The following is a 72,089-nucleotide window of genomic DNA, read 5'->3' as shown; positions in this document are numbered from 1 at the left end:
TGTTCTGAAAGTGAAATACTCCTTTAATAACAAAGAGCGCTGAAGACTTTTTAGGCAAATTTCGTAAGCACACCGCAACTAAAATCAATCAGTTTGACCTCCATGGTGTCCTGGTTCACCAGCAGGTTTTCCAGTTTGATGTCCCAATGGAAGGCACCATGCTTGTTGCAAATGGCATCAATGAGCTGCCACTTCCACCATCTCCTCGTCAAGACGTCCTCCGTGGAGCTTTACTGAAACTTTTTAAGTCCATGCAAGGCATAGGCCACTTACTGACCATGATGTAGTCTGTGACGTCCTGCTAATCCAGCAGTTTAATGATCTGAGGTGCGCTGGGAGTATCAGGCCAATCTTCATGGGGAGGCTTCTTTCAGAATGACTAGGCTATAAAGAAATTTGATACTAGGAGAAGGTGGTGTCCCGAAAAATGATTTAGGCCACAAATCAAGAGTTTGCACTTTAGTATAGGAAGCAATTTTCACTATTAACTAAAATATTGACTAACATATTGGCTGTTTATTAGTGCTTATAAAGCACATATTCTGCATGGCCATATTCTAAATCTTTAATCCTACCCAATACCTAAACTTAAAAACTTCCTTACTAACTATTAGAAAGCTGTAGGAGTTTATTAGGCCAAAAAAGTTAACCTTCAATAAAGCGTGACCAAAACTCTTTTGAAATCTGTGATTAATTTGAATATAAGATGTTATCAATTGAAAACAGTGATTGAGAAGCAATAACAGAGGGAGCGCAGCCTACTCACCACTCTAATATGTGACCCTGGACTACAAAACCTTAAAGTCCCCCTGAAATCAAAATTAAAGTTTTTTGGCTTTTAGTATGAATATATTACCCTTAAGATTATCTATAAGCTAGTGTGCTTTAAAACAACGACAAATTTCACGTTCACAAGATATATATGGGCATTCAAAACTTACAGTCTCGTCACTTCCGCCAATATGAAGCATTTCATCCATTAGATCACTTTGCAATGAAGCCCTTACTTTCAAATAAAAAACTTGTCTGCTCATGTTTATGGTCATGTTAACTTACTCATATCCATGGCTAGAGGCATTTCTGTGCCCCGTGAATAGCCGCTCATTCTCTGCCCTGAACTTTATAAAATTAAAAGTCTGCTCGTCGGACCCTGACAAAAGAAAGTGAAATCATTGTATCATGATGTATTATGTTATTATCGCTCGTATTCTGATAAAAAAAACTATTTTTACTTACACTTAAAAATAAATTTCTTCTCCATTTGTTTATCTTGCCGGCCGGCTTCTTTTTCTTCTGAGTTTTCCCGGCGTCCGACCATAGCAACCGTTTTGCTCCCTCATTGGTTAGCTGTTCGACACGTCACGACACTACAAGGATTCTGGGTAATAGCCTATAGCAAAGTGAGCTCTGATGCGCACTTGCGAAAGGGGTGCATTAAGTGCGCTTAAGATCACCCCTGGAGAACACCATTAGAGGATCGGGACACCCTACGGTCTTGCACCCCTTAGCGAGAACGCGCATTGAGGGGCACAAGGGCGGAAGTGCGGATATTGGGACAGGGCCTTTGATGATATCACCGTGCACTTCAGTTTCTCATCAAACGTTCTGTCCAATCAAATGCTCTCTAGAGTCCGTAGTGTCCCGCCCCCTACACTGAGACGCAATACACGAGCAGATAGGGCTGTTCGATTCCGAAAATTTTGGAATCGATTCCGATTCCGATTCCTGGTTCTGGAATCGATTCCTCACTGTTGTTTCGATTCTTTTTCGATTCTTGTTTTTTAGATTGGAGGAAACTAATTTCGCAATAAATGCAGGATGTAATTAGGTCGTATAAAGTTACCTTCTCATAATATGAAGCTTCATTTGTAGCTCTGACTGATTTCAAATTGTAATTCATTGCCCAGGAAGTTAGTCATAACCCACAGCTCAGCAGTGGACATGCATTTATTGCATGAATAAAACAAGACGTGACGTATATAAAATGACAAAATTAGCAAACTATACACTGAAACAAAATAAACAGAATTTTAACAACAACACTGATATAAGAGCTATAATTTCGTAATTAATGCAGGATGATATAAGAGCTCGTGGATATAAGAGCTCGAGGCGTAGCTGTCAATCAGATGCGCTCTCGGCCACTGATACGTGCTCTCTGCATTTTCTTTCAGAGTTATCAATGGCTGATAGAAAGATTAAAAATAGCATTTATTTAAGATGTAAATAAGATCAAGACACGTAATGATCTATTCTGTCGTGCAGCGCTCAAAATTGTGGACATCATGAGCCAGTTCTCCCGTAAAATAACATCTGAATCGTTTTTTGAACTGGTTCATTTAAATGATCTATCCGAACGAATCTTTTCGTGGAAATGTATCTGACTATAATAACTATTAGCGAGCAAGAGGCAAATTAATGAGTGCTTCTCAAGCTGAAGGCTGCATCCTTAAACTCAGACGAGTTTAGTAATGAGTCGTTTTTATTACGTTTATTTTCGTCAATCGACGTTTGATGACTTGCACCCGAAATATAGCCTTCATGGAATGCAGCCTTCCGTTTAAGAGGTAAGTTTTGTTGAACTGAAAACGGCTCTGAATGAGGAGTCGATTCCAATTGAGAGGATCGATTCCAAACGTTGGAATCGACTCTCGATTCCCAATGCCTCGGAATCGAGGAATCGATTCTTTTTGGAATCGATTCCCAGCCCTACGAGCAGATCATATGCGCTCATATGTGCGATCGGCATGTATTAAACTACACAGCCTCAGCATGATTATGATTACTATTTTGTTTTAGCAAGAGTTTCATATTGAATCTGTGGGATAATTTATTAGTCTGTAGTGGTCATAAGCTCACAAATGCGGCTTTACCGAGCTCAACGGCTCTGGCCCGAGCAGATATAAATGGAACGCTATTGGCTATTCAAAAGAAGTGGGCGGGGCTGGGCGATATGTTTTTGTTTCAGTTAAAAGTACATCACCACATAGAATAACGCTGCGTGTTTCAAGGCACTTCAGTGGACCTTTAAGTCTTAAGTAGCATGGGTGTATTAAAATCCAAAAATACATTGTATGGGTCAAAATGATCGATTTTTCTTTTTTGCCAAAAATCATAGGGATATTAAGTAAAGATCATGTTCTGTCAAGATATTTTAGTAAATGTCCTACCATAAATATATCAAAACTTATTTTTTTATCAGTAATATGCATTGCTAAAAACATCATTTAGACAACTTTAAATGCAATGTTCTCAATATTGTACATTTTTTGCACCCTCAGATTCCAGATTTTTGTATCTTGGCCAAATATTTCCCCCAATATAACAAATCATACATCATTGGAAAACTTATTCATTCAGCTTTCACATGTATACATCTCTATTACAAAACTTTGACCCTTATGACTGGTTTTGTGGTCCAGGGTCATTTTTGGCAACTCCACTGAAAATTTCCCAGCCTCTGATTTTGCTTTAATAAGACGAATTAGCTTTTGCCATGTTACATACTACAAGGTTTTCTGTCTACAAACTGTGTTGAACAGTGACTGATGGTGTATGTCACGTGGAAGCTGCATACTATCTTCATTAAATGATATATGATCATTTCTGAGCACAAATTAATAGGCTTTATGAGCACTGAGCTGCAAAATGATGACAATGATGCCAGTTTACCATTTAGATTGATCTGGTGTGTCTTCACATGTGTCATTAATGAATGCAATCGATCATGTTCAATGAATCCTTTACGAATCAAAAAATTGATGACCTTTCGGTAAGAGCTCAATCACCATTTGCGGAGTGCTTTGTCATTTTTTGCACAAAAAACAGGACTGTTTGCTTGATGTCTCCATTCAAAGTTAAGAAACTCATGCCTGTAGTTCTGTGCTTGATATGTTTAGAAGATGGTCAGAATGCATAATTGCAAGTGTCGTTATGTTTTGTGTTTCTCTAGGCCGAATCAGGTCATAATGTTCGTAATCTGAGCATCGCTTTCTGAATACTGATGGGGTGGAATAATGACCTAACACAGCACAGGTAAACAGAGGGTCTGATTCCCAGTGGTCCGTGTCTTATTGGAGAGACAGTGTGAAACTGTGTTTGCTCTAGTTCTACGAGACTTTCCATTACAATGAAGCAGGATGAGGCACAGTTCAGCATAAATACAAGTATGACAGGTGTGTGTATGAAATTAATCTGCTTTAGCTAATACATTTTATTTCATTTTTAGCTAATACATTTATGTGTTGTTCTTAGGCCCGGATCTTTACTCTTTCAGTCTTTTCTATATTCATACAGGCATCACTTTTCTTTACAGTTGTTCATATTCCAGTGATAGTCTGAAATTTCTGGTTGCGATCATACAAAATGAAAATGTTTATCAGTGTTATCTTGATGGTCCACAAACCAAACTGAATGTAATTATGCAAAGAGATTGTTACAATTGACAAATAATTAACCTTAAATCAAAAAAATTAATAAACCGTCCAGGGCAGAGAGAGATAAAGTAGCTGTAAAAGGAAGGGATGTGTCAAAAATTGGCTCAAAGAATATGTGAAGGGGCAGATGTATCAAGGCTGTATGTGTGCCTACATCACCTTTTACCTAGTATTTCTTTCCTTTAGCTGTACCTTTGCACCTCACAAACACTGTCGTTGGAAAGACTATAAAACATGGGCGTCACTTTGTTTTAAAATTTATTATGGGAAATTATGTGTGTTGGGTGCTGATTGTGATGTCATGAAACAGCAAACGCTGGCTAATATTGGTCAAAATTAATATTAAATATAAATCAAATAAAAATTATCCCAATAATAACTCTTTACTTTTATAATAATTAAATGTATACAACAGTTCTTTTTATAGTCCTCAAATCTGATTGGGTAATAAGAGTGTGATATTAGAGTCCAACAGAACTCCAGCTGTTTCACTGTTTGTAATTGTATCACTCCACTTGCTGTACTTTTCACAGCGAGTGTCATGGCGGACCCCCAAATCCACTATAATTTTAAATTTTTTTACAGTTTTTGTGTTACTGAATGTACAGTCAGGTCCATATATATTTGGACACTGACACACTTTTCATAATTTCAGCTCTGTATGCCACTAGAATAGTTTTAAAATGATACAATCAAGATGAAATTGAAGTGCAGACTTTAAGCTTTAATTCAAGGGGTTGAACAAAAATATAACATAAAACACTAAGGAATTACAACCATTTTTATACACAGACCCCCCATTTTCAGGGGCTCAAACGTAATTGGACAAATAAATATAATCATAAATAAAATGTTCATTTTTAATATTATGTTGAGAATCCTTTGCAGGCAATGACTGTCTTAAGTCTGGAACTCATGGACATCACCATAGACTGGGTTTCCTCCTTTGTGGTGCTTTGCCAGGCCTTTACTGCAGCTGACTTCAGTTGTTGTTGGTTTGTGGGTCTTTCTGCCTTTAGTTTTGTCTTCAGCAAGTGAAATGCATGCTCAATCAATTTGAAATCAGAAGATTGACTTGGCCATTGCAGAATGTTCCACTTTTTTACCTTTAAAAAGTCCTGGGTTGCTTTTGCTGTTTGTTTTAGGTCATCGTCCGTTTGTACTATGAGGAGCCGCCCAAACAACTTTGCTCCATTTAACTGAATCTGGGCAGAGAGTATATCCCTATACACTTCAGAATTCTTCCGGCTGCTTCTGTCTTCTGTCACATCATCACTAAACACCGGTAACCCAGTGCCACTGGAAGCCATGCATGCTCATGCCATTACATTGCTCCACCATGTTCACAGATGATGATGTTGTAGGCTTTGGATCATGAGCTGCTCCAAGCCTTCTCCATACTTTTTCCTCCCATCAGTACACGTTGATTTTAATTTCAGCAGTCCAAAAAATGCTTTTCCAGAAGTGGTCTGGCTTTTTTAAATGTTTTTTGACAAAGTCTAATCTGGCCTTGTTTGCACCTTGTGGTAAACCCTCTCTAATTTGCTCTCGTGAAGTCTTCTCTTGATTGTAGACTTTGACAGTGACAGGTCTACCTCCTGGAGAGTATTCTTCATTTGGCTGGATGTTGTAAAATGTTTTATTACCATGGAGAGGATCATCCAATCATCCACCATACTGTCGTCTTTTCTGAACATCCAGGCCTTTTTATGTTACTGAGCTCACCAGTGTGTTCTTTTTCTTCTCAGAATTCACCAAACTGTTGATTTGGCCACTCCTAATGTTCCTGCTATCTCTCTGATGCATTTCTTTTGTTTTTGAAGCCTAACAATTGTCTGTTTTACTTGCATGCAGAGCTCCTTTGACCGCATGATGGGTTCAGAGCAACAGCTTCCAAATACAAATGGCACACTTAGAATCAGCTCCAAACCTTTTACCTGGTTAATTGATGTAGAAAAAATGAAGGAATAGCCCACAACTGTCCATGAAACAGCTTTTAAATCAAGTGTCCAATTACTTATGGTCCCTTGAAAAAGGGGGGAGGTACATATTAAAGAGCTGTAATTCCTTAACCTTTCTACCAATTTGATGAGACCGCCCTAAAAATTAAAGCTCAGAGTGTGCACTTTAAGCCCATATTCATTGTATAACTGTAACTTGAATATGTTTTGGTCAACAGCTAAAATAATAAAAATTGTGTCAGTGTCCAAATATATATGGACCTGACTGTAGTTTTAAGAGGTTTTCAGGCGAGAGCAGCCTTACTTCGGCCAGATCTTCTGGTATTTGCCACTGGCTCTGATGTCTCTATAGTGCTAAAAATTAGATATAATTTATTTTGCTTAAATCTAACAGTCATTGTTCTTATAATGCAGTCATTGTTCTTATAATCTATTATTTGTTCCAGAGCAAATAGTTTTGGCAAAATCTCATAATATTTATGTAAATTCAATGCTATATATCAGAGCGCTGCCTGTGTACTTTTGACTGAATTGCCTAGCAACCTTCATGATGGCTGTTGTTGTTGTTAATTAAATATCATTTTCAATAAATAATATTTTATATAAATAATATTAGTGTTTAATAATAGTGTTTACTATTGCTAAACGGTGCGTGTGTTCGAGATGGTGATTTTAGTTACATTGTTGCGCCATTAGATGGTGACAAGAGACTGATCAGCAGTAAAGACTTTTATATTGGATAAACAAAAGATAAACGGAAGTTATTTTAGTTTCAACAACAGCTTGACTCAGCTAATTAATGCACTGAGCAGTGCTGTAATCAGAAATCACACTTAACAGATGAAAGGATATTAATGTTAAGACAAAGATAGCACTTTCCTCAGCGGACATTCAAACTACTGCTTTATTGTGAATATGAGATTGAGCTGAAGAATGAATGCTGTATCAGAAGCAGGTAGTCACACTCGTTCAGTCCATCTCTCTCTCATAATAGTCTACATAACACAGTAAGCTTTTAATACAGTAATACAATAAGCTTTCAAAGAAACAACTGAATGTTCTTCCGTTACTAGTTCTGAAGTGACGTTATCGAATTATTAATGGAGGCTTGAACTCAGCTGTTAAACTGCCAAACTTAGATTTGAATCTAAGTTTTTGCCAAACTTAGATTTGAATTTAAGTTTTAGATTTGAAGGAAGTAGTTCTGCACAAAAGAAGGGTTTTAAAGACACTCAGTTGTTGTTTCTTATGTTTACACACTCGTGCCATCGAACTGTTGTATAAACGCAATATCACACTTGTAAACGTCAGATATGGCGGTATATTGGCATGCTGTGATTACTTACAGCATCACAGCCGTGCCGATATACAGCCATATCTCTCGTCCACTCGTATGATATTGCTCATATGTAACATATTGATTTGGAGAACAATATTAAGTACATTGACTTTAAAATACTTTACTCTCTACATTAAATAATTATAATGTAATGCAAATATCTGCTTAACAATGTTGGCTTAGCTAATTATTGTGTGTTTCTTAAATCTTTGTCAGTGTATTTATTGCTTCATCACTCAGCCTAATAGTCTATTGCATTTTGATTGCTCTAGAAGAGATGTCTTCATTGTTTTAAAGGACTCACGTCATTGAAGATGCAATTAAGATAATTAGCAGAACCCTCTGGTGGAAGCTAATTGAATGGGTTAATGGCCAGGCAGGTGTGGATGTATAGTCTCTGTGGGGTATTCTGATGTTCTTCTGGCCAGGAACAGAATCCCACTGTGCCTCTTACAAGGTCCATCTGTGTTGGACGTCTAATGATTTCATTATTAAGGTCTATCGATATCCAAAACATTCATAGTAATCTATATACAAACAAATTATAATGGATGCAAACAGCATATACTTTACCATCTTATCTTTAAATGTGAATATTAAAGTCTTATTTAGATGCACTTATTTGTATGGTCTGCACAGCTACACACTGCCCTCAGGGCTGAATTAGAGGGAAAAGCAAAGCAAGTTTCTAACAAACACTATGATTTCACACAGTGAATTTTGTTGTCCCAATGCTCAGCTCCAGGTGGGATTCAAATGTCCCATGTGATTGAATACATTTGATAGTATAGCTTTAGGCTAGCCAATGGATGAAGGACAAAACACCAGGACTATTATGTCCCTTGTGGAAAAAAGTGTGCTTAATTGTATTGAATGTGTAGTGTACTTCACATCTTAAAACTATATTTTTACTGTACTTGCAGATCTCTATAATAGCAAAATAAAGAGAGTACACTTTCTTAACACGCTTAAGTACTTTTAACACACTTTTTAAAATGTGAACTTTGTTATAATGTCAAATTAAAAGTTTTACCTTAAAGGAAACCTAATAATTATGTCATGCATTAAAGAAATAAACTTATTTTGATTATAGAAATTAATACTTTTATTTAGGAAGGATGCTTTACATTGATCAAAAGTGATCATAGAGACATTTATAATGTTAGGAAAGATTTCTATTTCAGATAAATGCTGTTCTTCTGAACTTTCTATTCATCAAAAAGAAACCTGAAAAATTCTACTCAGCTGTTTTCAACGTAATAATAATAAATATTTTTGAGTAGCAAATCAATGATTCCTGAAGGATCATGTGACTGGAGTAAAGATGCTAAAATTCAGCTTTGAAATCACAGAAATAAATTACATTTTTAAATATATTCAATTAAAAAACAGTTATTTTAAATAGTAACAATATTTAAAACGTTTTCTCTTTTTGCTGTACGTTTGATCAAATAAATGCAGGCTTGGTGAGCAGAAGAGACATTAAAAATCTTACTGTTCAAAAACGTTTGACTGGTAGTGTATATATATTTAAATACATTTATATGTATACAGGACATACAAGTTTCAATAGAAATGACATTAAAGTATATTTTATTTTACGATAAATGCTTGTCAGCACATTCTGCATACCGTGTTTAAGAATAATGTGAGTAATTATGATATTACATGTGAAGATGTACTTAGGTCCGACTTAAGTAAGTATTAAAGTACTCAGAAACACTCTTAAGTTCGACTAACTGCATTTATTTGTAAATAACATGCAGTTAAGTGTCTGAAAACAATATATTCAGTTTGCGTTTAAATATATTCTTTTAAAGTACATTATATCTGTATTAAGTACTCTTTTTAAAAGTATGCTAAAGTGTACTTATTTTTCACAAAAAGTCTCATTTTCCCTAATAGCCATTTCATCGCCAATCAAAAACGTTTTGTAGGGTTATAGTTGTGACATAAAATAGCATTTTGTGATGTTAAAGGTGCCATAGAATGCATTGAAACAATATTTTTAATTGTTCTTTGATATCTACATAGAAGGTATATGGCATAGGAAAGGGCAAAAATTCTCCAGAAACGGTTTTACAGGTCCATTTACAACCCGGATTTGTCCCTAGAATGAAATGCTCTGTTATTGCCTTATTTGGAAGGTCCGTGAATATTAATGAGGGGCTCTGCTCTGATTGGCTGTTTCACAGAGCGGCTCATCTCTATAGCTTGCACATGGATATTTAATTACGGAGCTCTAGCCGCTTTTAATATGCACTTTATTGAATCTGCCGTTTTGAATCGTGACATTTTACTCTCACTATTGTGATGCATGTGCTCTGTGTAAAGTTATAATGCAGAGGCACAAGTACTTACCACACAAGTTTAGATGCTTGTAAGTGATACTCAGGATCTGTAAATCATTCGCCATCATCAGCGCAGTCATTTCTCCATCATTCACCATCATCAGCGCAGTCATCTCTCTGTTTATGTGGTACGTGAAATCTTATGTACTGCAATGTAACAGGCTACCATTAGCATTAAGCTAACCATGTTCCTTCAGTGGCTTGCCTTATTTTACTGATGTGCTGACGTTAATGATGATTGGGCGATGCAAATGTTGGGGGCATAACTATTAACGATCCCGGGGCTATTGCGTAATAGTCTGTGTTATGTTGGAATTGACCTATTTTTCAGTGGTCTTTTGCAAACACCAGCTTTATATAAGAAGGAGGAAATGGTGGTGTTTGAGACTCATGGTATGTCATGTCCATGTGCTGAACCGTTATTATTTAACTATGCCAAGGTAAATACAGTTTTCCATTCTATGGCACCTTTAAAGGGATAGTTCACCCAAAAATGAAAAGTCTGTCATTAATTACTCACCATCATGTTGTTCCAAACCTTGAATACCTTTGGTCATCTTTGGAACACAAATTAAGATATTTTTGATGAAATCTGGGAGCTTTCTGACCCAGACAGCAACACAACTACCATGTTTAAGGCCCAGAAAGGTAGTAAGAACATCGTTAAAATAGTCCATGTGACATCAGTGGTTCAACCGTAATTTTTTGAAGCTACGAGAATGTCTATGCAGAATTAGAAAGCTCTAGGATTTTGTCAAAAAATATCTTAATTCGTGTTCTGAAGATGAATGAAGGTGACATCAGGGGGAGTATATGATGGAATTTAATTTTTTGGTTAACCGTCCCTTTAATTGATTTTAACGCATTGATTTTAACATATATAAAGCATTACAGAAAAAAATGTGTCTTTGTACAACACAAGAATATTTCGCTGGTTCAAATATTGTTTATTCCTTATTTTGATGTCCACTTCATATTTCATGTGCTCAGTTGTCAATATAAGCCCTGCAAGGATTTGCACAAACCACCCCCATCCTCCTATCGGTCACAGATAGACTCTTAGTATGGGCTCTTATAGCAGTCCTCTGCGTGAGTTCTGATAAGAGTCTTACTGCTTTGTAGCTGAATCAATACTGACATCAAAAGCCCCAAAGTTCACAGAACTAATTCCTGTGGTTGAGTGCCTTACAGACACCTCAGAACTCACTATATTAAATTAGTATGTTAGACAAAATGTAAAAAAAACTTATTTAATGTCCTTAACTGTGTTTAGGACAAGTGTCCCATTTACATGACTGCATCTATTAAAAGGTTGTCAGTGGCATCATGGAAATGTAGACCAAACAACTGTGTTTAGATGACTGTGTTCATGTTAGTGTCTCTCTTTTTCAAGGGCCAACTGTTTATTTAATGCAGTCAGGCTGATCTATTATGGAAGATGACCTTATTACAGAACGTGACTACTTAAATTCCACTCACATTTCAAAGCTCCATTTAATTTCTTTTAGAGTAATTAACAGCATCCACTCTGTCATATTTCATTTATATGTATCCATGGTGATCGCACACTCACCAACCCCCATGACATAAACCACAGGATGGATATCTGACGGAGGAAGAGGTGGTGGTGTTGAGATGGAGGGAGGCTCCTTCAGTCCAATGATGGGAGGGTGGGAGGGGTTAAAGTTTGATTTACAGTGCCATTCAAAATGCAGATTAATGGAAGAAGAAATGGGTGTGGTCTTTCTGCCAACAAGATGAGATAAATGTGCAGAAAAGTAGGGAGGCAGTAGAGAGAAAATATTCACCAATTTTAAATGGATACGGTTTTTAGGTGAACTGTTCTGTTAAACCATTGTCAGTTTATAGTTTATTCCTGATAATCAAAAATCTATGGATTATTGTCGATTAAGACAAAATCAATTAATAATCTATCACTAGCTTCTAATATGAAAATATTAGGTGGAGGACTATCTCATTGTGTGTTATCTTATGTTTAAAGGGGTAATGACATGGATTTTTTATTTACTATATTAAAGAGGTTATTGGATGCAAAACTCACTTTTACATGTTTGAACATTACTGTGTGTTGGCAGTTTGTGTACACAGCCACCCTACAATGATACAAATCCACCCAGTGGTATTTTTTTAATCTTTAAAAGTAATATTGCCTTTTTAAAATCAGACCATTCTCAGCTTTTTGTTGGTGTGACGGCACACCGACAGAGGCTGCTCCCACAATAGTTGATTGACATGAGCGCCTTACCTTAGACCCGCACTCACTGAGCTGAAACAGTCCGACTCCGATCGCCATTGTGTCGACTTAGATGCAGGGGAAGACAAGAATGTCTCAGATTGAGCGATTGAGATGTTCTGTTGTTGGATGTAATAATGAACATAGCAGTCGTCATTTACTCCTGACATCTGAGCCACTGAAGACGCAGAGGATTAACGTTACTTTCATTTTTGAAAGAACATCGCTGATCCCGATCTACATATGTGTCTATTAGGGGTGTGCCAAAAAATCGATTCACAGAAAAATCTAGATTCTCATTTGCAACGATTCAGAATCGATCTGAAATGTCCAAGAATCGATTTAATAAATAAATAAAATAATCTGGCTTTTCGCCTTCATTTTTGTAACTAGCCTATACTGACGTCACCACGCAGCCGGTTTTTGAACGTAAGCGTGCGCGGCAAATCACTAAAACAAAGAGGAAGCAAATATGGATGAGAGGAAGATCCAATCAGCCCCGTCTTCACTTAAAGCTAAAGTTTGGCGGCATTTCGGTTTTTACCGAATGCCTGGAAGCACTGCGCTGGACATGACACACAGTGCGCAAGCTTTGCAAAACGAAGACCAAGTACTTCGGCAGCACAACATATGCGCGTGCTCATATTACTAGGCATCACCCGGAGCTCAGCGACACGGAGCGGAGTCAGCCGCCAGCTGCAGACCATCGCACAGTGCAGTGCTTCACGAAACTCCCTGCCAACTCCGAGAGAGCAAAAAAAATAACTCGGTCTATCGCTTGCTTTTCATTTTGAAAGAAGCACTTTATTTTCATAACTTGTTATTCTTTAAGTTACTGAATCTGACTGATAAATATTATTAAAATTTTAAAATGATTAAAATTAAATTATTATTAAAATTTAAATATATTGTTTTTTTTTTGTCTTCTCCGGTTGTTTTCTACATGATATTTTTGGTAAACTGCAACTTTCCTGGGAAATGCATCTATTTTCAACCATTTTGTATTATGAAGAAGCACTTTATTTTTGTTCCAACTTATTTTATAGCTAGCTACTAATGAGTAGCAATTGAGAACCATACAATATTTTTGATAAAAGGCACTTCCCTGAGAATTTAACTTAATAAATGTGAAAAAGCCACTTTAATGTCTCCGTTTGTCATTCTGTATAGCAAAGCAGATGAGAGTAGATCATGATCAGAAACCCGATTAGAAATCATTATGAATAAAATCGAATCGTTTTGAATCGAAAATCTTTTTGAATCGAAAATCGATTTTGAATCGAATCGTGGCCTCAAGAATCGGAATCGAATTGAATCGTGAGATGGTAAAAGATTCCCACCCCTAGTGTCTATGTTCATGCAAATCATTTGTGATGCAGCTTCACCCACAGCAGAAGTGAGTACAAGGGTTTTTTATGCATTTTGCAAATGGCCTTTCTTAATAACATGCTAGTTAGCAAGTTTCACAGCTAAGGGTGGCTAAAGTAAACATTACGACTCGTCATCCCACGGCAGAGAGGGGCGCAGCGAGCAGAACTCATTAGCATTTAAAGAAACATGCAACGGAATAGCTCTCTCTAAAAAGGGCTGATTTTGACAAGGTAAAAAGATTGTTTTTTACACTACCATTGAGAAATTTTAACAAAAGTATGTTAGAGACTTCACATTAAGACCTTAAAGAATCATTACAACGTGTGGAAAATGGGCATCTGATGACCCCTTTAATATGTTCCTTGAGATTTACTTAAAATGTTAATAAAGTTTTCAACATTATCAAAAATTAAAACACTGCTTAAAACAAGTTTTAGGGGTGGGTCCTTTAGTAATCGGCCACTTTTATGATTGGCTAACGTCATTGGATAGGAAACAGTATCAATGCCCCATGCACTCCCTCGCTATTGCATGTGAGTGTTTTGACAACATGATCAAAATAAAATGGTCATTTCCAGACAAAGCATTTTGAAATAATTTACTCACCATTTGTGATGCAGCTGCAGTCAGATGTAGTACTGCTTCATCTTTCAACAAACATTTCTTTGTGAACACTCCATGACAGTGCCTCGTTTACAAAACAAAATACTCAGGAGGCAGTGTTTATGCAAATGTTTGTGTCTGGGTGATGTCATCTTGCTCCTCGGATCCAAACAAGCCATTTTTTGAGACTGATTAAATAAATGCTTTAATAATGAGGAGGAGGTTTTAAGCTATGAAATTTACAGGATGTTTTAAAAGGTTCAAAGACCTCTTATGTGCCAAAAGATATTGCAAATTAGATTTCTCATGTCATGACCCCTTTAAGGGTGTAGGTGGCAAAGACTTCTATATTGTCTTTGCAAAAAAAAAAAAACTCTTTTCTACAGCTAAAAATCTAATTTTTTCTATGTGGTTTTACATAAGAATGTTAGGCAAATAGTTTTGGCAAAATTTTATCATGTTTATGTAAATTCAATAAAAGGATATTAACGTTACGACAAAGATAGTGCTTTCCTCAGCGTACATTCAAACTTATGTTTTATTGTGAATATGAGATTGAACTGAAGAATGAATGCTGTATCAGATACAAATAATCACACTCTCTCAGACCATCTCTCTCATAGTACTCTACCACACATAATACAGTGAGCTTTTAATGCAGTAATATAATAAGCTTTCAATGAAGCAACTCAACGTTCCTTTGTTACTAGTTCTAAAATGACATTTTTGAATTAGTAACAGAGGCTTGGGCTCAGCTGTAAAACTGTCAAACTTAGTCTGTTGCGGAAGTAGTTCTGCACAAAAGAGTAGTTTTAAAGACACACTGTTGGTGTTTTGTATGTATTTACACACTCATGCGAATGATCCGTTGTAGAAATGCAATATCACACTCTTAGACAAGACATATGATTGCATATCGGCACAGCTGTGCCAATACACAGCAATATCTCACATCTATAAGTTACCACTAGATCAATACCATTTAGGGACAAATAAGGTACAAAGATGTAACCTTTACATTTTGTTGTAGTTATAGGGGTTTTCTTCAGTTATAGAGCTGGTTATTGAAGATTACTGAAAAACAATAAATTGTTATAAATTGCATTAAATTTGTCTATCATAGTATGCTCTACTTTGTCCTTAATGAATATAATTTGTGAATATAACCTAAATATCTCTAATGGTGACAAAGATCTGCTTTAATCAATGAAACAGTCAATTTTTCTATCAGAATTCTGAAAGGGAGGAGGGATAGAGGATGTTGGCCTAGAGTCCCTTTCCTCAAATAATAGCAACCCTCTGCCGTTCAATCTTTCCAGACATTTAAATTAAAGGTCACATGCAAATGACTATCTGTAAAGGCATGGCACTCACAGTATTGTGGAAAACAGGAAAATTCAGCTAGGAGAATGAAACAATGTTAAGGTGTTTGCAAATGCACCGTTTCCTCTAAATTGCTCAGCACATTTAATCCTTGATATCATTTACAATTCTGGGATTAAGAGTTTTCCAGCATTTCATGGGTGGGTTAATGATTATTGTTTCCAACTCTCCACAGATATTAAAAAAATATATATTTTTCGGGTTTCTCTCTAATGCAGACTGATACAGTATGTGTGAGACATTTTGGGATGGTTACTAGTAGCATTTTAATGATATACACATTTCAATTATCAACGCACAGATGTGGCGCAGTAAAATGTGGTTTTATTGTAGTGTCCGTGGACTGCTGTCGCTTTGAATCAGAGAATTCTCTGTAATGCTATTAAGCGTAGATGAATTATTAATAAAGGCCACATGAAACACATAACTGAACATAGTGTCAGTGTGCTGGTCTGGGCTCAGAGCAAATGGCATGTCCCTTGGTCCTTCTTTGATTCCAGACTGGCCATCTGCATGTTTAGACCATAGAGACTCCTCTGAGAAATCTAGTCACTGTGGTCTCGCATTAAATTGTGCACATTTTGTCAGTTGTTCAACCATTGTGTTCTTAACTGAGATTACAGTCAGAGCTGTGTTCGTCTGGAAATTATCAAGGAAGTGATACGAACAAATCTCAGTATTGTCAGTGCAAACTTACACGATAGTTTTGAAAAGGCTTGAAAAGGAGCAGGTTCCTGATTCCTAATTTTAGTTTGTTAATCAGAGTTAATATTACTTTCTTAATTTTTTTCTGCAGGTTTTATGGCTTTATGCTAATCAAGCTTACACATGCAAAGTATCAACATGACAAATCCATTGTCTATAGTGCATGGTTTCACTCAACACACACAGAGGCTGGATTCAGAGGAGAGACTGTAGACCCCTCCTTTCAGACCCACTCCCATAGGACCATTTTTTGCCAGTCCTTCACCCTCATAATTATAATAAATTTGACATTTCTCAGATAATATTGATTTCTTTATTTTAACATTTCACAGTCAGTGATGGTCCAAAGCATTGAGAAACAGGATGTCTATTGATCTGGGGCTCATGAATCCCTTTTGTGTATGTGATCATTTTTATAAGGCCTTTCTACCAAACATAAATCAATATTTTATATTCCCAGCCTCAGATAGGTGGGGGGGGGGGGGGGGTACAGGATCATATCGCTGGACAGAGATCTGACACCTGAAGAGAAACTCCTAAACTACGGGAACATTGAATGGCTAAGATTGAGAAAATGTTAATCATTATCTATCCACAAATAGATACAATCTCAAAAATACATTTAGAGATTCCATCTACAATGATGATTGCATTCTAGCATCCAAACATTTAATGCTACAGATACATTTTTACTCTAAAACATGATTAAACTGTTTTTCAGCTATCTTCAAATACATCTTTAAATTAATCAGTAGACAAAACTATTGATTTGTTTTTTTAGCCCATAATTAAATCATACCTTGTTCAGAGGGAAGAAATCTAATCTTGAAGCAAATACTGTTAAAGGAATGGCCATCATTCATTTAACAAACTGAAATCTGGGACATTTGGGCCGGCTTACAATTAAATAAAAAATTCTGCAAAACACATTCAATGGTTAAATTGAATGCCAGAACTGAACAGAACAATCTGTAATAGCTCAAGTGATTTCATCTGTACTTTTATCACCTAAATAATGAGAGAGAGGACGGATAGAAAAGAAGAAGAGGTGTACAGACTTTTTTACTTAATGATCTTTGAGTCCATTTTTAGACCTGTATATCTCTTTTTGTCTCTGCTGTAGGCTGCTTCAGCTTGAAATGCATATTTGCGTTCTTTTTGGTAAAAGTATTGATTCTTCAAATCTGTATTTTTGCATATGCTTCACATTTTTCCGCATTAAACTTTCAGGTGCTGTAGTGTAAAACAAATTGTGACGATGAAAAGGCGCTGACTACCTGTGTGTCTCCGCTCTCATTTGAAATGTTTCACAGGCTGTTGCATCCTGATTGTGTTGTTATTTCATCTGTTCAGTAAAGATATGACCTTTTGAAAAGTTCAGGCTACACTGAGAGACGGAGCTGCTGTTTAACGACAGAACAGTTACTGTCATTTCATACTGTGCTGGATGTTTGCTTGCTCTGCAAAATCGTCGCGGTAATTTGAGAAGGTGATTAAGTTAAACACCAGTCATATTTTTCTATATGTTAAAACTGTAAAGAACTGTAAAAAAAAAAAAAAAAAAAAAAGTATTAATTAAGGATAAAGTTTTCCCATAGTGATTTAACGGCTGACTTCGAAATAATTTAAACAAGATTGACCATACAGGTATTTTTATACCTGCATTTATACGCTTTGTATTTGGAACAGGTTAGTTTTAGTGCATGTTTTCTTTTTTCTCTTTGAAATAATATGAGGCAGTTTCATTGGAAATTATTCGCAGGACATTTTCAAGAATTCCTCCTTTTTGTCCTATAGGTTATAAATCGTAAATCTTCTGAAGAAAGCCTGCAAATATTGCCGCCGAAATTATGCTTTTTTTCGTTTCAGGAATTAATGAAATTGTGTATGTAAGACTTTACTGGAATGAAAAACCTTTCAAAGGCGTTCATAGGCAAATTCGAAAATTTAATAAAACACAAGTAAATCATATTGACAAAAAAAAAAAAAACAGAGAAAATATATAATAGTTAGGTTTATTCAGCAATACACTAGATAAGAGAAGCTTAACATAGAATGCAGTGCAAAAACCATAACATCATAGAAAACAATGATCTGAAATATAAGCATAATGTTAAGAATTTGAAACCAGTTGCACGTAAACCTCGGACATTATTTCAATATGAAATTAATACAAAGTGCTGGAGAAAGTTAATAGCTCGTAACGAATTCCATGCATACTTTTTGAACTGTAAAAAAGCGATTTATATCTTAATAACAATAAAATTCACTAATGAAACCATAAACACAAAAACGTGCTCTATATGCTTTTTTCCATTCTGAAATCTGAAATGTTGCAGATAGAGTTTTAAAAATCCTCTCTATACTTTAATGCAGAATGACTTAATTAGCTAGTGGTTAAAGTACCTTTGCAAAATGATTTTGCTCCCTTAAATCATTAGGCTACATCTTGCGTGACACATGAGAGGTTGTATATAAATGCTTTGCAGGTAACATAAACAATATAACGCGTAACAATACAAATACATTTCCACCACACCGCATTTTTCTCAGTATATAACTGAATACACTTTAAACAGGCATAAGAATAGTCCTTTTTCTCTCCACAATATTTTATTCGAAATGTTTTGAATATTCTATTCATATTATTTCCTCCGCGGTTATCTCGAACAGGGCTGTTCACTTTTGTCCCCAGGCAAAAAAAAAAAAAAAAAAAAAAATACCATCCGGCAATATCATTTCTTCAAGTCCGCCACATCGAGGAATCATGAAGGCTTTAGAACGGTAAGGTATCGTGAAAGAGTTTGTCAATGATCGCAGGCGTGGGAACCAAATCCTCCAGTTTCAAGTAAAAGATGCGCTGCAGTCCCTGCGTGCACAGTGCGCGCACCTCCGGCAGCTTCTCCAACAGTTTAGACAATTCACCACTGCAAGACACCTGCTCCTTCAGACAGTTTATGAGCTTGTTTTGAAGTTCCTCCGTTTTCTTCGGCTCTTTTAATCCGTGTCTCTCTATGGAGATAAGAAACTCTGTCAGAGGTCTGAAGCACGCTGTATATTCTGTGCATCACTTGGAAAAGGTCAGACATGTCTTACCTGTAACTATGGTGAGAGCAGCTATGCAAGAGAAGGCAGAGACGTCTATGCTCATGTTCTGAAGGTTGGAAGAAAACTCGACGATAGAGTCGATCCACTCCCCAAATCCTCGCACGCACTGCAACTTGTGTAAAACCACTCCGTTGCAAAAAATAAGTTTGTCCTCCGGCAGGTTAGATCTGAAAAAAAAATTGAAAAGGTGTTTTGTCTTTCTAAAAGTATAGAGTACAGCAAAAATAAAAAATAAACAGAGTCCGTTCAGGTTATGCCTTCTTACCTGTAAGCCAGCCGCAGCACAAAAAGTTCAAGGAAGGCTGATTCGAAAAGCAGCTCCTGGTCGCATTTGGGGAGATCGGTAAAGCCGGGGATTTTTTCGGCCCATCCGCGAATGATGCTCATTGAAGCAGTGAGAAGATCGTAAAACTGCTGAATGTGCAGAGATTCATCTCCTCCACTGTGATACTCTGGACTCGCCTGAAACTAGAATTGAAGACAAATCGAATAGACAATTTAAGGCGACTTTACCCTCTTATAATTTTGTGTAAATTAGACTCTCTTAGATTTTATTAGATTCTAAAATTCTGTTAATTGAATGTTGAATAGTTGTTAATCTGTTACACTCTTAAAAATAAAGGTTTCAAAAGAGTGCTTTTGCAGTGATGCCATAGAATAACCATTTTTGGTTCTAAGAACCTTTCAGTAAACAGTTCGTAAAAGAACCATTTGAAAACCATTTAAAAAATCTAACAAATCTCTTTTTCGAATATAAAAAACCTTTTCTGTATTTGAAAGGTTTCATGGATGTTCAAGGTTTTTCATAGAACCATCGAAGAACCATATTTTTTATGAGTGTAGTTCATACATTAAAGTTAAACATTTTACACAGTGTTGGATGTTTGATGCTCACTTTAGAGTAGTCCAGCCGGGCCATAGAGGGGTTGGAGTCTATGTGCGCTCTCACGAGGGCGTTCAGGAGATTGACGGGTGTCATAGACACCGGGACGTCCTGCGGACTTTTAGGTTTGGAGGGAAGGCGACCTCTTCGACCTTTTAAACTGGCTGTTCTTACAACTGCAAAAATATTTATTGGTTATACATACCGCGCCACAATATGAAACCACATAAAAACAGACTGAAACAGAAAAGGTGCTCGACATTACCTTCCTTTACCATCCCTACGACCAGGCACTTTTGAAACCGGCAATACTGACATCGATTTCTCCGTCTTTTATCCACAGGACAGTTTTTGTTTGCCAGACAAACGTATTTGGCGTTTTTCTGCACCGTGCGCTAAAAAAGAAACAGCACATGTATGTCGCGTATTAATTGCATGGGCAACTTGAACTGCAATCACAGTGTGAAGTTACAATGGAATAGGACACTCAAACCCTGCACTCCAACCCAAAGCTGTGTAATACATTCAAGGGCCGGACAGAGCAGACATTCGGTAAATACAGATCCGTGGGCAGCCATAATTTGGGGTCCCCCGGCGCTCTCTCCGCGACCCCTCTTGTCGGATTAGCGAGATTATTCTATCACGGTGGTGACATAAAGAGCTGTCTTAATGTCACCACTGGGAGTTCCGTTACGCTCGGTTAGGCGCGATACGACTCTCAGCACAAACCAATTTAATTCTAGACGAAAGTAACGCTGGCTGAAATGAACGGAGGTGTCCCTAGGTGCATATCGGGTCAAATCAATACAACTGAGATAATTAAGGATAGCCTACTGTAGACCAGTTCTAAACCATGCATTGAACTATAATAATTTACACTGATAAGATATAGATTTGTAGTAATGTAGTAGTAAAAAGTGTACCTTGAAGAATCCTTTGCACCCCTCGCATGTGCGCACCCCGTAATGCTGGCAGGCAGCGTTGTCCCCACACACAGCGCACAAACCCTCGCTGGATGGAGATCCTCTAGCCGGGGGTGATGCCACCGGGCTTTCCAGTAAAGGATGTCCGACGCTAAGCGAATGCGATAAACCCATAGCGTGCTGCTTCCTTGGGGGTGCCGGTAAAGCGAAACTGTCCAGCGCACGATGCGCACCAGGGGTGTCCGGGCCCATGGACACGTGCAGAGACCCATCGAAGCGCATCTGGCAGCTTGACATCGGCGTGTCCACAGGAGGCTGCTTGAACGAGAACAACCGAGACATCGCGTTTTTCCGCTGCTGGTCTATCATGTGTGAAGTCGCCAGGTAGTTCTGATGAAAACTGTGAAGGGATCCGCTGTCTTCCCACGTGTGGTGTGGAGGCGCCGGGAAACTGGGTGACTGGGAGATGTTTGGGGAGGATGGTTTATAGTAAATAGGTCCGGTATGGGGTAAGCTCTCCTCAGCCTGATGGGGCTGATGATGATGATGCTGCTGATGGTAGCCGTGCGCGGGTATCTCCTCCACCTTGATGGACAGCTGATCCCCAGAGTGGGACATTTGGTACAGACAAGGGGGCTTCACGTCGTAGCTGGAACTGTAGGTGTCCACAAAGGTGCTGAAACTGGGGAGCGAGGAAGTGACAGCAATTTCTGCGTTAGTCAGGTCCATGCTAAACTTGACAAACTCCGGTGTTAGGAAGTCGCAGTTGTACTCTCCCGTGGTGTTGTAGCTGTAACTCTGAGATGCAGGGCTGGCTCCTGGAGGTGATGTCCCATACTGAGCCTGGACGCAGGGCATGGCTGCAGTGTTAGAGAACTGAATTGTAATGGCTTTCTCTGACAGGGTGCATAATATTTGTCTTACAGTTTGGAAATAAGTGTCTATATATGCCGAATAAAAGACAAATCATTATTTATTTCTTAAAATTAAAACCCTCTCTATAGTTAAACTTCTACGTAAGAAGTAGACATTGAAACACAGACTTTCCATCGGAAAGAATGTATGCAAACTTTCTGACATACATTTCCCTGGCCTGCTTCAGTTTACCTCCGCACACCTGCTGCTTTTATCTCTCGTGGAACAATCTCTGAAGTCAGGGCTCGCAATAGGGGTTGATGTCAGTGCGTCTCTCTCCGTTTGCTTTTCTGTAAAATAAATATTTTGTCATCACTAAAAAGATCTTCATATATCTTACGCTTTAAACATGTCAGTGCGACACCAAAGCACTCAGATGACTTCAGCTTAACTTTGAAAATGTATGTTAAAGTGTTGGCAAGATTAAGCATTTGTAAAGGTAAAAAATAAAATAAAATAAAAGCTAAGGTTAAGAAAGGGTCACGTATTTATAGTAAATATAATGTTTTACAGTCTCTAGACAAATTAGCTTTTAAAGCATATTTTTATTAAATAAAAACATGATATTTTAATATTACATACCTCAGATCGCTATTAAAAGAGTCACAAATTATGTATCCATGTAGCTCCTGTTGCTAGAAGTTCCGTTTGCATGTAGAGCCAGTGTCTTTGCGCACCTTACTCCTTCGACTGCACGCGAAGACTGGAGCCTGAGCGCAATGTGCCTTTGTTTATGAGAACTCTGAATGCCACAGCCCACGTGCTAAGAGGGCGTGACGTCAGGCGCGTCAACTCTTGACGCGAGTTGATGGCTGGACAGAGGGACTGTTCTTCAACGCGCTCGTTGCGCGCCCTGTGCGCAATTGAATCGTCTGCGCGTTTGCATATGCGGGACTGTCCACTGGGTCAAATGAGTTAAATTTCCAACACATTATCTGTTGCGCAAAATCATTTCCCAATATAGAAACCACCTACATGAGATCAGATCTCACTGATTTTAAGGAATGAACTGAAATTTTGTTACTATTTTGGGGACGCGCCAGTCAGCATAACAAAGCAAAGACTTTGTCTTCTGTTTTATCCAGTTTATAAATGAATGCAGCATTTTAATGAATTAAATTAATGTTTTTTTTTTCTTCATACACACTTAAAGAAAGAGTACACACTTATACACACTTAAAGAAAGAGAAACAACAAATTAGGAATTAAATTTAAAAAAATTAATAAAAAATGTGAAAAATAGATTATGGAGAAGGGTGCAAAACACAAATTGCTTCTACTTATGCAATATTCTTACAGAATTTAGCGGAAATTGCATATTGGATGGAAAATGTAATTCATTACGTTTGGAAGATTAAAGCAAATAAAAAATATATTAAAGAAAAAATAGTCCGAGAATAAAAATGCGCTTTCAAACCTTTGAATTAAGGATGCAGGGCTAAAAACACAGTTCTAAATCGTGACGCCATATCTGTTTCTACCTGCATCATGCTTAGGGGAAAGTTTCAATAGATTAGGATGTGTTTCATCTGATTCCATTGCTCTCTGTGAGCGGTGAAGGGTTTCCATTGTGAGAAGGGAATCCCGCTGTAACAGAGGCAACTTTGTTTGGACTGAAGCGAGCTGCGTCATCGCTACGTCAGCAGCTTCCAACTCCATGACGCTTGATGCGGTCGCGCTGAACTTTTTTTCGACTGAAAGTCTCACCTGTGCAACTGACACGGTAAACTGCCTGGTGAAGAATCCACTTTGTTAACATTCTAAAATGTATGCAGTGCTATTTATAGTGCCTCAGTTAAGCTATTCTGTGAAATTTCATAATAGAGAAAGTAATGAGCTGAGTTCTCAGATAAAATACTCCTCTAAAACATATGCTATAGCTACATGTGGTTCAAATAATTTTGTTAATTTCTACCGTTTAACTAAGAGTTAAGCAACGTCCTGGGTGTGTTTGTAAAGAATGGTCTTACAAAACGCCTTTCTATTCCAAGTGCGTCTACAATTAGACGTCTGGACACGCCTTCCCAAAATAATTGGACGAGAGCTGTAAATACTCTACGCTGATTTGTCCATCCTCCTGTCTGTCAAATACTTCCTGTCACTGTACTTCCTGGATTCCTGAATATGTAACATTGTAACATCACAGTTGATAGCTTCACTGTCCATGATTTTCCTTTTTAGACATCATCATCATCACCATCGCCAAAACCAGTAAGTAAAAACCAGGGGCCTCGACATATATTTGCTGTATTATTAGACGTCGATCGTCGAGCCTGTCCGATCCATTCTTGGATGCGAGCCAGCCACTGTTGCTCCAACCCATAATGTGTCAATACTTTAAATATGGCTCATAGAAATTGCTTCATTGTAAGTTAAATAAACAGCCGTAGGCTTTGCCTTTGTGTTTTCGCACGATGTATTTGCTACGAGATTCGATGTCAGTAATAGGGTTCATGTGAGTTCATGTGATGGAGTGGATGGATTACATGAGTCTATATACATCACTGTTGTCTTTAAGAACGGTTCATACGGTTCTGTTTTTATTTTTTTAATGAAGTGAAAACGGTTTGAAGTAAGGTTGTAGAGAAGTAATATGTTACTGACTTCAGCCTGATTAGCCTACTGTACATGTTCTCACTCCATTCTAGGAGTCTCATTCATATTCGTTTGATTCTCGAACTGGTAAAACAATAACCTGTAAGATCCCTCTCAGTCGTTGTGGCTCCTCTCTCTCTCTCTCTCTCTCTCTCTCTCTTGCACATGGTTGGCCATAAACGGACCATGCGGGACAGGCGTGAATTCAAACAGAGTAGTAAGAATGACTCATTCACTTCCTCTAGTATCATGGAGTGAAATGACTTGCATCCCTACCCAGAGCTTTAGCTCGAGATTGATTATAGCCTTACTTTGACCTTCACCAGAGATTGTCAGGTTTAGGTTTCGTACAATAGTTGTTTACACAAACTGGTCCTGGACATATGACTTTTGTTTCATTTTGACACAAAACACTGGTGAGTTATGAACAAGTGTTACAGGTTTGTTTAATTTGATCATACCAAGGTCAGGGAATGTGATAGAGGTGATAAGGAAGTTAGTAATACATCAATTTGTAATTTTGTTTAGTTGAGATCAGAAAAGAGGAATCAGTTAAACAGGCAATAATATTATATATTATAAATATGCAGTGCACTGTGCAAAATACTCTGATTTCCTGCGGTTGTGCTCTGGAAAATAACATTTTCTGTTCCCACTGCATTTATACATAAATCTGCTATTTTTCTAATTTGTTTCAGGGATCAATGGCTTTCAGAAAGGCAGTGAAAGGAACCCTAATAGGGGGTGGAGCTGTAGCAACAGCCTTCGGCTTATCGCAGTTCTTTGAATACAGGAAGCATCAGGTATTGATTTAAATATCATCCATGTTGTTGTTCTACCTTATTGGGTCTGAATGTAAAGATTTGGCCAATTCTTTTGACAAATACCAAGCATTTTGTTTTCACATTTCACATCCATGCAGTGACTCCTACAGGCTACAGTGCACAATACACAGAGTGCAGCTGTTCACACCCATCTGTACCACAGCAAGTCTTGTCCTGACTCAGGAATGTTGCCTGTGTGTTTATACAACCTTGATGACCCAGCTTTATTTAGCTGTACAATTCAGGCCATGTATTTTGAAAGCCAAGATAAGGCCATAAATGTTTATTTTCATGTGGTCAACAACCATATTGGACAGATTTTCTAGCAAATCTCATTTGTACCTTTCGGTACGGTTTTAAGTCTCCAAACTTACCTCGTTCTCCCTCTAGGGTAGACTACCGTATTAAAATCAGGTTTTGTTTGCTGAAGGGAGATTACACTTGAACAGTGATACACACATTGTTTAAAGGATCTCTCTTGAATATGTAATCATGAACAATCTGATCCCCATTCACGGCATCAGGGAGTGTGTCACACACCTTGTTCTGTCTGTATTTAAACTAGTAAGAACCCCAGGGGTCTCGTCTGTTTAGATGCTATACCAAATAACGGAAGGTCAAGTAGATTAAGATAATCAACAAGGCTTTCTGAAACAAATGACGAAAAAAAAGACAGACCCTTGAAGAGCAATGGGAGTCCTGATTTTCTCTCTCATCATTTATTTAAATCTTCCCAAGCCCATTTTGTCCATTATCTTGCATCTCAACTGTTCCAATCCCAATGAAACTCCAGGGAGCGAGAATTATGCACTCTCAAGGACAAGGTTGCCATGGAGATTGTCACTACACGATTAATTTGTCAAAAAAAAAACAGTTAAAGAAGATCTCGAAATTTGTCTTCACCAACATGTCACCAAAGCTCTGCAAGACTTCATTAGATGTGCTGCAGAAGTCAATCAGATCACCTTCACGTCACATTTGCATCTCATGTTAAGCGTTTCACTGACACAAACTTTTGTTCTGATGTCTCTCCATTTATTTGTTTATTTATCCCTCGTGTCATCTCAATGCAGCCTAAATGGGTAAGCAAAAGTCAAAAGAGAAAGAATGAATCTTCTTTCCAAAATTGCTTGCAATCATGCATGTGGCAGATGCTAATCTTTGGGATTGTAATGTTAATTTTTTTGAGCGTGTGCGTCTGTCTGTGTGTGTATGTGTTGAGAGTGCCTGTTTGTCTCCTCTATGGCAAGGGCACTGTTACACTCCGGCTGAAGTATCACTCTGCGGTGGCCGATTGCGTATTTGCATGAAATTCTCTGTTTCCGTCATGCACTTGTCCTGATTGCAGGACAGCCTCTCTTAATAGTGTGCGGATGTTTTAAATATGTCTGTCCTTGGAAATAGACACTAATTACTGAATCTTGTTTTTACATGCTATTACTGTCTAAATTGCAAATGTCTGGGCTCATTTGGTCATTTGCAAGTCAAATGGACCCTACGGGCTTTTGGGGGCAGATTGATGTAATCATTTAGGCCAAATGCTAACGAAAAAATGAATAAAACGTTTCATTATGGCTAAAACCCTTGACACCTAGCTTCGCCCAAGCTTGTTTTCTCTTCATTTCGCTTCGTGTGACTCAGATCGGCAGCTGTTCATTCACACTTTTATACTGACAGTTTCTCTGTTTGACTTGAGAAGACTTCAAATTTGCTAATAATAGGAAGATTTATTGAAAAGAACATTTGATTTCGGGAGTTTAAATGCCTAAACTGAAATCAAGCTTAATTACTCATTAATTACTCATGTTATTCCAAACCTGTAAGACCTTCATTCATCTTCAGAACACAAATTAAGAAATTTTTGATGAAATCCAAGAGCTTTCTGACCCTACAGTAGACAGCAATGCAACTGACACATTCAAGACCCAGAATAATAAGAACATCGATAAAATAGTCCATGTGACATCAGTAGTTCAGCCTTAATTTTATGAAGCTACAAGAATACTGTTTGTGCGCAAAGAAAACAATGTAATCAGATTTCAAAAATTAAGTACTTGTAATTAGATTAAGTTACATTTTAAAATACTCGCAATCAGACTTTTATGGATTACATGATTACATATTATTTACACAATAGCAATAAATTATTCTTAATTAATTCATACTCCCTAAAGTTTTCCTTTCTAAAATAGCCTATACCGCTTATACATTCAGAACGTCCAGTTTTGTGGACATTCACACAAAGATCTGTCATTAGTCGGTTGGCGACAGCATTTTCAATGATTTACAAAACTCATTTCAGGCTTAAGAAGTGTTTCAACATTGCATCAACTACATTGATTTTTATTTGAATGATCGCTCTGTAGGTTACTTAACCATGTATTTCTGTCTTTGGATGGCTTTTGTCTTTCAAACACAATAAAATACACAAATTCGCAAACATTTTTGTTATCCAATCCTCTTTCACTTGAAATATATTTACCGGAGGTACCCCTGAAATTTTAATTTAGCATGTTCATTGGTTCTCTAATGCTGGTTATGGTCACTTGACATGCAGGTAAATAAAATATTGCATTTTTTAGTAAGGTTTTTATTTTAATTGATTTTAAAATGATTTATTTTAATTAATTATTAGCTTTTCATTAAACTCATAAACCCCTTGCAGTTCCTTCACACTAGTTTGGGAAACCTTGATACAATATGATGTGTATATATATATATATATATATAAATATACACTTAGTCTTTGTAATTTATGTATGTGTATGTCAATACGATGTTTAATGCACTTGCAATAAAATATGTGCTTGCAACAAAATATATATATATACATACATACTCTTTGTAGTTTATGTCAAAATGTTTTTTTTTTTTTGTTTTTGTTTTTTTGCACAAAAAGTATTCTCATAGCTTAAATAAAAAAAAAAGGTTAAACCACTGAAGTCAAATGGACTATTTTATCGATGTCCTGAACGTTTCAGTTGCATTGGTGTCTATGAAGGGTCAGAAAGCTTTCGGATTTCACCAAAAATATCTTCATTTGTGTTCAAAAGTTGACATAGGTCTTACAGGTTTGGAATGACATGAGGGTGAGTAATTAATGACAGAATTTTTTTTATTTTTGAGTGAACGATCCCTTATAATAGTTAAAATACAAAATATCAAATACTGTTGTCTGTTATAATATGAAAGGTCACAGTGCAAATCGCCATTAAGAGTGATTGTGTCATGAATGCTATTATTTATTTATTTTTGTTTAATTTGTTTGAAACTAAAACTAGAACTGGAACCTAGAACTAATTGAACTAGAACTTTGATAACCCATTTGAGAATAACAATTATACATTCTCCTTAATTCCTATGTCTTGGCATGCTGACTAACATATTTTTTTATGAAAAATATTCGTCGTCTTGATGTGAAGTGATTATTATTAAAAGTGCATGTTCAGTGTTTCTCTAGTAAATTTCTAGACATATGTTTTCTTGTCTTATTTAATTAATCTAAATTACTCTGTTTTCATTTACATCTATTTAATTATTATTATTGTTTTAAAGATCAATCCAGAATGATCAAAAGCCTTAAGTTTGGATCTGGATTCAGCAATTTACATAACAATAATAATTTTTCATGCAGTTGCACAGTGAAGCTTATGAAATATCAATTCTGGATTGTATCTTTAAAGAGCCTAAAGCTTATTGTACTGTTTTTGTCCTATTATGTTTTTTGTTCTGTTGGATTTGCTGGATTTGTTCAGGCTCGGCTGGCATATGTTGAAGCGCAGGGTGAGCTAAAGGTGCCGTTTAAAGATGCTCTACCAACAAGAGAAGAGCAACTTTCCACACTGCGAAACACAGAGGAGTTTGATGTCTTGGTGGTGGGCGGCGGAGCCACAGGCTCAGGATGTGCCTTAGAAGCTGCCACGCGGAGTATGTACTTTTTTTGACAAAGTTTTGCAATTTTTACTATTATTAGCTTTGAATGAGTGTTTATTGTGCAGGTCACTTAAATCCAATAAGAAATTTGCCCTGTATGCATTTTAGTGTTAATTTAATTCGTTTTAATTGTGGTTACTTTCTTAAAGGAGTAGTTCACTTTCAGAACAAAAATTTACAGATAATGTACTCACCCCCTTGTCATCCAAGATGTTCGTGTCTTTCTTTCTTCAGCTGTAAGGAAATTATGTTTTTTGAGGAAAACATTTCAGGATTTCTCTCCATATAATGGACTTCTATGGTGCCCCCGAGTTTGAACTTCCAAAATGCAGCTTCAAATGGCTCTAAACGATTACAGCTGAGGAAAGAAGAGTCTTACTCGAGAAAAACGATTGGTTATTTTCTAAAAAAAAAAGTATATACTTTTTAACCTCAAATGTTCGTTTTGTCTAGCTCTGTGTGTACTCTGTGTTGAGATTAAAAAGTATATAAATTGTAAATGTTTTTAGAAAATAAACGATCGTTTCGCTCTTCTTCCTCGGCTGGGATCATTTAGAGCTCTTTGCTCTGTTTGCATTTTGGAAGTTTAAACTCGGGGGCACCATAGAAGTCCATTATATGGAGAGAATTCCTGAAATGTTTTCCTCAAAAAACATAATTTCTTCACTGAAGAAATAAAGACATGAACATCTTGGATGACAAGGGGGTGAGTACATTATCTGTAATTTTTTGTTTTGAAAGTGAACTACTCCTTTAAATGTGCTGATTTATATTGGATTTGATGTTTTAATCTCATTAGATGTTGTATATATCTCTGATGGCTAAGGCAGAATGTGCCTGGGTGCAATAAGCATGTTGTGATATTACAGATAGTGGAGAAAGCCATATGTAAATGACAGCGGCTGCAGTCTAAATATTTGACACCATAAGGTCTTGAAATGCCAGTGCATTGTCTAATCCGTTCCTTACCTGTCTTTCTGCCCCCTCGTCCAGATCTGAAGACCGCACTGGTAGAGCGGAGTGATTTTTCATCGGGCACCAGCAGCAGAAGCACCAAGCTCATTCACGGCGGAGTCCGCTATCTGCAGAAAGCCATCATGAAACTAGATTATGAGCAGGTGAAGGCCCAATTTTTCCCTATTTGCCCCTAATATTTCGAAGAAGGATTGCAAGGCCGCTTACGCCACCACTGTGACATTTTGAACACATCAGAGAAAAGCACAAACATTTAGTAGGATACTGCAGATCTGAGGCAGAGGATGAATAAACAAAACTTAAAGTAGCTTGACCATCATCTGTTTCAAAAAGTTATCGACTGCAGTCAGAATTGGTTGTTGGCCAAAATACATATTAAAAATATAGGCTAATTAAGTATTTAAAGGGATAGTTCACCCAAAAATGAAAATTTGATGTTTATCTGCTTACCCCCAGGGCATCCAAGATGTAGGTGACTTTGTTTCCTCAGTAGAACACAAACGAAGATTTTTAATGAAAACCGGTGCAGTCTGTCAGTCATATAATGGCAGTAGATGGGCACCAAACCTTTAAAAGTAAGCAAAAACATGCACAGACAAATCCAAATTACACCCTGCGACTCGTGACGATACATTGATGTCCTAAGACACGAAACGATTGGTTTTTGTGAGAAACTGAACAGTATTTATATAATTTTTACCTTTGATACACAGCCACATCCATCTCTCCTGAGCACGGGCTCATCATCCGGCTCGTGACATGTGCACGCGCTCTGGCGTAGAATATGCAAACGCCGGAAGCGATCTGTCGCGTGTATACAACACTCATTGTTTACACAGTGCACAGAGATTATGGGTATGGCGGCAATTCGAAATGGTAATTACTTGCGCTTATCCTGATTATTCAAACCGATTTAAAGCTAAAATATTACGTTTGCTTGCTCAAACTCATCCGGGACTTTTCACTGATTTCCCCTTACGGCGTTTGCGTATTCTACGCCAGAGCGCGTGCACATGCAACGTGCCTGATGCTAATCTCGTGCTCATGACAGATGGACGTGGCTGTGTATCAAAGGTAAAAAAATTATATAAATACTGTTCAGTTTCTCGCAAAAACCGATTGTTTCGTGTCTTAGGACATCAATGTATCGTCACGAGTCGCAGGGTGTAATTTGGATTTGTCTGTGCATGTTTTTGTTTACTTTTAAGGGTTTGGTGCCCATCTACGTCCATGATAAGGCTGGCAGACTGCACCGGTTTTCGTAAAAAATCTTCGTTTGTGTTTTTCTGAGGAAACAAATCACCTACATCTTGGATGCCCTGGGGGTAAGCAGATAAACATCAAATTTTCATTTTTGGGTGAACTATCCCTTTAATAGTAGGGATGCACCGACTGTTTGGCAACTGAATAAGAGGAAAGGCCGAATAAATTATACCGAACAATGACGTGATGCGATCAAATAGAGGCATGCACTAATGCAGAAAACATGTCGGCAGTGTGGAAGCATTTAAATCTGTCTGAGAAAGACGCAAAAATCATTACAAACACCGACAGTGAGAGACAGTTTAGAACCCGATAAGTTTCGAAACTGTCTCTCGCTGTCGGTGTTTGTAATGACATGTATTTGACGAGAAGAGAAAGGGGTGGTTGTTGCTGGTTACTGTATGATGACTGAAATCACAAAATGGCCTTAAACCATTAGTAAATAAACTACAGAATGTTATGTTGTCTAATACACGCACAAATTCAAAGTACACACCAGGGTTCAAAGTCCAAAGCGCAGAAAAATCTGCGCTGAAACAGTGTGATGAGAATCATTCATAGATCTGCTGCTGTCAGCAAAAAGTAGTACTGAAGTCGTCTTGTGGGTTTCCACCAAAATAAAAGTCAACATTCAAAAAAGTTAGCATTGTAATTTTACTGTTGTTCTGTAAAAAAAAAAAAAAAAGTAAGACAAAAATAATGATCATTGCAACAGCTTTATTAATACATTTATTATAACATTCTCCTTTGCTCAGCAAAGGATGCATTTATTTGTACATTAAAAAACACAGGCCTGATTCCATTAAAAATGGCCAAAGAATATTATTTTACTAACATATGTATTTTAAGTTAAATTGTGCTTTGTTTGTAGGCTATAATGTCTGCTAGAATGTTAAAAAATGTTCTGTGTTAAGTAAATATGTTTAAATTGTTGTTTCATAATAGATTTTTTTGATTAGCAAGACAAAACTGTAAAAAGCACATTTTGGCTATTTAATTTATGCAATAGTGAAAAAATTGGCAAAATACATGGGGGGAAAAACACAAAAAAACATGTTCGGCAATTGGCCTTTGGACCAAATTTTAATTTTGTTTGGCTTCGGCCAAGAATTTTCATTTTGGTGAATCACTATTTAATAGGGAAAACAATGACAGTGACAAATAAGATTTTATTTATATTAAGTGCATATAAATATTTGCTGTCAAAAGTTTCCAAATGAAGATAATTCAAAGACTTTATGTTTTTATGGGTTTTTAGAGTTGGGTTTTTATTTTAAAATAATGAGTAAATTAACATCCGCGGTTAACATACTGTAGCTAATAGGGTTAGTTTTCATGTTTTGTTTTAGAACATACATTTTTCATTCAAATATTCCCGGAAAATATTCATTAATCCTCTGGAGCCAGACAGTTGCTTAACAGATTTATTTCTTCATTCTTAGTACATGATGGTGAAAGAGGCCCTTCATGAACGTGCCAATCTGCTGAACATCGCTCCTCACCTGTCTGCACCTTTACCTATAATGCTTCCTGTTTACAAGTAAGTAAACCAGTTTTTCTAATTACAGCGAACTACTACTTTTTTCACTAATTCACACGTCATATGATAAAAAAGAGAAAAAAATAAAAATAAAATAATGGAAATATGGGGTTAAGTCAGAAGAAAGTTAAAGAGAAGCACTGGAGACATCCTAGATTCATAAAAGACAGTTTTTGTATTTAAATCCATTGATAAGTTCACAGAAATGCCATTGAACCTTTCATATGGACACCCGTAGCAGGTGGGGTTGGGATATTCTGTGGATCAATGCTGAACCTCTTGCCTCCTTAGTCTCTGCCCCTTGTCATTCTAGGTTTTTAAAGGATCTTCCTGTCTTTACCATCATTATTACTAATTACTCTTGGCATTTATACCTTGCTCTGATATTTAAAGCAGCCGGAGAAGTGTGAAAGGGTCACAGAAATGAGAAACCTCAAGATTACATCATTTGCCTGTCAGATTTTTCTTAGCTTGAAACAAATGTGTCACTAGGTGCTATATGACTTAGTCGGACTTGGACAAATCCACATCTGTTTTAATTAGTAATATACACTGCTTAAAAAAAACTTAAACCATCCATAGCTGGTTACCTCTCTATAGGCTAACAAGGCTGGGAAACATTTAAGACCAGCAAACCAGTTTAGGTTGGGCTGGTTTAAGTTTTTTTTTTCCACTGGGCTACTCAAAATATCATTGTTTGTATATTTTAACACAGATTGTTCAGTCAGTACATTTGCTGAATTCACAGACAGTGATAGTGTGTAATTTTACACAGGTGGTGGCAGCTGCCGTATTACTGGGCCGGCATTAAAATGTACGACCTGGTTGCTGGATCACAGTGTCTGAAGAGCAGCTATGTCCTGAGCAAGAGCAAAGCACTGGAGCTCTTCCCTATGCTGAAGAAAGACAAACTCGTGGGAGCCATTGTCTACTATGATGGTGAGCAGGAGCGAATCTATAATTTCAGTCTCGCATATGATCTGAACATTTTTGAATTTCTAAAGTAATTTTATACTATATACACATTCAAATAGTTGAGCTCAGTAAGATTATTATTTTAATATTTGATAAAAAAAAATACAGTAAAATGGTAATATTGTTAAATATCAATACAATTTTAAAATTGTAATGTATTAGAAAAATGTCATTTAGTGCTATGTTGGCAAAGATGAATTTTCAGCAGCCATTCCCAGTGTTTAGGGTCACGTGATCACATGTGACCCTGGACCACAAAACCAGTCATAAGGGTTCATTTTTTTAAAATTGAGATTTATACAAAATCTGTATAAAGCTGAATAAATTGATGTATGGTTCTTTAGGATATTACAACTATTTGAAAATCTAGAATCTGAGGGTGCAAAAAATCTAAATATTAAGAAAATCACCTTTAAAGTTGTCCAAATTAAGTGCTTAGCAATGCATATTACTAATCAAAAATTAAGTTTTACAGTAGGAAATTTACTAAACATCTTCATGGAACATGATCTTTACTTATATCCTAATGATTTTTGGCATAAAAGAAGATCTTTTTGACCCATGCAATGTATTTTTGGCTATTTCTACAAATATACCTGTGCTTAAGAATGGTTTTGTGGTCCAGGGTCACATATGCTGATTTGCTACTCAAAAAGAATTTCTTATCAATTATGAAAGCTGTTGTGCTCCTTCAAATTTTTGTGGGCACTGTGAAACTTTGATACTGTGATTCTTTGATGAATAGAAAGTTATTTTTTAAATAGAACTTTTGTAACATTATAAATGTCTTGTCTCTTTTTAAACAGTTTAATCTATTATTTAATGCATACTGTGGAGTACAGTAGCATAATAAAATCACATAATGTCGACGTATAAAAATCTAAATGATAAAATATATAAACATAGTTAAACAGTTGCTAAAGTACTGCACTTAATCACATAATGTCATATTTATAGACGTATAAAAAAACTAAATGATAAAATATATAAACATAGTTAAACAGTTACAACAGTACAGCTTGTTACATGGCTACAAATGAAAATGCTTTCACTTCATAAAAAAGCAGTGCTGTTTTACTGCCGTCCTTGTTACCAGAAAACATTTAAATCATTCTCTTTTCATTATTTACATATGTGACCCTGGACCACAAAACCAGTCTTAAGTAGCACGGGTATATTTGTAGCAATAGCCAAAAATAGGCTACATCGTATGGGTCAAAATTATACATTTTTCTTTTATGCCAAAAATCATTAGGATATTAAGTAAAGATCATGTTCAATGGAGATATTTTGTAAATTTACCGTAAATATATCAAAACTAGTAATATTAGTAATATGCATTGCTAATAACTTCATTTGGACAACTTTAAATGCAAAAAATGCTTTTCTTACTTAGAATTTTTCTCTTGTTTCCAGCCAAAATATCAAGAAGGATTTTCTAGACAAGTAAAAATTATTGTGTTGTTTTCAGAAAAATGAAGTTAAATTTAAGTGAGTTTTTGCTTGAAACAAGCTAAATAATCTACCAATGGGGTAAGCAAAATCATCTAGTTATCTGCTTGAAATAAGATTATTTTGCTTACCCCATTGGCAGATCATTTTGCTTGTTTTAAGCAAAACTCACTTAATTTTGACTTCTTGACTTAATCTTTCTTGATTTAAGAATTTTTGATATTTTGGCTGGAAACAAGACAAAAAAATATAAGTAAGAAAAACATTTTTTGCAGTGTTCTCAATATTTTTTGGCACCCTCAGATTCCAAATAGTTGTATCTCCAGCCAAATATCCTAACAAACCATACATTAATGGAAAGCTTATTTCAAAAATGGACCCTTATGACTGGTTTTGTGGTCCAGGGTCACATATGTAAATAAAAAAAACACTCAAATTGATTTGTGTATCGAGTAAAGTTGCTGTCAACCCATAGATGCGCACCTTAAATTCAGATATTTCTTGTGAGATGTAACAGGTTTGAATCTGATTTTTAAAATAAATATGCGTATCAGTCATATGACAGTGAGAAAGAGAGGAATATGTATATAGGTGTTTATATATAAGGACAGAGACATTTTGTTTAAAGGAGTAGTTCCCTTTCAGAACAAAAATTTACAGATAATGTACTCACCCCCTTGTCATCCAAGATGTTCATGTCTTTCCTTCTTCAGTCGTAAAGACATGGTGTTTTTTGAGGAAAACATTTCAGGATTTCTCTCCATATAATGGACTTCTATGGTGCCCCTAAATTTGAACTTCTAAAATGCAGTTTAAATGCAGTTTCAAATGGCTCTAAATGATCCCAGCCGAGGAAGAAGGGTCTTATCTAGCAAAACGATCGGTTATTTTCAAAAAACATTTACAACTTCTATACTTTTTAATCTCAAATGCTCATCTTGCCGAGCTAGACAAGACAAGCATTTAAGGTTAAAAAGTATATAAATCGTAATTCTTTTTAGAAAATAACCCATCATTTTGCTAGATAAGACCCTTTTTCCTCAGCTGTGATCGTTTAGAGCCCTTTGAAGCTGCATTTTGGAAGTTCAGTCTTGGGGGCACCATAGAAGTCCATTATATGGAGAGAAATCCTGAAATGTTTTACTCAAAAAACATAAATTCCTTACGACTGAAGAAAAAAAGACATGAACATCTTGGATGACAAGGGGGTGAGTACATTTTCTGTAAATTTTTGTTCTGAAAGTGAACTACTCCTTTAAATAAGAAAAAATCTCAAATGTCTATCCAAGATTTATTATCATTAAAACATCATAACTATTTTACTTTGCGGTTTTATGCGGCAATAAGTGCAATCTCATTTGTCTCTGCGACATTCCTGCATAATCTTTGTAAAACCGCCACCGGCTGTCACGGCCAAACTCGTTGTGCCTCCGTGTCTCTGTTGGCCCGTCTGCGCCCTGCGCCGCCCGAGGCTGCCACCAGGCAAAACTTCCATATGTTCCTGGTTAGTCTGGGTGTGCAGAATGTGTCCCCTTTACTCAAGGTCCCGTCCGTGGCAAGAACGCCCCGCCCACCAACCCTGCCTTCCGGTGCTTCCTGTCAAACTACATTTGGCCCGCGTTGATACACACGGTCCCTCGCAGGGCACGCGGGCAGCTTATATTCAGGGGGAGCGCGGCGGCTATCTGAGCAGCGATCTGTCACATCGCGTCCATCTGTGGGAGAAACAGAGGCAAAGAGACGTCTGGATGCTCTGTTCCCTGCCGCGCCGTGTTTACGTGCCGCCAGTGACTGCGTTAAAAAGCGTCTTCATTTGCGTATGTATGTGTGTGTGGCATCGAAACCGGCGATTGTAATGACAGTTTAGAGGTTTTATTCGTTCTTCTCCCCACGTCCGTTCCTCCCTCTCCCCCCTCCACCATCCCTCCTTCCCCTGGGTTGTCAGCCGGCTTTTCTCTCCAATTATTCAATCTGGAACAATCACGGCCGTGACATTTCCGAATCTGACCTTCTCCGCTGGAGATCGCAGCCTGCCTGTCGCTATTTGCCTCCCTCTATTTCTCTCTCTCTCTCTTTTTCCCCTACTCGCATCGCACTCTCTCACTTCTTCTCTTCCTGTCCCTCATCCTCCTTGAGTCCTCTCTCCCTTTCTTTCTTCCACTATCTCATCCACATGCACGGCCGCCCGTCACGTCCCTCCTCCGCTATGATATGTCATTCATTCTTTCTGTAGGTCTTTTTTTATTAATCTAATCTGACGCTAAAACTCCCTTATCTGCGTTTTCAGTCATTTGTAATGTCGCGGTTTCTTTATTTCATTAGAATTCTGCTCGCAGCGCAAAAAGCCCTGCTCTTTTCGCCATACCTGCAAGCTGTACTCTAATAAACATTCAAGCTCAGCCAAGCGTTTCTCGTCTACTGCTGCGGGACACAGCTTTCCGTGTGAGCTGTGATTTGTCCCTTTTACATGCTATTAACAATATTCCAACATGCATATGTGCGCTTTATCCTTCTCTACATGGGTATTTTCCCTGTAACATGAACTGAGCTCACAGCCATGAGCGCCGCTGAGGCAAACCCAGGTTCATGGGATCTCTAACAAAGCATGCTGGTGCCTTCACCGCACATTATTCTTTGAGAAGTGTGCCCTTTAAACAGGCTTCCTGCCTGTGTTATTATTTTATTGTCTGGTGGAGTTGCCCTGAGCATGTGTTAGCATTAGACATGCTTACATGGGTTACCTATCCCTCTGGTTGTTTAGCATCAAGAACACAGAGGCTTTTTTTAAATTCTAGTAGCTCTTTAGTTGCCGTAATAGAGTGATATCGCGTTGGCTTCAAGGTTTCCTGTAATTCATGTTTCAAATGTGTCTGAAATTGTTTAAATGCCTCGAAAGGCCCTATAACAATATTGAACACTGTCGCGCCACTTCAAACACAGCAATCATGAAGCGAGGCTTAACTAGGTGTAGAGCCTCTGGCATGTACAAAAACATTTTGTACCTGAATTTGTACACAGAATGAGCTAAATCTGATTAAACCTCTCAAAAAACATATTTTGGAGATAAGTTTTAAAGCTGTATAAAAATAAAATAATTTAAAAATAATATTATTAAAAAAATTAATAAATATTTCTGTACGGGTATGAATAAATTACTCATAAATTCTGATTTTTTATCTCACAATTCTCACTAATTACTTGCATTATCAAGTTTACATCTTGCAATTCTGAATTTCTTTTTAGAATTGTGTGATATAAATTCACCATTCAGACTTTTTTCCTCAAAATTGTGAGATATAAACTTGCAATTCGGAGACAAATGTCAGTCTTTTCCTCAGAATTGGACTTTATAACAATTGAAAGTTTATATCTCACAGTTGTGAGAAAAGAAGTCAGAAAATAGGCATAATTGCAAAATATAAACTCTCAGTTGTAAGGAAAAAAGGTCAGAATTGTGAGAAAAAAGTCAGAATTGCAAGATATAAACTCAAAAGGTCGGAATTGTGAGAAAAAAGTCAGAATTGCAAGATATAAACTTGAAAAATCAGAATTGCTTTAAAATAGTCCTAATTGCGAGAAAAAAACTCACAACTGTAAGGAAAAAATTCAGAATTGCAAGATATAAACTCAAAAAGTCGGAATTGTGAGAAAAATAGTCAGAATTGCATGATATAAACCTGCAATTGTGAGGAAAAAATCTGAATTGCAAGATATAAACTTAAAAGGTCGGAATTGTGAGATAAAAGTCAGAATTGCAAGCTATAAACTCGAAAAATCAGAATTGCTAAAAAAAAGTTAGAATTGCAAGGTATAAACTTACAATTGTGAGGAAAAAAGGTCAGAAAGTCGGAATTGCAAGATATAAACTCAAAAAGTTGGAATCGTGAGAAAAGAGTGAAAATTGCAAGATATAAACTTCCAACTGCGAGGGGAAAAAAAGTCAGAATTAAAAGAAAGAAGCCAGAATTGCAAGACATAAACTCGAAAAGTCAAAATTGTGAGAAAAAAGTCCGAATTGCAAGATAAAAACTCAAAATTGTAAGGAAAAAAATCAGAATTGCAAGATATAAAATCAAAGTCGGAATTATGAGAAAAAAAGTCAGAATTGCATGATATAAACTCAAAAGGTTGGAATTGCGAGAAGAAAGTCACAATTGCAAGATATAAATTTGCAATTGTGAGTGGGGAAAAAGGTCAGAAAGTCGGAATTGCAAGATATAAACTTGAAAAGTCAGAATTGTGAGGAAAAAAGTGAAAATTGCAAGATATAAACTTCCAATTGCAAGGGGAAAAAAAGTCAGAATTAAAAGAAAGAAGTCAGAATTGCAACATGTAAACTTCTTATTTATGAGAAACATTTATGTTCTTTTGTATATGTGTATTGTGACACATTCTGCGCTGGCTCTTTTCAGGACAACACAATGACTCCCGTATGAACCTTGCCATCGCTCTTACAGCGGCCCGTCATGGTGCTGCAATTTCTAACTACACAGAAGTTGTTAATCTGCTAAAGAAGCCAGACCCAAAAACAGGCCAAGAGAAAGTTTGTGGAGCCCACTGCCGAGACCTAATCACAGGTGAGATATGACCAAACCAAAAAACTAAATTAACTGTTTCAATACAAGAAAACTGAGATTTAAATTTTACTTCTGAAAAAAATGTAAGCAAGGAAATCTTTCTCCATTGTACGAAATTCCCGATTGAATTAAAATGCCCAGATTTTTTGTGGAACAATGTTAAATGTATAATGAGATGAGATCTTAATATAAAGTCTGCATAAAGATTATTTCTTGAATATTTGCTTTCATGTTACCAAAACCCAGGACTAACTAATTACCTTTCAGTAACCTCTTTTAAATTTTCTGCTCAGAATCCTTTTATGAAGGGATTTGTCTCCCATCGTCAGTAAATGACCCCTGCGGTCAGCCGTGTTGAGTTAGTGTAACACCTTACACTGCCGTTCACAGGTCAGGAGTTTGACATTCGTGCCAAATGTGTCATTAACGCTACCGGCCCCTTCACTGACTCACTTCGCAAAATGGACAACCGGAAAACTGCCAACATCTGCCAGCCTAGTGCAGGAGTGCACATTGTAATCCCTGGATATTACAGGTGCTTCCCCGAATCCTTCAATCATATTGTACATTTTTTTTCCTCAAGTGTAATTTAATGGTGTTAACAGTGCATGGAGAGATTACATAGGTCTGTACTCTTCCTACCAATTACAGCCCAGACAACATGGGGCTGTTAGACCCTGCCACCAGTGATGGCCGTGTCATATTCTTCCTGCCCTGGGAGAAGATGACTATCGCCGGCACAACAGATACGCCCACTGAAGTCACAGCCCATCCCATCCCTGTGGAGGATGACATCAACTTTATCCTGAACGAAGTACGAAATTACCTCAGCCCTGACGTGGAAGGTAATATTACCCTGTGTATGCTTTTTCTTTTGAAAGGTTTTCGAATGTAATATGTTTCTACAACAAGAGCGGAAAACTGAAAATCTTTTTAAAAATGCAATAGTACACATTGATTCTACACCCCTAGAGTCTTGGTTCACTTGCTGCCCTAGGCGGAACAAGACATTTTTTAACGATTTAGTGGGTTATTGTATATGTCAACAATCATGGTTCAGACAGATTCTTAACGATCCTAACGTTCCATTAATTCTTATAGAACTTGTAAGAAATGCTTTTAAAAAAAAGTCTCTTATGCCTACCAGAGCTTTTTGAGAGTCAAAAAAAGCATATCAGGCAACACGACAAATGAATATGGCTTCTGATGATATATTGCAGTCTTATGAAGTAAAATAATTGATCTGTGCAAGAAACGGAACATTATTTATAACATTATGTAACTGTATTACCTTTTGTGCTGGCAATAATTGCCCTTTAAGGATTAGTTCGCACCAGAATTAAAATTTCCTCATAATTCACTCACCCCATGTCATCCAGAATGCGCATGTCTTTCTTTCTTCAGTCAAAAAGAAATTAAGATTTTTGAGGAAAACATTCCAGGATTTTTCTCCATATAGTGGACTTCAATGGAAGCCAAAAGGTTGAAGGTCCAAACTGCAGTTTGAATGCAGCTTCAAGGGGCTCTACACGATCCCAGCCGAGGAATAAGGGTCTTATCTAGCAAAACGGTCAATCATTTTCTGAAAGAAGATAAAAATGTAGCTACTTTTTAACCACAAATGCTCGTCTTGCGGTAGCTTGACCTGACACATTACATAGTCATGTTGGAAAGGCCCAAACCTTTCCAAGGACCTTTCTAATGTGATTACTTAATGCATGAATTCGCAAATGAGCATCACAGAACTAGGACAAGATGAGCATTTGTGGTTAAAAAGTATAAAAAGTAAAGTTTTTTTTTTTTTTTAAATGACTGATCATTTCGCTAGAAAATACCTTTATTCCTTGGCTGGGATTGTGTAGAGCACTTTAAAGCTGCATTGAAACTGCAATTTTGACCCTCAACCCATTGAAGTCCACTATATAGAGAAAAATCCTGAAATGTTTTCCTGAAAACTTAATTTCTTTTCAACTGAAGAATGAAAGAAATTAACATCTTGGATGACATGGGGGTGAGTAAATTATCAAGAAATTATAATTAAGGAGAGAAGTAATCCTTTAAGTCTCTGTTATACTTGGTTGCATTGTATTGTTTTGATTAACTAAAACGAACTAACTCATTCCTTCATTCAGGAATTGTTTGGACTACACTGGTTGCGCTGTATAGTTTTTGCCCTTGGGTGAAAATGCATTGCTGTCCCCCCTCTACTCAAGGGCCCCTGTAACGCCCTGTCTGACGCCCCTGGTTCTTGCTGTAGATTCAGTAGTGCTGTTGTGGTGTTGCTGAATAGAGAAACAGGAAATGCAGGCAGGAAATACTTCCAGAGTACTGTATTACTGTTCTGTTCACAATGGCAGAAGAACACGTGCAGAAACAGCTCATGGTAACCAAATGTCTTTTTTTTTTTTGTATGGAAAAGAGCATTGACATTTTGATAATTCATTTTTTGTTTTATCGGGGGAAAGTCATACCAGTTTTTCTCAAAATGAGGATGGTTAGAGAAAGATTTTATTTTAAAGCAAACAGTTTGCAGAGAGTTTTAATATGATCACCAATGCTGCATTTATTTGGTATATAATAAAATACATGTAAAAGCATTAATATTGTAAAATATTAATACAATCGAAAATATATGTTTAATGTAATGTGTTTAATGTATTTAATACATTATTCCCATGATGGCAAAGCTAAATTTTCATCAGCCATTACTCCAGTCTTCAGTGCCACATGATCCTTCAGAAATTATTCTATTGTAAAAAAAAAAATCAGTAAAATTTATTGTAAAAAATTTTTTTTTACCAGTACAAAATATGGTAGCAACGTTTTAGGTTTTACTGTTTTAACTTAAATTTACATTTAAATGCTGTAATTTCATTAACTGATATAATGTTCATATACCCCCCTATTGAAGTACTGAAATCTGTTTTGTATCTTTGCATTTTTACAGGCTTTATAGGCTTTTGGGTATATTTGGACAGGCCCCTTTTCTAAACGACCCTGTAAATTATTATTATTATTATTTTTTTTTTTGATAATTATAGACCTAGAGAGTCCATAGAATTGCACTGCTGTGGTTTTTTCCAGATTGAGTGAAAAACTAGTTCACAAAAGTTTTTTTGTACATTTTCACAATCATTTAACTAACGGTTTGATTGACAGCAGAGGTTCTAGAAGCAAAGTTGTTCGTAATGAGGAGGTCTATCATATGATATGAATACATGTGAAAAACCGCACAGTATACAATGAATACATGTGAAAAACCGCACAGTATACAATGAATACATGTGAAAAACCGCACAGTATACAATGAATACATGTGAAAAACCGCACAAAATACAATCGTTTGCACCCTTGAAAAATGTGATATTGCCCAAAAATCACCCAAAAATTTCGCCAGGTGATGGCATGTGTTTTGTCCAGCATGAGGATTCCAACGACATAAGACACTTGAGCCTGCGACAAACATCTTAGGAGTTAGGAGCGATTTCATACTTTTGATTGCTGTAGCACCCCCATCAGGCCAATTTCAAGTCTCTACGACTTACCGTTTGGTCTGCACGTTCAGTTTAAGTGGAGATTGCTGATCCTTGGCCATTCTAACAATTACAATATGGGTTTCAGTGCTATGTGCTTGAACCCCTAATTATAACCATTGTTGAAAACAGTGGTGCTGCTTAATATTTTTGTAGAAACCATCATGTATTTTTCAGGATTCTTTGATGAATAGAAAGTTCAGAAGAACAGCATTTATTTTGAATAGAAATTTTGTGTTTTACTGACCTTAAACTTTTAGCAGTAGTGTATGAAATGAAAATGGAAATCCACTAGACTCAAAACTAAAGAGCCAAATGTAGATGCCTCAGAGACTTTTATTTCTGCATGCATGTTAATTACCAGACAGACACCAGAATGGCTTATATTGGTTGTGTTGAGTCTAGTAGCTACTAGTTGGCACTGATAACTATTCCAAGCATCTCCTTCTAAAAGCGGAGGTATTGATTTTTGAGCGCAGCCCTCTAATTGTTCAGAGCGCTGTGGATGCGGGCTTGATTGCTTGATTGATTAGCTTCATAACTAATTTTCCCTCAGAAAAAAATGCTTCCTCCTTTCTCTGATTGTTGGGCAAGTCGTTAAGAGTTTGTTGAGTCTCGTTATCTCATTCAGCGCTGCATGTGTCTTTCAGCTACGGTAGAAAGTCGTCCGGCTGTCTGTCATTAACATTACATGTGCTCATAAACCACAGCGTGACGGCTGCCGTGTGTCTGGGTGTTTTCTGCTTTGTTTCGGGCGTGAATGAGCAACCAAGCGACTCTGTTGACCTGGGAGGGTTGTATGAGAGTGTGAATACAGCAGATCATGGAGAATGAGGATGGAGTGAGTGATGGAGGAATGACACAGAGACCTTGCCTGGATGGAGGGTTGAGGCTGGACTGGACTCTAGTGAAGGCAGCTAAAGGGATTTGGCTATGGGAGATTTGTCACAATGACAATGTAGGGGCAAGATCTTGTTGTTTGTCCCTCAAGTAGAGATATTGTGTGAGAGAGAAAAAAGGACGGATGCATGACATGAACAGAATGTTTTTAAATTGATCCTAATTTAATCAATCCCTTTTTAAAGAAGTGCCACACTAAAAATAAAACAGAATTCTGAAAACGCCAATATAGAATTACCAAATTATTTGAAAATTGTTTTATATTGTTGATTACATACTGATATAATGGCAGATTTAACTCTATAAAATTGTAACATTTACACAGTCACACTAAAGCTCCGACCTAGAATTTTAACAAGTGAAATCATGCATCAAAATTCATTATATTGTTCTATAAAAAAATAATGCATACTCACATATAGTCTTGTAGTTCAATTGGTGGATCTTGGCAATGTCCGTAGGTTTATTTTATTAATTTAAAATAATATTATTATATTGTCTATTTAATGCCACTGAAATGTAAAGCCAGTTGCATATTCTCGTATGTAGACAACAAGTTGTATCATAAATTAAACAGTTGTACTATAAATATAAAACAAAATGACTAAAATATGTGAAAATTATATATTTTTTGTAACAAGTGAACAGCATAATTTGTCTACCCAATATTTGAAAGTAAGTGAATTGTTTCTAGTTCAGTTAAATTTATTTGCATAGATGTTTATTGAGAAATGTCATTAAAAGCAGCTTTACAGGAAATGAGTCATGAAAAATATGAGAAATGAGAAAAACACCCTAGAAAGATACTAACAGACTGTTCTTAAAATGTGTGTACAGTATATTGCAAGGAAAGAAATATGAACACTTTGATTTACATTTGCACATCTGTTTCTTTTTTACTTTTAAATATACATTACCAGTCAAATGTTTTGGAACAGTAAGATTTTTTTTTATGTTTTTTTTAAAGAAGTCTCACCAAGCCTGCATTTATTTGATCCGAAGTACAGTAAATATTTTTACTATTTAAAATAAATGTTTTCTATTTGAATATATTTTAAAATGTAATTTATTCCTGTGACTTCAAAGCTGATTTTTTAGCATCATTACTCCAGTCACAAAACATTAATTATTATGTTAAAAACAGCTGAGTAGAATTTAGTTTCTTTAATCAATAGAAAGTTCAGATTTATCTTTTGTAACACTATAAGTGCCTTTATCATCACTTTTGATCAATTTAAATCATCCTTGCTAATTAAAAGTATTAATTTCTATAATTTCATCAAAAAAGTATTAATTATACTGACTCCAAACTTTTGAATGGTATAGTGTATAATGTTACAAAAGCTTTTTGTTTTAGATAAAAGATCTTTGGATCTTTCTATTCATCAAAGAATCCTGAAAAAATGCACTCAACTGTTTTAAATTTTGATAATATTAAAAATAATTTAAAAATGTTTTCATGAACAGCAAATCAGCATATTGGAATAATTTATGAATGATCATGTGACACTGAAGACTGGAGTGATGATGCTGAAAATGTAGCTTTGAACGCAGGAATAAGTTGCATTTTAAAGTATATTCAAATAGAAAACAGTTATTTTAAATAGTAAAAATGTTTCAAAGTTTGGCTGCTTTTGTTGTATTTTGGATCAAATAGTTGCAAGCTTCTTGCAAAATCTTACTGTTCAAAAACTTTTGACTGGTAGTGTATATTAAGCAAATTTATTCTCTCAGATTTTCCACAGACCTCAGTTTGAAAACACATGCCATAGGTGTCACAGGAAAAGCATAGAATAAATTAAATCTATCAAATCAACCCTGCAAACTGATTTGTGATCAGTTGTGTTGCTTCATGTCCAATTTATAAATTCAGTGTGGACAGATACACTACTTGTCAGAATCTTGTCATCTTGTGCTCAGTTAGGATATGTTGTAAGTTGCTTTGGATAAAAGCATTTGCAAAAATAAAATGATTAATCTTCCATTCTCAGCCTAATCAACCAATTCTGGTAGTTTCAAAAATGAAAAAAATGTAATATTGGCCTATAGGGTTGCCAATGTATTGCGTATGCCTAGGTATGGGGACTGTGACTCTTTGCGAACTTCGAGTGCATTGCGCAGCTTGAAAATGGACTGAATTCTTCCCTTGAGAATTAGATTACCTGAATGCATTCGACAGCCCAGCGGTCTATTGCTGAGGTTCATTTAGGCTCAAGGTGTGTGTGTGTATGTGTGTGTGCGTTATTGGTCTCCCCAGTCTGCTGTCTGCAGAGCTCCGTAGCCTTGTCATAAATGTTTCAGAGATGCCCTTTGATAATGAGAGTGCTGTCTCTGTTTTTCCCCCCATTCAGAAATATCAACCTGCATATTACAGTGGCAGGTGTACCGCAGATCGATACACAACTCCCTCTTAATAATTAATGCTTGAGATGTCACCACAATAGGGAAATTGACTCTGGACTCGTACATGATGTTCTAGTAACGGTTTGTTGGTTTAACAAAATAACAAAGCTATTAAAGTTTTTACGGACAGTCTCGATTCCCATGTTCCCCTATAGTCATTTACCAAACAAAATAGCTTTTAATGCAGACATCACTCATTTTCTAGTATGAATAGTTGTGGATGTAGATGTAGACAGGACACTGGATAAATACAATGGCGTAGCCTATTGTAGTCCTGTCAATCAGATACACGACACACACACTTCAGCTGTCAGAGATTGTCAGCGTCTTTGGTTTCTTTGGTTCTCAGTGCGGCGAGGGGATGTCCTGGCGGCCTGGAGTGGCATTCGTCCGCTGGTCACCGACCCCAACTCCAAAGACACGCAGTCCATCTGTCGTAACCACATCGTCAACATCAGCGACAGCGGACTCATCACCATTGCTGGTCAGTGCCACTAACTTGTGCCTTGGTCTCCATTTTGTTAGAAATATTTTCCTTCTTAAAATGGTTCAATTGGACTTGTACAGTGTGAAAAAGTTTGTAATTATTGTTCAAATAAGTTTTTGTATTTGTTTTGTTTTTTGCACTGATTTGATTAAAAATATAATTCAAATTCCCCCTTTTCTATACAGTCAAACCAAAAATTATTCAGACACTAGATATCATTTTTTATTTTTTTACTAATGGGTGCAGGACACTATAGCTCATTTATGTAAGTGAGGAGAACAAAATAAGTAAACTGTGACATATTATACCCAAAAAAGTCTTCATACATTGGACTACCAGTGAAACTGATAAACATTTGGGGCCAAAGATTATTCAGACACTTTGATCGGACCATGTTTTGCTTAAGTGTTTTTTCTTTAATTGCTAATGTGACCTTTTTACACCACAGACTGAACTAAACTAAGCAGTGCTTGGTAATTGGTCAATAAAGTATTGATAGTTGTGTAAATGTTGTCATACTAACGGTTGTCTGAATTTTTGTTGATTGTAATCCGTTACATACCTTTCTATCAAAGTTATCTGACATTATCAAGATGATAATATTTTATTACCATTTTCTAAACTATAGCGAATAAACTGATAATGTGAGAAATGTTGAACATGTCTGAACAAACTTTAGTTTGACTGTAGATATATTTTTTGGGAATGTGATGGTTTAACTTTTGAAGGTTAAGAAATTACATTTTTAACTTGTAAAATAAAATTGCTTTTTTTCTTACGTATTTGATTATATAGTAAACATTATTTCAATAGCATTTTTTGTTGTTGTTAATCATTTCAATAGTTGATTATTATTATTATTATTACTCTTATATTATACTCATATGTATTAATGAATATTATAAGCACAAATTCTGGCCAAGTTTTGCAGCCCTACAAACAAGAACAGCAAAAGTAGTATTCTTTATATTTTTTAAATCATATTTTATATTGCCAGAAAAAAAATGCAATTGTTCCCTTAAATTTTGCAGCTCTATTTCTTATTAATGTTGTGTTGCTTAATATGATTGTGAAAACTGATACACATTTTTTCAGATTAAATTGAAAGTTCAAAAGCACAGTATTTATTTAAAGTAGTATTTTTGTATCCTTTAATACATCCATGCTGAATATAAGTATTAATTTAAAATAAAAACTAAAAAATACTGACCCCAAACGTTTCTGACTAACTTACTTATTAATTATTATTATAATTAAAAAAATACTAATAAAAAAATAATAAATCATAATAGTCAATAAAAATAACAAAACCTTAAAGGGTTAGTTCACTCCAAAACAATTCTGCCATTAAATACTCACCCTCATGTTGTAAGATCTTTGTTCATCTTCGGAACACAAATTAAGATATTTTTGATGAAATCCAAGAGCTTTCTGACTCTAGACAGAAACACAACGGACACGTTTAACGCCCAGAAAGATAGTAAGGACGTCGTCAAAATAGTCCATGTGATATGACGTGAACATGAAGAATTTATTGAATTAAGTTATTATTTTTGTTTTCTTTGCGCACAAAAAGTATTTTCGTAGCTTTATAAAATTACGTGGTAGTTGCATTGCTGTTTATGCCCAGAAAGCTCTTGGATTTCATCAAAAATACCTTAATTTGTTTTCCGAAGATGAGCAAAGGTTTTGTAATAAGGACCTGGCCACTAAGGTAACACAATTGTTCCACAGAGATTGTGTAAAGATTTCACAGCACTCTTTCTACTATAGGTGGGAAGTGGACAACCTATCGTTCTATGGCTGAGGAGACCCTAGACGCAACCATAAAGGCTCATAACCTCTCAGCCGGTCCCAGCAGAACAGTCGGTCTGATGCTGGATGGTGGGAAGGACTGGACTCCCACCATGTACATCCGGTTGGTTCAAGACTATGGCTTGGAAAACGAGGTGGGTTTTGAAGCCCAACTATTTAGCATTCTGCCAGTTCAAGCTCTTTGGAGCAGGTTCAGCTGCTCCATAACGCTTCAGTCCCCCATGATTCTGTGGGGGAGAGAAAGTCTGGCAACCCCTTGTTTGGAAGCGTGAGAGCTTGATGGAGCCGTAGCGCTACCATGGATGTTGTTTTGCCAGCATATTTAAAAAGGTCAGCATGCAGATATTTTTGACAGTACTTGACCTTTGGTGAGAGATATAAAAGAAGAGTTTGAAGTAAACGGGGCCGTGTTTATTTGTCTGAGGGCTTAATGAAGCAAAGGTGTTCATAAGCTAGTCAAATAACTAAGAACAGGTTTAAAATAAAGCTTTGGTTACAGTGGGTTTTCTATATAGGGATCGTAAGTTAAATCATGAAACGTACCACCACTAGTTAATAAGGGATACAGCTATAAGGAATAACATTTTTATTTTATGAACTCACAGGTTGCTCAGCACCTGGCAGCTACCTACGGAGGAAGAGCGTTTGAAGTGGCCAAAATGGCCAAGGTGACAGGCAAGAGATGGCCTATAGTGGGGAAACGCCTTGTATCTGAATTTCCCTACATAGAGAGTGAGGTAAGCATCTGAAATTCTAATACGCACAATTAACTTGGAGTTGACCATTTGCTAAGCCCTGCCTTTAAAACATTACTGACCAATCACAGCTTAGCAACTGATCTCAGCCACCTTCTTAAACAAGCTTTTACTTCTTTTTAGTATAATGGTGCATTCAACCACAAGTTGGAAAGTCTTATAACATTATGTGTGTTCAAATCACTTTGAAATTAAGTTTTTGAGGAAAACATTCCAGGATTTTTCTCCATATAGTGTGCTTCAATGGGAACCAACATTTTTAATGCAGCTTCAAAGGGCTCCACATGATCCCAGCCGAGGAATTAGGTTCTTATCTAGTGAAATTGAAAAAAAATATAGAAAGGTTTAGAAAGGTAGGGAAGGTGAAAAACTCAATCTCATTTTTTTCTCCAACTTCAAGATCGTCCAACATTGTTGTTTTATAATTTTTTTGTAAAGGCCGTTGAACTTTCTTTGCATGTTCACTTTGTAAACACTGGATAGGTACTTCCATCTTCGTCACACGTGACCTTTCCAACGTGACTATAATGCATGAAGTCGAGCTAGTGCAAGATGAGCTTTTGTTGTTAAAATGTATATACTTTTTTTTTAAAGAAAATAACTGATCGTTTCGATAGATAGGACCATTATCCCTCATCTGGGATCGTGTAGAGCCCTTTGAAGCTGCATTCAAACTGCAATTTCGGACCTTCAACCCACCATTGGCCACAATTGAAGTCCACTATATGGAGAAAAATCTTGGAATGTTTTTCTTAAAAACCTTAATATTTTTTTCGACTAAAGAAAAAAAGACTTGAACATCTTGGATGAAATAGGGGTGAGTAAATTATCAGGAAATTTTTATTCTGGAAGTGAAGTAATCATATAATTAATATTGAGAAGTTAACTCTTTTTTGTTTTATTCACATATTTGATTCAGCTGGTTGTAAAGATGGAAGTAGGAGTCACACTACACACAGTGCACACTCACACACACACACACACACACACACACACACACACACACACACACACACACACACACAACTCTCTATAGCTATTTTTGTGAGACCATACATTGACACGATGCAATCTCTAGCTCCTTACCCTAAACCTACCCATCATAATTAAGTGCCTCACCCAAACCCTTACCCTAAACCTAACCTTTACCCATTTTTAACCCTCAAACATGCCTTTTATGGGGTCTCAAGTGAGGACAGGCCAAAAAGTCAGGACAGGCCAAAATGTCTTTACTCTATAAAATTTATAAAACACTTTATAAAGGTCTAAAACTCAAACCGACCCTCACAAAGATAGCTGTACAAGTGCACACAGACACACACACAGTACTTAGAATAAGCTCTTTGCAATGTAATACTACAGAATCTCCACTTCATTCCTATGTTATTTCTTGAGAAGTGGAGCTTTGCAAAGGGTCAGTTGCTATAACTGCCAGCACTAAAAATAAGTAAGATTCACTGTTGGGTTTAAAGCTATTGAAGCCTGTTTCCACCACTAAATAAAAATGTTATTGCAACTTTTTATGTCACAGTTCTGACTTTTTTTCTCAGAATTGTAAGATATAATCTCACAATTGCAAGGTATAAAGTAAGAATTGTGATATAAACTTGCAATTCTGACTTTTTTTCTCAACATTTCTTGATATGAACTCCCAATTGCGGGAAATGTCAGAATTCCGCAGAATCGCGATTTTGACTTTTTTTTCTTCACAAATGTGAGATTGTGTATCACAGTTCAAACTTTTTTCTTGAAATTGTGAGTTTATTGTGAAATTGTGAGTATATCTCACAATTTTTTCAGAATTTGAGATTACGGGTCTGTTAACACTTGTAGTTCGGTTTGTTTGGTTCATTTGGTCCGGACCAAAAAATGGTACATTTGGTCCCAGTCCACTTAGTGTTCACACTGGCATTTTTGACAGTGAACCTAAACATACTGAACCTAAAGGCATAGTAATATGTTCACAACATGATTGGTCGGGTTGAGTGACATATTTTGTGACAAAACTTACCAAACACTCCAAACAAAAGGAAAATGTGCGTTCGACTTAAGATCGAATAGACCTAAGGCCGTCTGCTGGACTAAGTGTATATGTTTGTTGCATGTATATGATTTTATTTGACATTTTTCTGCTCATTTTGTTCTGGATACACCGCATGTTCCCTTCGTGAAATCATGTCGCATAGCATCGCATGTTGTCATTACTTCCTGTTTTTGGTTCGCTTAGAAATATTTGTTCCGTGTCGCGTTCATATTTCAGCAAACCGCATCAGAGTTCATTTGGAAGCGGACCGAGACCCATGTTTTTTGAGGTCTCAGTCCGCTTGTTTGGTGCGCACCAGGGTTCGGATGTCAGCTTTCACACTTAATCAAATGAACCGCACTAACAGAGCAATCGCACCAGAGTTTGTTTTAATCGAAGCAAACATGACAAGTGTGAACACACCCATAAACTCACATTTGTGAGTTATGAAAAAAAAATTGGGGGGAAAAAAGACTGATATGTTCTCAGAATTGCAAGTTTATATCTCACAATTCTGACGTAACTCTCAACTGTGAGTTTACATCTCGCAATTCTGAGAAAAAAGTCACAAATGTGAGATATTAACTCAGAAAAAACTGTTTATATCTAGCAATTCAGACTTTATAACACGCAATTGGAAGTTTATGTCACGCAATTCTGAATTCATTTCTTAGAATTGCGAGTTTATATCTCACAGTTCTGAGAAAAAAGTCAGAATTGCGAGTTTGTATCACAATTCTGAGATGTATTGTGAAATGTAAACTCGCAATAGCAAGAAAAAAAAAGCAATTACCTTTTTTATTTTTTATTCAGCGATCGGAAACAGGCTTCCATAGAATGCTAAACTTCATATTTGAAAATATTTTGCAGGTTATTCAGTCAACCTAAAAAAATACATGGATGTCTGATTGTGTTCCAAAGAGTTTCTATTAAAATTGAAGTAAAATTAAAATGAAAGTGATGTTTTCTGTCTGGATGTAGGTGCAGTATGCTATAAAGGAGTATGCGTGTACAGCCATCGATGTGATTGCTCGCCGAACACGACTGGGCTTTCTGAACGTGCAGGCTGCGGACGAGGCTCTGCCACGTATCGTTGAGATCATGGGCAAAGAACTGCAGTGGACTGAGCAAAAAAAGAACGTATGTCATTTATCTCATGGCTTATTTCTTTAGAATACAGACTGGCTGTTTATTTTAATTAAAATGAAAGCAGAATCCACTTTTAAGTTCACATTTAGTGTGCATATGAATTCAAATCACAATTCAAATTCATCCAAATGTTTTGTTGGCAATACTTGATTTATGTAATTATTGGTTGTGCAAACCTGTTACCCTTGCCCTGAACGCAGCTTTTTTTGCCCTGACCGAAGGCTAAAGGTCTCAGCCAGGTTAAATTAGGTAACAACTAATAATAGGTCTCAGCTATTGTTAGTTTGACTCTTAAATAGTCTTTTTAACAAGGAGTCTCCACTCCAGGATAAGATCACAATTCAGTTGCACAATGAACGCCCAGCACAACACCTCTAGATGACTATGGCTATTACGTCTGTGCTCGCAGGAGTGTTTGAAAGTGTGCGTGTAGTGCGTTTGTAAGGGGGTGATAGGGTTACTCCAGCTTTTGCACGCTGGTCGTGGGTTTCCTGCCTGATAAACAGAAGCACTAATAATAGCACCAATCACTGTGCAGCTTTGATACTGTTCAGTTCCCATGAGTTCAGTGCTCAGATCTGCTCACAATGCAGGTGCACCACACCCACCACACACCACACATGCACGAGCACAGACACAATGCTCTGCTGGGAGCCCCGAACCAGCGCAGGTATATCACAGCTCTCACTGCAAAGGCAAGCCAGTATTCTCAGCCTCAGCTGCATAGAACACTTTTAAACTTTGGCTGAATTTGAATCCTTTTTACTGCCTCAAACCTTCTTATTCTACTATATCTATTGGTAGATACTACCAGTATTTTCTTAAAAAACATGCTTCAATTATATATTTTTTAACATTTGACATTTTTATGAAAGTATTTAGTTTTAATTAGTCTTTTAGCCTTCTGTTGAGTGGAAAAAGAAAAAAATTCACTGTTGTTCTACTTAAGCTCCCTCGTCAACTGTACCTTTCCTGCCCTCGCTTGACTAGCGCTTGGCACTGAAGTAAAGTTGGAGCACGTCTGTAAAGTCTTCCATTTAATGTGGTCATTAAGACATTCAGAGACTAAATAAACACATTTTCTTTTGTGAAGAAAAAAAGATAGAAGCAGCAGTTGTGAGTGAGGTGGACAACCCTAGCTCCACCCCTCCTTTTAAAAGCATTATAATGAAAACAGAATCGTAAAATAGCCTTTTGTAGCGTAATTTAGCCTTCTGTTGAGTAGAAATAGAAAAAAATATAATATTTTTAAACTGTATTTCACTCTCTATCTGAACATTAATCAAATTAAATTTAGTTTGAATTAATTAAGCAATTAATTTATTTATTTTATTGCTTCGCCTGTAAGACTTCTATGTAAATGCCTTCTTCAGACATGTTTTTTTTTTTTTTTTTTACAGTTTGTTGAAAATATTTCTATATTTAAATACACTACCAATCAAAAGTTTTTGGACAGATTTGTAATGCTTTTTTCTCCTGCTCACCAAGCCTGAATTTATTTGATCCAAAACACTGCAAAAGCAGTAATATTGTGAAATATTTTTTTCTATTTAAAATGATGGTTTTCTATTTGAAAATATTTTAAAATGTAATTTATTCCTGTGATCAAAGCTAAATTTTCAGCATCGTTACTCCAGTTTTTAGTGTTACATGATAGGAAATAAGAACTTTGACACAAACTGTGAGCTGTCTGTTGGGTCCAGTATAGTTTTAACTTAAATAACTGATTGTGCTTTTGTTTTTGTGTGTCTATAGGAAGAGCTGGAAGCAGCAAAGAACTTCCTGTACCTAGAGATGGGTTATAAAGCCCGCTCTGAGCAGCTCAGCAAGACAACAGAGATCTCACTCAATGCCCAAGAGATAGCAAGGTATAGGATTGTGTGTGTGTGTGTGAGAGTTTAAGTGTATACAATATCCTCTCACTTTCCTAATATTGTCATTTTTATGATTGACAGGTATAAGAAGCGCTTTTACAAATTTGATAAGGAGAGTAAAGGCTTTATCACAACAGTGGATGTCCAGCAAGTGCTAGAGGTGAGTTGTAATCTCTCATACAGTTACAGTCTCTCACAATTACAACTAAACTTCCTTAAAGGAGTAGTTCACTTCTAGAACAAACATTTACAGATAATCTACTCATTGCCTTGTCATCCAAGATAATCATGTCTTTCTTTCCTTAGTCATAAAGAAATTATGTTTTTTGAGGAAAACATCTTAGGATTTATCTCCATTTAATGGACTTCTATGCTGCCCCCGAGTTTGAACTTCCAAAATGCAGTTTAAATGCAGCTTCAAAGGGCTCTAAATGATCCCAGCCGAGGAAGAAGGGTCTTATGTAGCAAAAGATGGTTATTTTCTAAACAAATTTACAATTATACTTTTTAACCTCAAACGCTCGTCTTGTCTAGCTCTGTGTGAACTCTGTGTAATCCGGTTCATGACAGTTAGGGTATGTCGAAAAACTCCCATCTCATTTTCTCCACGAACTTCAAAAGTCCCCTAAAACGCTGTTTGACCTTTGCATGTTCACTTTATAAACACTGGATTGGTACTTCTGCAGCGAGGTAGGACGATTTTAAAGTTGGAGGAGAAAATGAGATGGGAGTTTTTCGACATACCCTAACTGTCATGAAACAGAATATACAGAGTTCATGCAGAGCTAGACAAAATGAGCTTTTGAGGTTAAAAAGTATAGAAATTATTATTTTTTTTAGAAAATAACTGATCAGATAACTGATAAGACACTCTCTTCCTCTGCTAGGATCATTTTAGAGCCATTTAAAGGTGCGTTTAAACTGCATTTTGGAAGTTCATACTCAGGGGCACCATAGAAGTCCATTATATGGAGAGAAATCCTGAAATTGAGGAAAACATTTCAGGATTTCTCTCCATATAATGGACTTCTATGGTTCCCCAAAATTTAAACTTTCAAAATGCAGTCCCAGCCAAGGAAGAAGGGTCTTATCTAGCGAAACGATTGGTTATTTAAAAAAAAAAATTACAATTTCTATACTTTTTAACCGCAAATGCTTGTCTTGTCTAGCTCTGCGTGAACAGTGTATTCCTGTTTATAACAGTTAGGGTATGTCAAAAAACTCCCATCTCATTTTCTTCAAAACTTCAACTTCAAAATTGCCCAACATCACTGTTTTACCTTTTTTGTTTTTGTAAAGGTCTTTGCATGTTCACTTTGTAAACACTGGGTCGGTACTTCTGCAGCGATTTAGGACGATTTTGCATTTGGAGGAGAAAATAAGATAAAGAGTTTTTTGACATTCCCTAACTGTCATAAACAGTAATACACACAGTTCACACAGATCTAGACAAGACAAGCGTTTTTTAAAAAAAATAATCGGTCGTTTCGCTAGATAAGACCCTTTTTCCTACAGCTGGGATCATTTAGAGCCCTTTGAAGCTGCATTTAAACTGCATTTTGGAAGTTCAAACTCGGGGGCACCATAAAGGTCCATTATATGGAGAGAAATCCTGAAATGTTTTCCTCAAAAAATAATTTCTTTACGACTGAAAAAAGAAAAACATGAACATCTTGGATGATAAGATGAAAAATGAAAATTCTGTAATCGTTTACTCACTCTTTAATGTCGTTCCAAACCTGTGTGAGTTTCTTTCTTCTGCTGATCCCAAAAAAGATATTTTGAAAAATTTTGATGGTTGACTTCAATAGTATGGAAAAAAATACTATGGAAATATCTCAACAGAACAAAGAAACTCATACAGGTTTGAAACGAAATAAGTGAGTAAACGATAACAGAATTTTCATTTTTGTGTGAGCTATCCCTTTAAATGTCTCATGTTCATCAAACAATCTCAACAATAAAAAGTGTTTTAAATATTAAAGGGGTGATGTTGTTAAAAAGAGCTTTATATTGTGTATTTGTTGTAATGCAATGTGTTCGTGCAGTTTGAGGTTCAAAAAACATATTTTCCACATACTGTACATTATTGTTGCTCCTCTCTGCCCCGCCTTTCTGAAATGCTTTGATTTTTACAAAACTTATTGTTGATGGACACTGAGGTGTTCTCTGATTGGCCATCTATACGGTGCATTGTGATTGGCCGAATACCTCAATTAAGCCCCTTATCATGTTGTGATGCTGTTTCTTAGTGCGAAGAGATAGAAAAAAAAAAAAAACATTATAAACAAGGCATTTGTTACATCCAGTGAGGACATAGCTACTGACTTTAATAACTCATACTTTATTTTTACGCGTTGCGTTTCTGTTTTAGGAAGGTGTGGCTGAGTCTTAACTTTTATAATAAATATCTCTTTGGTTTTGAGACTTTAAGCTTTGCAACTTTACAGATCTTATCTATGAACAAACAGCTTGTAACACTCCAAAGACAAAGGAAAACAAAAAAACGCATCATATGACCCCTTTTAGACAAAAACAAAACAAAAAAATCTAAGAAAAGGCTTGACCACAGTGTGTTTTCAATGTGAGTGATGAGCCAGAACAAAGAGGGCAGTTTCACGAGATTTAGGCACATGGTTTATTTTTTTTTACAAACGAATAAGATTTGAAATAATTCCCCTTGTAAATTGCTTATTAGCTGTCATTCTCTCCGTTCTCATTGTCTTTGGTTTATACGCAGTCCTTAACATTTCCGTTAAGCCTGAGTCAAATGTCTCTTAGATACTGATTCTATCCCTGATTTGTGTTCTTTCAGAAACTCAGCATTCAGATTGATGAGAACGCCCTCCATGAGATCCTCAACGAGGTGGACCTCAACAAAAACGGACAGGTGGAACTGGATGAGTTCTTGCAGGTATGAACCATTAGAACCTGTAATAATAGCTATTTATAGACTACAGGTTGTCTTGGTGTCGCTCTGGTTTTCAGGCTGGGTTTGTAGTTGTAGGTGCGAAAACCTCAAAATTAAAAGTGCTTGTTATCTTCATGTCAGTACATCCATGTTTTGTCATAAGCTGACTGGTTCGCAGTGATTAGTCGCTCTGAAATGTCATACCTACATCAGAATCTGGTGTCTCTAGAGTTTCAGTTAATTAATAATGAGCAGCACTTTTTTCTACTTTTTACTATAATGAAGCATGAATTAGATTACCATTTATGGATCAGGTGAAAGGTGTTAAAAGTAATAACCTTTCTGGGGTTTGAACCAGTAACCTTTAAATTACTAGCCAAGGCTTTAACTAAAGTCTGTTTAGGTCAGGTCAGTTCACTTAAGGCTGTATAGGTAATGCCCCTGGACAACTAGTTCTAGTTATTTAAGTTTAGCAAAGGAGTGGGTCAAAACTACATTTGATGAACATTTAAGTGCACTTTCACACAGAATGCATCTTTGCATCTAAAAAACGCGAGACACAGCGTTCAGGAATGGTTTTTTAAAAAGCACAGAGTAGAATGCCTGCTCCACCATGTTGCTGTCAAATGAAACAGTTGGCAAGCCAACTTGCTACTGTAAACAAAATTTTATTTTTGATAGAAATTGATACTTTTATTCAGCAAGAATGCATTAAATTGATCAAAAGTGACTGTAAAGATATTGATGATATTACAAAAGATTTTTTTTAATAAATTATGTTCTTTTGAGCTTTATATTCATCAAAGAATGAAACTGAAACACTTTTTAGTATTTATAATAAGAAGAAATTTTTTTAAGCATTAAATCAGCATGTTGGAATGATTTCTGATGCATCACGTAACACTAAAGACTCGAGTATTGACTAATACAATTTCAGCTTTGCCATCACAGAAATAAATTGCATTTTAATATATATATATATATATATATATATATATATATATATATATATATATATACATATACACTACTAAATGCTCATCAAGCCTGCATTTATTTGATCCAAAGTACAGCAAAAACAGTAACATTTTGAAATATTTTTACTATTTAAAATAACTGTTTTCTATTTGAACATATTTTAAAATGTTGTTTATTTCTGTGATTTCAAAGCTGAATTTTTAGCATCACCACTCCAGTCACATGATCATTCAGTTCTATTCAGTTCTAAATTATTCTAATATTCTGATTTGCTGTTCAAAAAAACATTTATTGTTATTGTTGAAAACAGCAGAATATTTTTCTTTGATGAATAGAAAGTTCAGTAGAACAGCATCTTTTGTAACATTATAAATGTCTTTATAATCACTTTTGATCAATTTAAAGCATTCTTGCTAAATAAAAAGTATTAATTTCTGTAACTTCTTTCCCCCCCAAAATTATTTTGACTCCAAGATTTTGAATGGTATAGTGTATGGTACAAAACTTTTATTTCAGATAAATGCTGATCTTTGGGTCTTTCTATTCATCAAAGAATCCTGAAAAAATGTACTCAACTGTTTTAAATATTGATAATAATAATATATGTTTTTTGAACAGAAAATCAGCATATTACAATGATTTCTGAAGGATCAGACTGAAGACTGGAGTAATGATGCAAAAAATGTAGCTTTGATTACAGGAATAAATTACATTTTAAAATATATTTAAATAGAAAACAGTTATTTTAAATAGTAAAATATTTCAAAATGTTACTGTTTTTGCTGTACTTTGGATCAAATAAATGCAGGCTTGGTGAGCAGAAGAGACTTCTTAAAAAAAACATTAAAAATCTTACTGTTCAAAAACTTCTGACTGGTAGTGTGTAATAATCTGTGGCTCTTAAGCCTAAATCATACAAAATAATGTGGCTATAGCAATTAATCAAGGTAGTGATTACTATGTTTTGCTCTCTGATTGGTTCAGCTCATGAGTGCGGTCCAGAGAGGCCAAATCTCTGACAGTCGTCTGGCTATCCTAATGAAGACGGCCGAGGAGGGGTTGGATCTGAGAGGACCTGTCTCGGTTGATCGCAGCGGAGGCGGTGTTTGAATCCCCACTACAAACCAAAACATCCACCAGACAACGGCTCCCACCACAAAGTTGGAAAAACACCAAAAAGCGCTGACCGCTGTGCCCACGCTGGTCAGATCACAAGCACATCCTCTCAAGTCATTAACTCACCCAACCAACTGGCTGCCTTTGATTACAATCTTTCTTTCTTTTTTTACATTTTGTCTTAGCATGCCTTTTAAAATGTATTTTAATGAAAAAAAATATTATTAGAGCTTACAAAATATTTCAAAGCATATTCCAGAGTCTATATTTTTATCTAATGCATGCAGTGCCATGTTGCGTGACCTGCTAAGCATGAATAGATTGTCTCTTTAATGTTTCTCTGAGCAGCTTTAATCGGTGAGCTTTCTGTTGTGCCATTTTATTAATGCAGATGATTTGCGACTGAATGCATTGAGGTGAGATGCAAGGGCTCCTAGTGGCTTCTGAGGTAAATAATGCACTATATGTGAATTTCGCAGTTTTACACGGCATACTGCTTAATTGTTACTGTTCTGAACTACAGTGATGTATTATTTCAATCATTTCAAATCATTTTTAATTTTCTGAAAATCTATTTATTCAGAATCTATCATTTCCATCTTACTATTGATAAATCCTCTATCATTTTTAATGAATGTGATTGTGTTGAAAGTATTTTAGTTTGTCTTAAACGGGTTGTATACAGTGTTTTAAGATTTTGCATTGGCTCTGGTTCACTGGAATTCTTGCCTGTAAAAATAATTATTAAATAATAAGGGAATATAATTGTAAACTTGATGTAGAATATAGCAGGGAATGTACTTAATGTGCCTTGCTTCTTAAAGAGATAGTTCACCCCAAAATGAAATTCTGTCATCATTTACTCACCCTGTTGTTCCAACCTTTCTATGACTTACTTTCTTCTGTCATAAAAGAAGATATTTTAAAGAATGATGGAAAAAAATGTAAGATTAAAGTCGTAATATTTCAAGAATAAAGTTGAAATATTAAAGTTAGTAAAGATTAAAGTAAGGTTAGATTAAAGTTATAATATTTTGAGAGTATATTCTAGTTTTTTGCGCATGCAAATGATCTGGATTAGGAGCACCAGGAGATATTCCAAAGTCTCAAAGCTTTCAAAATCTGTTTTATAGCGAAAAACATGTCTATTACAATTATGTGTTTTCACGCTTTTTATTGTGGTGTGACAGATCACTGTATATTACCTTAGTTTAAGCAGCAAGAGAATCAGTCATCTTTTCGATTACAATGAGACATTAGTTTCGTTAAATTAGGCTATTTTGTTTTTTCTCCAAATATTATTACTTTAATTGCTACGATTTAATTTCGTAATTTCAACTTTATTCTCAAAACATTTCAACTTTATTCTTAAAACATTTAGACTTTATTCTTGTCATATTTTTTACTTTGTTCTTGTAATTTCGACTTTATTTTAATAATATTTCAGCTTTCTTGTAATATTTTTACTTTATTCTCGTAATATTTTTACTTTATTCTCATATTTCAACTTTATTCTCATAATATATCTACTTTAATCTTGTAATTTCTACATTATTCTTGTAATATTTCAACTTTATTCTCATAATTTTGACTTTATTCTCGTAATATTTAGACTTTACTCATGTAATTTTGATTATTGTAATATTTCGACTTTATTCTTGTAATATTTCGACTTTATTCTCAGAATTTTGACTTAATTCACGTAATTTTGACTGTTCTTGTAATATTTCAACTTTATTCTCATAATTTTGACTTTATTCTCGTAATATTTAGACTTTACTCATGTAATTTTGATTATTGTAATATTTCAACTTTATTCTTGTAATATTTTGACTTTATTCTCATAATTTAGACTATTCACGTAATATTTCGGCTTTATTCTCATAATTTCAACTTTATTCTCGCAATATTTCAATTTTATTCTCATAACTTCAACTTTATTCTCGTAATTTTGACTTTGTTCTCGTAATTTTTTTCTCATAATTTAGACTATTCTTGTAATATTTCGGCTTTATCCTCATAGTTTCAACTTTATTCTTGTAATATTTCAATTTTATTCTTGTAATTTCGACTTTATTCTCGTAATTTTGACTTTATTCTCATAATTTAGAACTTATTGTCTTAATATTTCGTCTTTATTCTCATAGATTCAACTTTATTCTCGTAATATTTCTATTTTATTGTAATATTTTTGACTTTGTTCTCATAATTTTTAACATTTATTCTGGTAATATTTAGACTTTATTCTCATAATATTTCGACTTGATATTTAATATTACTAATTAATTCTGTTAATTTGCCTTAATCATTGTCATTTTTACATTTCTCAACACATTTAGACTTTATTCTCATAATATTTCAACTTTATTCTCTAATTTCGATTTTGCTCTCAAATTATTATTATTATATTATTATATAATTTTTTAAAATATTTTTTAACGTTGCACTAAAACACCATTGTAAAATATAATCATTTATGTTCCACAGAAAAAATAAAGTCATACAGGTTTAGAACGACATGATAAATGATAACACAGTTTGCATCTTTGGGTGAACTTTAACTTTAAAAAGATACTTAATGAACTTTGCATGTCGAAACGCACAGTCTGACACACTAAAAGAAAATCTTTTACTTGACTACTATACATATTTTTGTGATTTAACATGCTTATGTACTTTTATATTCAGTTTATTTATGTTCATACTTTCAGCAGACAGAATCTGCTTTTAGCTTGGATGCTGTAAGCTTGATGATTTAAGAGAAATCTGTTTTGTACAATGAGACTGCTCTGAATCTGTTTTAGTTGGTTATCCTCATGTAATGACCTTGTTAGGTCCATCATGATGTATTTAGATTTTTTAATCTAAAGAAGACCATAGCGTTTGTCATAGATCTTTAAGGAGGGAGTAAGAGGGGAACTGCCAGCTTTTGCACGTGAGCGCAGAAGCAGTTAAACTAATTTTTTGTTTGTCCTGACGGGATGTAATTTCAGCCTGATCCTAATTGAATTCATATTGTATGGGAAAAAAATATAGTAAATCAATCTGAAAAGCCTGAGAAACACAATTCTGTAATTAAATGTATCTGGTTGCCTTTTGCATTGTTTGGACGTGCCTTTATTTTGTGAGTGACTGTCATTATGCTCAATGACTTCATATTTCTCGCATAACACTTGCGCTAGTTTAAGCATGCAATGTCTGCTTCTCATGTATACATGCACATACAGTGTTTCCTTCCCCCAACCGTTCATTTTGATGGAAGATGTCAGCTAATTGACTCTAAAGCCACCACAGTATGTCTGATGAATGTATTACCCTGGAATATAGCTGATTAATAGGTGTCTGAGCCAGAAGGGTCTTTCAGTAGCAGGGCATCTCGTCATGCGCCTGCCTAATAATCCCTGTAGCTAGACTCTTTCACAGTGTGAGATGAGTGCGGCCCATTCCAGTGTGATCAGCACCTAGCAAAATGCAATTAAACTAGCATCCCAGGTCTGTCTAATCCTCATTTCAGATGGTGTCTGAATAGCCCTGTGAATCCGATATAATTACACCGAATGCATATTAAGCAGAGGTGCTGGTAAGCACTTCTTAGTCCAGCCAAAAAATGAAAATTCTGTCATCGTTTACTCACCCTCATGTCATTTCAAACCTGTATGATTTTCTTTCTTTGGTTGAACATAAAAGAAGATATTCCAAAGTAAGTTCCCACTTTTTTCCACTATATATAATGGAACAGTGTTAATTTATTCATCAACATTTTGTTTTACTGACAAAAACGCGACAATAACAAAATAAAACTTGTTTTGAATGACAAAAACTATGACAACAATCTATTGACATTTTTGTCAGCGATTAAAAACGAAACGAAACTGTTAGGGATTTGGGAAAAGGTTCATGGTTAGATGTGTACGTTTGAACTGTATCATCTATCTGGTGGGACATAAGCTAGCATACATGTGCTGCACGTCTCATAAAACTTTCAAAAATGTCAATATCTGTGAGTAAGAGAAGAGCAGACATATGGACAAATTTGACGATGCAACAGAGAACTTAATTCCAGGGTATATGCAGGAATCCTAAAGGTAATTTCAATACCTTTTTAAAGACCTTCTCAGAATATTTTAAGACCTCATCGCCACTTCAAGTTCTAATCAGTATCAAACCTTTAAATTAATAAACAGTTGTTAATAAACAGTTGTAGTTAAATAAATCAATGGAGCACAACCATGCAACAGAACTCAGGTAAGCTCGGAAGCTTTGCGGTTGTTTTTAGCGACAGGCTTCAGCCACTGTTTAAACTCGTCTTTCTCCAACCAGGAGTACGCAAACTTACATTTTCCCATTTTGCCGTCTGTTTCGCTCTATGGTTTCCCCACCTGTGGAGAGCGTCACATCACCTTCCCGTGTTTGTCGCAAATTGCGTGACAACACCCAAACACGCCCCGGGCCGAACCAATCGCGTGGATCAAGCACACCGTTGTTAATATTAGGAGGAAAATAAACATATTTATGCTTTTTTGGAGTCAAACACTTTGGACAATGCTTGAACAAAATTTAAGACCTCGTGAAAACGTGATTAAGACTTTTTAATACCTTTTAAGGGCCTTAATTTTCTCATAATTGATTTATTAACTTTTAATACTTTTTAAGACCCCGCGGACACCCTGAATTCAGTCCAATTTTTTGAGTGCAGACAACAAAGCAGCACCTCTCAACCAGTGCACGAGTACTCTTTCGTGTCGCATGAACAGAGAAATGACAAAATGATGTTGAATTACATCTTCGGTGAAGGTAAACTGTTGGGAGAATATCAGACAGGCGTGTGCTATTATGTTGCATCCATCCATTGGTTTTAAAGGGACAGCAGCCTAATTTAGTTGCTATTATCTGCTATTGATGTTAATCAAGCAACAAAAGAAAGACAGAAAATCCCTCACTGCTCTTGGCTGAATCCCCTTAGTAGCCCTAATTAAGATTATTCTAAATTTATTTAAATCTGTCTGCTTGAAAGAATGAAGAATGTGGTAAACAAGTTGTTATAAAGAATGCATAATTAGCCTGCATAACCATTGGTACTTCATTGAAAAGAAGACCATGTTCTTGTTTCTTTATGAGAAGTGGTTTCATTTAAAATGATTAAAATCAGCCCTTTTAGAATGAGCTATTCTGTTGCATGTTCCTTTAAATGCTAATGAGCTCTGCTCGCCCCGCCCCTCTCTGCAGTGGGCATTTATCCATGTGTAGCTGCAAAACTTGCTAACTAGCACAATATTAAGAAAGTCCATTTGCAAAGATGCATAAAAAACCCTGGGAACTGCGATTTCCTTTTAAAAACGAAAGTAACGTTATCCTCCGCGTCTTCAGAGGCTCAGATGTTGGGAGTAAATGATGGCTGCTATGTTCATTATTACATCCAACAACAGAACACCTCAATCGCTCAATCTGAGACATTCTTGTCAACACATTGGCGACCGGACTATTTCAGCTCGGTGAGGGCGGGTCTAAGGTAAGGCGCTTGTGTCAATCAACTATCGTGGGAGTGGCCTCTGTCATGTTTCTGAGAATGACTTGATTTTAAAAGGGGATATTACTTTTAAAGATTAAATTTTATTATTGTAGTGTGGTTGTGTACACAAACTGCCAACACACACTAATGTTCAAACAACATGTAAAAGTGAGTTTTGCATCTGATGACCCCTTTAATATAAAACCTATATAATGAGTTTGGAAATTTTAGAGAAATGCTTAATAAATGCATTTGTGCACTCTAAAAAAACGCTTGTTTAAAACAACACAATTTTGGTTAATTTGGTAACCCAATGTTGGGTCAAATATGGACAAACCTAGCCATATGGGTAAAATCTTTGATTTAACACGCTGGCTTGTTTTAACTCAAATATTGAATGAAAATTACTATTGCTGTTTTAAATTAACCAAAAATAGGTTGTAAATTAAAAAGCAGATACATAATTACTAAAGGAAACAGTAATAAGCAAAGCGTGAACAAAAATATGACAAATGGAATTATGCAGCATAGTTTTTAACTCTACATACATTTAAAGTCGTTTAACAAGCATTTTAGAAATAAAAATGTAACATTTATAGGATTTTTTTAATGAAGTGTTTTAAATAGTTATCTGTTAAAACCGAAATAGTGCTGCCTGTGTGTCGCTGAAATCGGAGCCGGCGATGGGTTACTATTCCCCGGAAAACTGCAAACATCAGACCGTGGCCTCTCGTCTCACTCGTAGCTAAAAAGATAGCATGACTGATTTCATAACCTGTCAATAAGCAAACAGTACAAAAAGTTTAGAGAACATATTTTAAATCCGAATTAATTAGAAGCAGTATAACAAATAAAATGAGTTTGTTTCGATCATGCGAAACCGCTGCTGACGCATTCAGCTGAGCTGACTGACCTAATTTCACCGCGCTCCGACTCACACAGCTATGGGTTAAAGCAACACTAAAGAGTTTTTTTTTTTACCTTAAAATAATGTTTCCGAACTCATGTCAGTGGTTCATCAACTCATAACAGGGTGAAACGGCACTTTCGTATTCGCTTTGCGACCCTCTATCGGCCATAACAGCACTACGTAAGTTTGGGTCGTCGGGTAGCGGTTTTGTAGTTCAAATGAGACTTGCTTTATGGAAAAAAAAAATAGCAAACAATGTCATTATTACGTTTTATTTCGTTTTCATACTTTCATAAAGTCATGCAACATACTCTACCTTGTCACTGGACATCGTTATTTCCAAAGCCGGTCCTGGATAGCCTCCAAACAAATAACATGCATGTGACGCGATGGTAGGCTAAATTATTTACGACAGCGGTAATGGACAATTCCGCTTCCAACCTGTAGAGGGAGTGAAGTTCTTTGGTGTTGCTTTAAAGTGCAGGCGTTGCGGGGTTGCCAGGTTTTCACAACAAAACCCGCCCAATTGCTACTCAAAACTAGCCCAATGACATTTTAAAGGGGGTTCCCCAGGAAAAATCCCCTTTCGGGTGGTAAAATACACGTTTTTTGGAGGGGTTCCCTGGTACAGTTCGTATTCCAGGAGATAAATATAACGTTGGGGTCGTTTCAACCCGTGGACATGAAAAACCACCAGCGGCAACAGTGTTAAAGTAGCTCAATTCCGTGGGGAAACTGCGGACTTGGCAACACTTCTGCACTGGGTTATTTCATCGGATGGAGGGGGAGGGGTGTATAGTTTCAGCAACAGGGTTACACAAAAATTATCCAACACTGGGAAAATAACCAAACATAATGACCCAACAGGCATAACCCAGCAATTAGGTTAAAAAATATCCCAGTGTAACTAAACCCATTAGATTTTAGCCGACTAAATTTACTGTAGATATAGTCGACTTAAACTTAGTCTCAGCCTCAGACGTCACGCCCACGGGACGTTGGCTAAACGTCTGATGCATATGGTACACCTAACTGGAAACACTTCAGGAATGTCGAAGTCGTCATCTGATTAGTTGAATTTGACCGGATTTCCGGTAGACGCGAGTGTCGCGTTTATTTTCGGTCTGCCGGGAAACAGAGCTGATTTACTCGGCGTTTTGCTAAAATGTGCTTATGCAGACGCCATTGTTGTTATACACATATGCGACCTTTGCGAACAAATTACTGACTTACTGCTGGTTATTTCAATGACTGACTTGTTGCACGCCAGTCTGTTGTTGTGGGGGCATTTCCACGCGCAGAAACGTGACGCTGAACGAAACGAATTGTGATTGGTTGTTTGACATGTCGATCAAACGGTCTTATGGGCGGGACTTGGCCAGTGAAAGCTGCCATGAGTTCCAGACCTTCAGTTCAGATGACTAAAATATGAATAAAACTAAATGGCATTTAAGTCAAAAGACTATGACTAAGACTAAATCAAAATTTATCAAAATTAACACTGTAATGGAAGACAATGGGAACCAAAACTATTTGACATTCAAGATATTTTTGATGAAATCCGAGAGTTTTCTGACCCTGCATTGACAGCAGCGGAACTACCATGATCAAGGCCCAGAAAGGTAGTTAGGACATTGTTAAAATAGTCCATGTGACATCAGTGGTTTAACCATAATTTTATAAAGCTACAAACACACTTTGTGTGCAAAGAAAACAAAAATAACTACTTTTAGAAAAACTGTCCCAAACACTGAAATTGCAGTGCCCACATGTTGATTTTAATATGCCCAGAGGCTATTGGTTCCTTGTGTCCTCTATTTTATTGACAGTGTAATGTGACTGCGGAGGTGCTCTGTTACTGGCAGCGACTGGAGGATTCCCTTTGTCGGCATGCCAACGAGGTGATGCACAGCACAACAATAAAACAAAGAGTTGTGGGATGTGGAGGAATTTGTAAGTCTTTCCAAGATTTAGCTAGAGACATCTTTGTGTTGCTCTGGTATCAATGCAAGATCTCTGTTTTGTTTTTGTTGCGGTGTGAATGGACATGTGTCCCTATTGGTTTGAGGGCTGATGAGTCAGACAGTCATCAGACCCACGTATACTGTGACACTGGACAGAGAGAGAAAAGATTATTTCATCACAGTGTGGATACAGCTCTTTGTTTAGAGGTGAAATATTATATATCCACTCTATAGCTGATAGAAATAATGTTGACAAATTCAGTGTGCCTAATGTAATTTGTTATGCATATACACCAGTCAAAAGTTAGTAAGATTTGTAATGTTTTTTAAAGAAATTTCTTCTGCTCGCCAAGCCTGCATTTATTTGATCTGGAATACAACAAAAGCAGTAATATTGTGAAATGTTTTTACTATTTAAAATAACTGCTTTCTATTTGAATATATTTTAAAATGTAATTTATTCCTGTGATCAAAGCTACATTTTCAGCATCATTTCTCTAGTCTTTAGTGTCACATCATTCACAAATCATTTTAATATGCTGATTTGCTGTTCAAGAAACATTTATCATTATTATTATCAATATTTACAACAGTTAAGTACTTTTTCAGGATTATTTGATGAATAGAAAGATCCAAAGAACCGTATTTATCTGAAATAAACATCTTTTGTAACATTACACTGTACAGTACTATTCATTTTCTTGGTAAGATATTATAGGAATTAATACTTTTATTTAGCTTTAGATTGATCAAAAGTGATGATAAAGACATTTATAATGTTACAAAAAATAAATTAATAAAAAAATGCTGCACTTCTGAACTTTCTATTCATCAAAGAAACTTGAAAAATTGAAAAAAAAAATCTACTCAGCTGTTTTCAACATGATAAATGTTTTTTGAGCAGCAAATCAGAATGATTTCTGAAGGATCATGTGACTGAAGTAATGATGCTAAAAAGTAAGCTTTGAAATCACAGGAATAAATTACATTTTAAAATATATTTAAATAGAAAACAGTTCATTTAAATTGTAATAATATTTCACTGTAAATTCAAAATATTTAGAATTAATTCAGCCTTGAAACAAAAAGTCTCCAAATCTTTAACAGTAGTGTAAGTTAATAAATTAATTTAAACAAATTAAAGTCATTCATTCCATCTCATGTTCTTTTTTAAACACAAAGGTAGATATTATGCAGAATGCTTATATGCAGCCTTTTTTCATAAAACAAAAGCACTGAGTGAAAAAAACAAACAAACAAAAAAGCCAGATATTATAGCTTTGTATGAAAAAAGTGAAATTTGTGTTATTTGTATTTATAATAAAGACATTCAAATCTTTATTCACTCAATCTATTAGTATTTAAAATAGTTTGTTCTAATCCATAAAGTGATGTTTTAGCATCCCTAAAAAAAAAAAAATCAGGAATCTTGGTAGCAAAAAATCAATATACTGAGAAAATTGCCTTTAAAGTTGTCCAAATGAAGTTCTTAGCAATGCATATTACTAATCAAAAAGGAAGTTTTGATATATTTACCTTTGGAAATTTACAAAATATCTTCATGTAACATGATCTTTACTTAATAAAGTATGATAAACTTAATAAACATGATCTTTAATATCCTATAATTTTTGGCTATTGCTACAAATATACCTGTGCTACTTAAGACTTAACTTAGTTACTACTAAGACTACTTAGTTTTGTGATCCAGGGTCACAAATGAGATTTGAGAACTTCTGAAGTTTATGACAATTTTCATTTTAGAATGTACTTTTCTTGGAATGTGTATTTTATGTCATTTAAAGCATTAATTAACCCATTTTAACTCTTGATTTCTGGAATATCATATTCTTCGGTTACCCAATCTTTTCCTGACCCAGTCTCTCATACACACACACACACACACACACACACACACACACACATACACATTCACTCACACGCTCACAGAAGCTTTTGGCATCCTGAGCAGAGACAGTGTGCTGTCATGCCGTTTCTCTGTATGCAGCTGAAAGCACACTGACTGCACTAAAGGTCAATTGTCAACAATCCCAATAGCCGGGCACACCCCTCTGTCTGCAACACCCCCACACATACAGCGCTGCTGACACACACACACACACAAACACACACACACACACACACACACACACACACACACCTTTCTTCACTGCGCTGATATCCTCATACACCACATACACATATGTCAGTCCTATGCTAATACACTACCAGTCAAATGATTGTAATAATGATGATTTTTGGAAAGACATCTCTTTTACTGACCGAGACTGCATTTACTTGACCAACAATACAAAAAAGTCATTTTGTGAAATATTATTACAATAACATTTTTTTTATTATTATTTGTATTCTAAAATGTAATTGATTTCTGTAATGGCAAAGCTGAATTTTCAGCAAGTCTTTGGTGTCACATGATCCTTTAGAAATCATTCTAATATGCTGATTATATACAGTAAAACAAAAAATTATTCAGACATCGGATATAATTTTTGATAATTTTTTTACTAGTGGGTGCGGGACACTATAGTTCATTTATGTAAGTGAGGATAGCAAAATAAAGTAAACGGTGGCATATCATACCTAAAAATTCTGCATACAGTGGACTACCAGTAAAACTGATAACAATTTGGGACCAAAAAATTATTCAGACACTTTGAGCTGACCGTGTTTTGCTTAAGTGCCTTTCTTTAATTGCTAATGCAAACTTTTTACACCACAGACTGAACTAAATTAAGCATAGTTGGTAAATGGTCAATAAAGTATTGATAGATGTGTAAATACTGTCATACTAACAGTTGTCTGAATTGTTGGTTGATTGTTATTTATTACATACCTTTCTATCAAAGTTATCTGACATTATCAAGATAAATTTGTTTAGCAGTTTAACTCTGAGTTCTTGTTATATTTTATTGTCATTAGATTACATAAACTGTAGAGAATAAACTGTGATAATGTGAGAAACGTTGAAGGTGTCTGAATACATTTTGGTTTGACTATATATAATCGCTGTCAGTTATTACTGCTGCTCAAGAGTTAATAACTATTCTTATTATATGTGTTTAAAACAGTTTTTGCTGCCTAATATTCTTATTATTTTACTTTTACTTTTGAACAACTTAATGCATTCTTGATTATTATTATTATTATTATTATTTAAATGTATATTAAACTAGATTTCTGAAGGATCATGTGACACTGAAGACTGGATTAATTGCTGCTACAAATCTTGCTTTGTCATCAAAGTAGTTAATTAATTAATATTTTATAATATATACAAATATAAAACAGTTAATCTAAATTACAATAATATTTTACAGTATTTTCGTTTTTACTGTACTTGTTCAAAAATGCAGCTTTGGTGAGCATAAGACACTT

General features: G+C 35.9%; 2 protein-coding genes across 3 annotated transcripts; one reads left to right on the top strand and one right to left on the bottom strand.

The window, feature by feature from the left end:
* Window positions 1–18,471: 18,471 nt before the first annotated feature.
* Window positions 18,472–22,921, bottom strand: nr4a2b (nuclear receptor subfamily 4, group A, member 2b). The gene is made up of 8 exons (XM_073851964.1): window positions 22,815–22,921; window positions 22,425–22,522; window positions 21,318–22,177; window positions 20,660–20,789; window positions 20,407–20,570; window positions 19,777–19,979; window positions 19,500–19,678; window positions 18,472–19,415 (listed from the first exon to the last, which is right to left on the bottom strand). The coding sequence occupies exons 3-8, from the start codon at window positions 22,173–22,175 to the stop codon at window positions 19,180–19,182; spliced, it is 1,770 nt and encodes a 589-aa protein (XP_073708065.1). The 5' UTR covers window positions 22,176–22,177; window positions 22,425–22,522; window positions 22,815–22,921; the 3' UTR covers window positions 18,472–19,179.
* Window positions 22,922–24,341: 1,420 nt separating this feature from the next.
* Window positions 24,342–60,945, top strand: gpd2 (glycerol-3-phosphate dehydrogenase 2 (mitochondrial)). Of its 2 annotated transcripts, XM_073851586.1 has the most exons (17): window positions 24,342–24,443; window positions 25,526–25,630; window positions 29,407–29,578; window positions 30,578–30,702; window positions 33,265–33,362; window positions 34,138–34,301; window positions 40,202–40,366; window positions 40,757–40,901; window positions 41,018–41,211; window positions 47,552–47,686; window positions 49,463–49,638; window positions 50,110–50,241; window positions 53,264–53,422; window positions 55,187–55,299; window positions 55,387–55,465; window positions 58,121–58,219; window positions 60,179–60,945. In XM_073851586.1, exons 2-17 carry the CDS (start codon window positions 25,532–25,534, stop codon window positions 60,302–60,304), a joined length of 2,181 nt encoding a protein of 726 aa, XP_073707687.1. In that variant the 5' UTR covers window positions 24,342–24,443; window positions 25,526–25,531; the 3' UTR covers window positions 60,305–60,945. The 2 variants fall into 2 exon arrangements, with proteins under 2 accessions (XP_073707687.1, XP_073707688.1); XM_073851587.1 differs by lacking the exons at window positions 24,342–24,443; window positions 25,526–25,630 and adding an exon at window positions 26,691–26,733.
* Window positions 60,946–72,089: the final 11,144 nt, after the last annotated feature.

Source organism: Garra rufa, chromosome 12 (genome assembly GCF_049309525.1).
Source record: "Garra rufa chromosome 12, GarRuf1.0, whole genome shotgun sequence".
Classification (NCBI taxonomy): Eukaryota; Metazoa; Chordata; class Actinopteri; order Cypriniformes; family Cyprinidae; genus Garra; species Garra rufa.
The sequence above is the reverse complement of the archived record's forward strand: the minus strand, read 5'-3'. Positions and strand labels throughout refer to the sequence as shown.

Coding starts and splice junctions, on each gene's coding strand:
- nr4a2b (XM_073851964.1), bottom strand. CDS start 22,175: ATGCCCTGCGTCCAGGCTCAGTATGGGACATCACCTCCAGGAGCCAGC. Junction 20,790..21,317: donor GGTGCAAAGGATTCTTCAAG/GTACACTTTTTA, acceptor TTTCTTTTTTAG/CGCACGGTGCAGAAAAACGC. Junction 19,679..19,776: donor GTGCTGCGGCTGGCTTACAG/GTAAGAAGGCAT, acceptor TTTTTTTTTCAG/ATCTAACCTGCCGGAGGACA.
- gpd2 (XM_073851586.1), top strand. CDS start 25,532: ATGGCTTTCAGAAAGGCAGTGAAAGGAACCCTAATAGGGGGTGGAGCT. Junction 40,902..41,017: donor GTAATCCCTGGATATTACAG/GTGCTTCCCCGA, acceptor TACCAATTACAG/CCCAGACAACATGGGGCTGT. Junction 58,220..60,178: donor AACTGGATGAGTTCTTGCAG/GTATGAACCATT, acceptor TGATTGGTTCAG/CTCATGAGTGCGGTCCAGAG.